Here is a 65,094-nt window from a genome sequence, read left to right on the forward strand (position 1 = left end):
AACTTTAAACTTTCAAAGTCAACTAAAACAAAATATGTAACAAATATACCTCGACAGAATATGGACAATCGTTCAACTCAAAACTCTTGTTCTCACATCATTCGCCACATACAGTACATCTCTTTCACTCGCTTCCAAATACTTTATTTCGGAAGGCTTAACTCTACAAACATTAAATCTGATTGATAAGCTGGCAAATTGTTTGAACTTACAAAGTAATGGCACAGTTATCGAAATTTACATGTAATTTGTTAAAAGCGTATGAACCACAAAATTATACACATACGTCAGCGGCAAAATTTTGGAAGGTTTTACAATATACTGAAGTGATTTTTTCAATAAAATAAATGTTAAACAAGGGGAATCGTCTTTCGCTTTTTAGAACTTTCCACGTATTATGCACTTTGCAGAACTGAACACCGCTCGAAGAAAAATCCACACGCTTACTGCAGCCTGTTTATTGCACATGGTTATGCACAGATAAGGGCATGAGGTTAGACAGCGAATATGTTTATTAGCAACCTCAGGTAACAGCAAATAAAAGCTACACGACGCTTCAATTGCCCAACTTGCACATTGTACATATAAATACATGCTTAAACAACCTCGACCAATATTCCAGGGAAGATGTAACAAGACGAAGACAAGAACAACGTATATATCGCTCTGCAGTTTGTTTGAAGTCTCCTATTTAAGTTATCTTCCGTACTTTAAGTGATAAAGGCATGTTTGGGTTATAGGTCTGTACTAGGCTCAAATAAAGATTCATTTGCATATATTTATGATATGCAAGATAATGTTTGTAATTATCATACAACCTACACGGGTAGATTATGTTCACAGACTGTGTTTCCACGCAGGGTACATCACTTTGCTTTTATTGTTACTTAAAAAAACTCTCTTTGGCTTATTTAGTACTTTAATTACATAAACTGTTTAATTAGGTGCGACTAATGCATTAATAATGCAGTGCAGTTTTGGAATATTTATTTCATCTTTTTTTTTTTCGTTTACTTTCTGTTTACGAAGAATATTCGTATCATAAATATTGGCGAAATTGCACATTACTGCAAAATAATGCAAAACTACCATTAATATAAGTATTTCGGAAAAAACGAATTTAGCCAGGAAGACACGTAACTGCCCGTTTTTATTCATATGCTGGAAACGATTTGTTTCTCAGCAAATCAGCCAACTCATGTCTTAAAATATAAATACTGCAGCTATAATTTATATTCTATGTGTACGAATGGTTTCACTCGTCTTTCTTACTCTGTTATGTTTTGATGTATGTACAAGCAAAATAAGTGTTTTGTACAAATTTATTTTTTGCTGCAAGGATTCAGTTAATATGAATTTTCGATTCAAGTTTGGTAACTTTCAACACGTCGCATGACGATTTTGGAATCGAGTGTACAAAGATTTCAGAAACATTTAAATATTTACAAATTACCGAAGCAGAAAATGTCTTTCAATATAGATTCAAACTAATTCAATCAGGCATGATGCTCATCATCCAGCATATGTACAACGTCGCAGGTGTTAAGTTTTCAATCTCCGTTTTTGTACATGCGGCGCTTTAAAATCCACCCGATCACTCCAACAACGACCCCAATTATAATGGCGGTAGCTCCAACAGCAATATAAACAACATTGGAGTTGTTCACTTCTGCAAACGAATTAACATTAAAGTTAGCTAATCTTTGATTTGCTGCCAAATGCGCCTCATAGGGTATATATGTACATCGACGAGCCAAGCTGGAATTAATATATAGTACGCGTCCACGTGGTGGCAGTAACGAGACAAAATGTGTCAATCTGTCCGCGGTCAGGCGTTCCGTATACTAAGGAGAAAAACTTATTTGGCGTATTGTCATGTACCCATATATCTGATGAAGTTTCCTTTTCGTGTCATTTAACACAAATTTTTTGTCCAATTTAGAAGACTAGATTTCAGTTCACCGATATCCAACGCAGTGTTTCATCACACCGTTTTCCAAATTGTATAAAACCAAATTATTACCGAGACATGTTTTCTTGTCATCAGCAAGATATCTCCCTTCAAAGCAAAAGCATTGTTGGATGTGGTCTCCTGTACTGCAGTGATCAGAACATCCCCCGTTATTCTAAATTAATAATAAAGCTAATAGGTAACGCAGAACGGAAATGAAATTAAATATGAGTTAATTGTTTATATCATACGTATACTAATATGCTATTGATCATTTTTAAGTACGTTAGTAAATGTTTAAAACAATAATTGTGCTTATCATCAGTACTAGAATGAACCGCATGCAGCAAAGCGTCAAGTAAAAAAGGGACCAGAGTCCTTCAGACTCATTAACTCCAAATATTTTGCACCCAATTATACTTATACCTCTTCACAAAAGCCGATCTTTGTAAAACTAAAAGGTCCAACCGATACTTTCTCTCCGTGATCGTCGGTTGCAAAACGTCGCTTGCGTTTTTGTTCACAGTTCTGTAAAACGAAACCAAGCGTGTTATTTTTCATGATAAAGCAGACGATATCATGCAAGTTGTAATTCCAATACATCCTTAAGTAATGCATTGACTTTCTTCCATTTACCGGTGTAGCACAGGTCCCTGTTGAATTTCTGCACACAGCCACATAGCAGTGAGCGTAAAGTAACTGGTCCGAGTATGAAATGTTTTTCCACACGAAGGAACGAAATTTAAATACTGCGTATGCAGGCTGATAATTTCGAATCACAACTACTGCATCTTCTTCGTCAAAATCGTTTTGGAATTTGCAACTGAAGAAAAGAAAGTAATTAATGTTTTTAATGTAGTCATGTGAGAAGCAAATCATACTTAAAAATAATAGGAATCTATATCTATTAGCCGGTCAGTTTACCATGTGTTTTAAACACAGTTGCAAGCACTGCTAGAGTGTTTAATATCTATGATTTGAGACCAAATAGTCTCATAGTAATCTTGTGACACAAACTTAAATCATTGTTAGACCATGTTATGGGGGTGGTGTTGATACAGCTCAAAAAGGACTACAAAAGTCTAGATGGCAAACATAGGTTTTGCGACTGTGTTGTTTAGGTCGTGAGGATTTCGTATACACTACGGTTGTGGCGTTGTTATTACGCCGGACAAAGATGGTTTACATTGCAGTTTGCGATATGCCTTTTTGTCGTAATCGTATTCGTTCCTTTGTTGGCACTGGATTAATGTGAGGGGATTTTTTATTTGGATTTTACGGTGATAGAGCGTTACGTTATGTTTTTAAAGTGCATATATACAGTTTAAAATTTGAAACCTTTCTGCGATGAGATTGTATCTTTTGCTGTTTTCTCCATTGTTATTGTTGGTGATCCAGCAACTCTTCAACTAAAAACACAAATATGAGCACTACAACATCTACTTTAACAAGAGTTTACCAGTAAACTGTGGTCACCTGCAAACTGTATGCGGTCTGCAGGTTTCTGTGGTCAAACATAAAAACTTTTGCAAACACATAATTTGGCACGGTTACAGCGGATTGCTGAGTCATCGGGTTTTGCATGTTTTCGTCTTTGAATAAATTAAAACTAATTGTGAAGATTCCTAATCTTCTTTGTGCCTTCAACGGTCTTTCCCTGATGCGTAAAACATTGTAAACAATAAAAGTTACCAGAAATATCAGCAACTTACTCAAATCTTGTGGAAATACTTCCAGTTCCAACTTTGATGTTTTTGTTAAGAATTTGGGATTCTGGGTAAACACAAGTTATTTCCCGGTACGTAGTATAGGACGTTCTTTCAATTGGTTTGGAGTTGTATGCAAAATTCCTCAATTTGAAAACGTATCTCAACGAATTGTTAAATCTCTAAAGATATTTGATTATAACCTTTTTCGGGTACTTTTACCTCTACACAGGTTGCGCAATATTAATAACCCTATGGCAAAAAAGGACAAAAATACGGCAGTCACAGATGTCAACAAAAGAACAATTTTCGCATGTCCCAAATAGGAACAAATTACAGAAATGCCGCCGGCATGACCGCCACCTCGATGATAGTCAAGGTTATTTGGATACAAAATATCACAAAAAAAGTTGATAAATTTTTTAATTTTGATGTTTTTTTTTTTACGCGGCCACCTTCAAATGCAAAATTAAAAACTTAATAAAAAATTTACCAACCTCGACAGAATATGGACACTCGTTTAACTCAAAGTGGAAATAAGGACTTTCGACGCTCGCTTTGCATTGTTGCGGCAGAGATTCAAGTCTTGTTCTCACATCATTCGCCACATACAATACATCTCTTTCACTCGCTTTTAAGTACTTTATATCAATGGGTTTGACTCTGTAAACAATTTAAAAGATTGAAAAAAACGTCTGTATTTTAAACTTACAATAAAGCACTGTTATTCTGACACTGTGTATGAAATCAAAATAATGTTGATTATGTTTATTTTTGTTGAAGCAACAAACTAACCTGATGGTAACGAAGTTTGTGCAATTCAGATCGTCGAAAACACAATCTGTAGAAAAAACACGACAGTCTGCTCATAAGTAATGTATTTGAAGTGGGTTGTAAAACACAAACCAGATTGTATGGTAAATGTTGGTGCACTTTGCGGAACGTTATGGCCGTAAGTGAACATTTGAATTGAAACGTATGTAGATTGAAACGTAGTGGTTACGGAAGTTGTTGGTTTTATGCCGGGATTCGATGGATCGTCCGACAATATCTTTAAAAAACAATTCATTTAATAAAAAACTATACAACAAGTGATAATTGACGTACGTAGAGTCCATGTCTGTTCCTTCCGACAATGGTGCTGGGAATTGATGCTGTGATAGTGATATTGCATTTTACAGGACTTGAAATTGTATAATTACAAGCCAGATTGTTGAGCCAATATCCGTTACTTGAAGATGGAATAGCAAAAGTTGTTGGTAGATCGAATATCTTCACAACATCTTCACAGGATTCTTCTGAATTAACTTAAATAAAACAAGGTAGTTTTCAGTTTTTTTTTTTATTTTAGCTTTGGGTTGTAATTCGATACCTACCAACACCAAACGCTATATTGGGACCACTTATACTTCCTGATGTTAAGTCACAACTTAAAAACAAAGAGCTGTTATTGGATTTCACAATTCCATTTGTTCTTCCATCGCCAGTAAGTGTTCCAAGTATGGGACCAGTTTTATTCACACCCTCGTAAATCTAAAAGAACAATAGTAAACAAATATTTCCAAAATAACACATGCGTTTTTTTACAGAGCATATATTGTTGCCCAATGACCCACGGTAAATATGCATTGCCGTGGTTACACCGTTGTTCGCACTAAATGCTCTTTCGTATCTTGTGCACGACGAAGGAAGATAGAAAGAAGTTGTGCCTCCAGTGTGTGCTGATGGTTGGCATTGTGAACCTCCTCCTACAAGTAAATAATTGCTTGCTCTATAAAGTTGCAGAATTTGTTTATGTCGCAACCATTGCTCTGGACCCATCCCTTTCAAAACTCACGAGAGACAACAGTTTTGTATTTCAGTCTTGATAGCTAATAAAATTAATAATTTTTTTTTTTTTTTTTATTAATTTTAAAAGATGGACTTGCACGATTTGTATATTTTCATACTTTCCCAAATCAACAAATCCCCGCCTGGATATCTTGCTGTAAATTGCGATTATTCTTAGAATAATTTATTTAAATTTGGTTTTTATTGCCTCTGTGAGTTCTGACGAGATGGAAATTGAATCACATTTAGAATTAATCTTTACGTTTAACCAATTACGTTTATTTTGATGTTTTTTATTGAAAAAAAGTTATTTTCCTCGTACTACGCATACATTTATTACATATAAAATTCAAAATTATTTAAAAAAATCCATATGATCGTGGATATCACTTTTTGTATAATTTTGTACTGTTTTGCATTTCTTACCTGTGGCCCCCTTTATCGCCAGAATTACGAGAAGAAGAATTTTATGCATTTCTAAATTCATAACTTTGCAAGTGGCTTGTTTTCGCGCAAACCTGTCTTAAATGTTTTTGCTAAAAAAAACATTTTAATAGGCTTTGCAACAATGGAGTATTCATTGAAAATTAGAATATATATTTTACATATTAATCAGCAAAAATAGTTTTCGCTTGAGCGAAATGCCCAAGCACTGCGATGCTCTATTGCAACAGAAACCTCTCTGACAAATTTCAGATAAATCAAACTTTCAAGTCAAATCAGGAACAGGATTTTGAATCGGGCTTAACATCACATCATGCTTAACTGCATGCTTTGCAAACTTCGATCAATAACTGAAGTGGTTTAGTGCCCCAGGCAATTTTGTTTTGTTGCAACGCGTTCTCGTAGAAGAGGTTGTTCACTTTCAAACAAACATTCTTGCGTTTTTAACCAAAAATAACTCTAGTAAAAAACTACGTTGTAAGTTGTAAGATCATTAATTGGTGCCACAAGTATTTTTGCATATAGTCTAATAATAATTCACAGTATTTGAACCAGGTAAATATCGTTTATAACAGGGGGTTTTGTTTCCACGCATCAACAAACACCGATTTTCTACAATCTGGGCACAACATTGGCCCGATAGAAAATGTCAGCAATATGTCAACTAGTTCCAATATAAAGAATATAAACTATATCGAGTCCTTTATCGTCTTTGTTCAAACGACTGGTTGCCAATACATCCAAGCAGTCAAAAAGGATAAAATGCACTGTTGGAATTGCAGTTTTATTGCTCAGTGTTGCGTTGGTACGTGATTTGTTCCGTAGTCTTATGTATCATAGTTGGCTGGGTGACCTCTGTGTAGCAAAATATTTGGTAGTTTTTATAGAGCAGGGGACATTGTGATTGCGCAATTTTTAGTTTCTTCAGGAATTTTCTGTTATGGGCGTTGTTACTTACAGACTTCAAGCGAAATCCGAACCGGGATATTTTCGTGCACTTGTCTTCGCACTAAGCATGATTACGATCTTAAGATGGATTGCGGATGCGGTTAAGTGCCCAAGGCAATTTTTTTTCGTTGGAACCTTGGGTTGCAGAAAAGCTTTTTAACATTGCGATTTTCTCGTTTGCGATCATCCGATTGCAAACCAAGAAAGTCGTGCATTTCTTAATGTAATTTGGCGTTTGTAATACTTTCTGGGTGTGAAAAGAGTGAATGAATAAATAAATTTTTAGACGTTTTATATCCTTGGGACGATTAAAAACAACTAAACATACGTTTTGCAAAATGTGTTGAGTCATAAATTGTAAAGATATAGTAGTTTTGATTGTGTGACCAATGTTTCGAGGTTAATGTTGAAAGTCCTACCAGAAAATCAGAAATTGATTCATGTCCACCTTCACTAGTTTTGGTTTTTGGAAAAAAAAAGATCAAACACAGTGACAAGAAATCGGCACAAACAGTCAAGTTACATGGGTAGGCTACACGTCAAGCAAAGTACAACCTTAACTGATGCTGCGAAACCAATTACTTGAAACCTTTAGCTACGTCTTTGCGAAACATAAATATATTTTCTTTACCGCAAGTGGTCGCTAAAGTGTTTTCTTTTTGCGAGAGCGTTAACACATTCTTCTACAGCTTCCAAATACATGCAGATATAATACTTCTGGAAATTTAATTTCTGCAAAATGACTGACACCATATGCAAGTATTTCGGCAGGCAATTATGCGGGTGATTGACCAGCAGAATCGTCATTGCTATTTTCAAACAAGTAACGAGGGAAAACTAACCAGCTTTCTTCGTTTCTAATGAGGAAAACTAACAATGATTTCTCATAGAACCTGTTTAGTGGTTCATGTTCATTTTTATCTTCGCTGTGGGTTGCAGGGTCCTCTATTCTCTAACCACATTTGTAATATTTTGGAAATCTTTAACCGACACATTTTTTTACGTACTTATTTACCAGGGATGGGCTCATAACGTTATCAACGTGTTCTTCTTCGTGTGTCTTACACCGGTCGGGTAGCTTTGAGATAGCGCAAACGTATGGCAGCAGAAACCACAAGAAATGGAATAATGAGTGCCAGCCAACTTGGCCCACTTAAACTATGCATACAATTCAAAGGTGTCCGCCAGGCATGTTATGGCGGACCAACATGTTGTGCCATTTAAAGTCCTTCATTGTTGTGAAGCCAGGGCGGTAGTTGTCTAAAGGTTTATAATTATATCCTTTCGCACTTGGGAAACTAGTCAGGCATAAACCTTTACCAATATTACTGACACAGTTTCGTATTTCAAATTAATATTACACTGTGTTCGCTACAGACCTTCACTGACTGCGCCAATGTAAGAGAATTAAAGGAACAGGTCCACAAAATGCCGTACTTTGATATGAACTACGGAATATGTATTTTTCGGATGCAAAAATTTTTTGTCTTCATCTCTCATTCAAAATTAAAGCTTGGCAAAATAAGATCACAGTCTTTACAAAGCGGAATTAATTCACACAGTACGCACAAAACAGAATTATAAATTATAGGTACTTTTAGACAAAAATACAGATAAGAGCGACATATAAAATCCTATTTCTATGTTGTGTTGTTTGATTTCCACAGTCAGGTTATATTTTATTGCAAACTACTCTGCATTTTGTAGTTGAAATCGCAAGATATAATTTTAGTGCACAAAACACCACGCTCGTAAAGTATTGGAATGATGTTTCATGAACACAGAAAAACATGACAATATTTCAAATCAGTTTGGGGAAATCACCGAACATTTAGGTTTGTAGAAAAAGGATGAACTAGTTTAACATCACGGTTTCAACTTTCGTTATTTGGAGTTTGGTCAGTGCGCGCTACACGGTTGCCTTTTGAAATGGGTCAGTTTGTGTTGCAAGTGATTTTTCTTTTCTTCAGCATTGGCAACGTTTGCAACTGTGGTAAGTTGTCGTTTTATCTTTATTGTGAAACGTGAATTAAGACGTGGTTAGTTAAAGATCGGTTTTCCGTTATTTCGTTTCACGTAAAAATGGGTAGTTTTTGTTTACGTTAAAAATATTAAATTTTCTGTAGATTTCGTAATTTGTGTATTTTGTCGGTCGAATTTTGTTGGATATTTCAGTTGATAGTTACAAACATACCTTAAACAAATATAATTCTTTTCAATTTTGTCAAATAATTGGATCTGGATGCATCATGTTACATGTCAGAATGATTTTGTTTTCTTAATCTACAAAAAACGGCAAAGCTAGAAGCATCGCGCAATCCTTTTTTTGCTGCAGGAGAAACGTGGATAAGGAAATCCCAACGAGTCGGTCCAAACACATTGTCTCAGCCTAAAACAGTTACAGTAGTGTACAAACATTGCTACACCAAGACAGCAAAGAAGGTCGTGCTCAGAGTTGAAAGCGAACCAAGGTATCATGATACGTTTAATGCGACCGTTCTTGACATTTTCATTTGGGGTTTTCAAGCAAAAGTAGAAAGGACTGATCGACCAGGGAACGGTTGGGGACAACACGGAGTTTTTTTGAAATGGAAAGCGGAATTCGGTAATGCATGATGCAATTTACTTCGTTGCGTAAATTTTTGTTAATATAAAAATTTGTATATTATCAAAATAATAGGAATATTTTGTCATTTTGCGACATTACAAAGTTTTAGTTATGGCCCCAAAGCATAAAAAAGGAGCATGTGTAGAATTTTGATATTGTAGAATCGCCAAACTTCCGCGGAAATCCATGCAGGAATCGCGGTCGATGTAGAAACAATGCAGATGGACAAACCTGTGCATGTAAGCCACGATTCACTGGAGAGTTCTGTCAACAAAGTAAGGAAGTTTTGGTTTTTGGTTGACATTAGCTTTACGTTGTAAGTTAATCATGCATTACACCATCGAAAGTGTCTGCGTAGAACTATTTAAAAGCCTGGTGAACATGAATTTCCACATATTCTTCATTAGCAAAAGATGTAATGGACACAGTGCAACCATAAAGTCATATTGGGGCATTTCCTAGCACCTAGAGGAAGTAATTGTGACTTGACGTATGCAACCGTAATTTCCAATTTCCGATCACTGCATGCCAACCCGTTTGCAGGCTTTGTAATTAATTATGCAGTAAAGGGAAACACTGAAACGAACACGATCTTGATTGAGCGTATTTGCTTTCATCGCAACATAAATATTTGTGGTTTACAGGACTTACATATTGTGTAAGCAACCCGTGCCACACCGGAACATGTGTCGAGTTGCGAAAAGGTTATAAATGTATCTGCCAATATGGATTTGTGGGGGAACGCTGCAGTCTCCGTAAGTTGTTTTGTTGTGAAATATTTTTAAGCAGTACGTTTTCCTCACTTCTATTGCAAGATGAAATCGCCCATTCTTCAGTACGTTTCATGGTTTGCTCATCATACCCGTTTCAAAGCTATCAGCAGATACGTGTGCATAAACCAAAAGGGATTACTGAAAATGTTTATAAAAAACTCCTTTTGTTTTGCTTTCAACACAAAGAAAAAATTACTAAATGCAATTGGCCAATTAACTTTTCCACTTTTCACAGAGAGCCTCGAAGGTGATTACAACCTTGTTGTGACATCCAACACACAAAACCAGAACCTTACCATACTTTACCCGAGATGCATGAACGAAAAAGCAACAAAAGTTGATGTACATATGCTGGAGGAAGTCAACAACATTCTGCAAGTAAAAGTTGTGCAGAATCTTCAAATTGGATTGGTCGCCAGTGCCGAGCCATTAGTTGGCAGCAATCTCGTTGGTTTAAACTTCACTATCAAATGGGCGGCGTTCTTTGGTAAGAATATGATCTGACATCAATTGTTGCATTCTGTCAATTATGAATTCTTCCTGTATTTCGGTGATATATTGCTATATCGTACCACTGCTTTGTGGCGAACTGGCCGGCATTGCTTTTAGATAGTTAATTTTTTTGCGTTCCAAACACGTTACTGTTACATAATTTTCTCTTTCTAGTACATACTTGTGTACAGTTTGGTTGACGTATGAGATTAAGTAAATTTTTAAATACTTAAGCGGATACTCATTTATATCTTTTTACTCAAAACTTATTGTCTGTTGTTGCTATTCCTTTAAATAAGAATCAGAATCATTCAACGAAAATCCTTGTGCCAACGAAGCTGATTGCACGAACACTCTGGATGGAATTACTTGTCACTGCACTGCGAGATATACGGGAAACCGTTGTGAACAGCGTAAGCACTATCTGTTGTTTGTTTACAGAATTTATCCAAAAAAAACTTTTTTGAATCGACACCTGGTAATATATCACATACCGACAGCACAATAGCCCTGTTTACATGGACGTCTAAAGCGGGTTCGCGGCACGCTTCTTACCCGCTTCCCGCCATTATCAGAAAAAGCGCTACGCATCACAGCCCAAGCTAGTTCGGAAGCGGTTTCGGCGAACTAGCTTAATAGGGGTGGGTTCGGAAGCTAGTTCGCCCAACTAGCTTCTTTTCGCGAACCAGCTGTTCGAAAAAATTGGCGGCAAAATCAAGGTTAGGTTTGCTTGTCGATGTTTTTCGAAGATATTCTTTTTGAGGTTTTAATTTGTGTGCTTGGTATTAATATTTATTTCATCAAAAATGACAAAATATTGCGAAAAAGTCCAGTAATTTGGACCAACGAAGCAATACACCAGTTGTTAAAAAGTGTTGAAGAAAGAAAAGTCCTGACTCCCACACTTCTTCACACAAACACCCAAAGCATTCTTTACTCAATCTGAAATGGGTCAACCACTGGGAATCATTAAAACCGGGAACTATAACATTTTACCATTGTCCTGACCTAAAACAAACGAAAATAACATTTAACTTAACCAAGATACAAAACTATGAATGCAAAGCGAAGCACAGTATTCCAGTAAGCATAAAGCTTGGCCCATAAATACCACCAATATCTCACCTCTGTAATCGCCACGGCCGTTCAAGTCTTCGATTGTGAGAAAGCAACGCATTGACATGTAACAACAGCAAAGCCTTTCTTCGTTTGCACCGTTTTTGGTAATTATGAAGTAAAAGTAGAGCCCTAACTTCCAATAAACTATCTGTTGCCGCCATATCCATTTTGCGAGAACCGAATTTCGCGCTCATGTAAATTGAGCCCCGAAGCTCGCTCGTTATGGTATGTTAGTTCTTCACGGCTCGATGCCGCAAGCTCGTTCGCAAACCATTTCATGTAAACAGGGCTATTGTCTACGCCAACTGACTGTTATCGATATCTTTTAATTTTTAAAAATCATTTTGCATTTCATTGAAGTCTTAAAATGAAATTTTTAAGAAATTTCCTACTGCGCCTCTCAACCTTGCAACAACGGTGGTAGTTGTACAGAAACCAGTTCTTCATTTACTTGCCATTGCACGGATCATTATACCGGTACTTTTTGCACTGAAGGTAAAAAATACTATTGCATGCACTCTAGCCACTTTGTCCACCTATCATTATGTAAACAATTACCTAATTTCTTCAGAACCGTCTTTTAGAGGTCGTTTCGTGTTGCCTACTCATTACGTCTTCGAGCCTCCCTACTACTTGTTAACAAATATATCGTATGATCGATGTTATTCCGGGGTGGCAAGGCGAATCGACACGACGGTGAGTGGCGAGGAAAGATACCCTGACACGTTCAACTCGACCGTTCTTTCCATATACCCTTGGGGATTTCAAGTTAAAACCATTCGAACTGATCTACACGCTTCTGGCTGGGGGCAGTTTCGGGTCGAATTGCGATATTTAGTAGTATTTGGTAAGTCTGAAGTTGTTGTTATAACGGTAAAAGGTGGTGGTATATTGCATCATGCATTTATACATCATAAGTAAATGAAACAAAAAGACGATGAAGATGTTGGTTTGAATTTTATAATTACAAATTAAAAAAAAACCTTCAGATCGAGTAGACTTCAGGGACGATCCTTGTAGTAGCCACAGCACACATTGTTCAAACAGTGAAGAACGGGGACGTCTTTGCCACTGCCAGCCTGGATGGGTTGGAGAGTTGTGCGAAACAGGTAAAGTGATAAAAGTAAAATATGATAAAGCTATACAGTTGATAAACGTGTGTTTTTATATATAAGCATAGTGGAACCTATAATATGAATTTTTTGCCTGGCCGCATGGCCTTCAAGATTGTTCACAAGACTTACACCAAGCTGCACTAATTTGACCAAAGGTCGAAACAGTGGCCATCTTTTGAAACATGCAGCTCACAGAAGTGTGTTTTTTCATGTTTTTAATTAGTTTTTAGAACCTCGCGCGGTGTCTAAAATTATGACCATTTTTTTCTATTCCGTTTTATGGAGCGCATGTTTTCTCACAACAACCCAAAAATTGTGTTTGTACAGAGCTTGTGCACTGTTATCCCAATCCGTGCAAGCAAGGAGTTTGTTCAGAAAACGAGAATGGTTATAAATGTAAATGTCCAGATGGGGTAACTGGACAAAACTGCTCTGCAGGCAAGTCCCGCTGTAATAATAGCTGAAACAGTGCATTTTTAATCTTGTTGAAATAACTTTATTTCTAAACCCGGACAAGACCAGTTTTGAGGCGGGGGTTGGTTAAAATTGGAAAAGTCTATGTGAATTATATTAATTATACATTTCAGGATATATAACTGGAAGAAAAAGTCTCAGCAACAATGCATGGGTTTTACAAGCACAGAAAGTGGTAATTATTTACGATTCGTGCAAAAGTGAAACTGCCAGACAGGTTGATTTATCTACTACCCAACAACTGTCACCTTTCTTCAAATTTAAACTACTGGAAATTTACAATTGGGGTTTTACTGCTTCTGTGTCAAGAAACACCAGTTATGACTTGGATTGGGATCAGGTTCCAGTTGATCTCGAGTGGAAAGCGTATTTTGGTAAGCAATGCCGCAATTTTGCCATAGTTTTGTAGCCAACGGAAATCCTGCTTGGCTATTTTGATGGTAAGATCGCATCGGGTCACTAAAGCTGCACTGATAAGACTTATTAGGTCGAAAAAGTCGCCCCATTTGCAGCTCACCAAATAAATTAAACCATTACCATTTCTAAAATGCATTCGTTTGTGAATTGACTTTTTCATTAAAATGTCAATGGCATAAATAGTTTAGATTTAATGTGTTGGTTTTTGTAGAGTCCTTGGTTTACAGCAGCAACCCATGTTTTAACGGGGCAACGTGTTCTAACTCCATTAACGGTCCAATGTGTGCTTGCGGAGGTCGTTACTCGGGATCTCTCTGCAAAATAGGTTCGGTGTTACAACAATATACTCACATGTATTGCTTGCATGCGCGTTTTTTGTGTTTTCATAAATACTTCTTTCTTTAAACAGCTTTGCCATTTTGTGAGACCAAACCTTGTCTCAATAGCGGAACATGCATGGATGTAAACAACGGATACAGATGCTACTGCGAGGACGGTTTCGGGGGAACAAACTGTCAATACAGTAAGTGTTTACTTGGTAAAAGATTAGAGTGTATTAAAAAGTTTTAAAGCTGGGAATCTTGATGATAACCAAATTGTTTGTATCCGATTCGTCTCTTGCTTGTCGATGTACACTGCATGCAGGGCTGGTCTTGCAGTAAGTTAGTAACCGCACTGATAATGAACACAGTTTCGTGTTTAAAACGTTTGCATTAGTTATTAACACGTACCCAGCCTTGCCATACCTGTGTTAATGTATTGATCCATATAATATTTTCCTAATGATTAAAAATACAAACATTCAGTGACTTGACCACCAACGCCAACTGGAAAAATGATTATTTCAGGTCTTCGCACTTATGTTTACGAGTTCCAGCCAAGCTCACGCCTAACGTTCATGAGGAGAAGAGTATTATTTGAATCTTGCTACGGCCAAACCCCAGAGAAGGTGGAAGGAAAGTTTCTCAATTTAGGGAATTACCCGTCCAGTTTTTCCACGCGCGTGTATTCTATTCAACGAAACGGTTTCATTCTTCATGTTTACAAGTTAACTTCTGACACAACTCGCGGAAATTTGCAATTCCGATACACACTCTTCTTCAGTAAGTTCCGTAACATTGCTGAAAAACTGTAGAATTTCTTATTTTTATTTTTTTTGTAGAAATCTGTAGAAGTTTTTGTATTAATTAAAACAATTTATCTTTTTTGCCGACAAAAATATTTTATAAATTTTAGATTCGCCGAACTTCAGCCGCAATCCATGCAAAAATGATGCCCAATGCAATATTATGAGCTTGCAGAAATTTAACTGTAACTGCACACATAAATTCACAGGGTTATTGTGTGAAGAAGGTAACTTACACACCCTGGAAACAGATTTGTTGAAAACTATACGTTATTTCAACGTCAGCTGATATAAGAATCCTACTGTTTTGCAGAGATTGCAAAATGCTCGACAAATCCATGCAAAAATGGCGGTTTATGTTTGGACACTGCTCAAGGTTACAACTGCACATGTAGAGTAGGTTACGGAGGAAGAGATTGTTCACTAAGTATGTGAACAATTTATCTGGTTATTTTGGATTTAAACAAGCGATATACTATTCAATTTAAAATGTAGATTTTATGCCAGAAGAGCATTTTAAATTGCAATATGCCTGGCAGCAACAGGTGTTTCAGATACTATTCAAGTTATCTTTTTTTGTCTGTTTGGTTTCTGACTATAAAAATAGAATAGTGAAGTTTTGCAGAGCAATGTGCACTGATATAAAGGTATGTGCGCTAAAGTTCTACGACCGTTACGATTGGTTTATTATCTTCTGTGGCATCTTAATTACCAGCACTCACATATTTCACAGTTCTTGTTTCCGGACGTTTTCTCGTTGGTCGTCATTACGGTTACAGCAACAGCAAGGAGATTGACGTGGTTTATGAAAACTGTCATAACGGTTTGGCAACGACTGTTACTGCGGTTGCTACTGGAAACGAGACTTTGAACGATCGGTTTTCAGTCAAAGATATCCGTATTTCATCGTGGGGTTTTAGTGCCAATGTCCGGAGGGTAGATACGTGGTTTGGTTGGGGTCAACCTAACGTCTCCGTTCATTACGAAGCTTGGTTTGGTGAGTATTAGTTACATAAAATACCTTAAGCTGTGTTGGGCTAGTATGCTCCGTTGTCCATCAACACTATTATAATCGTTTCACTTAAGAATGCAAACTTTTCTAACAGCAATATTTTGCGCAAAAAAAAAATATTTTTTTCTCTACGTAACATTACCGCAAGAAACGGTATATTTTTTCTTGGATTCAAACTGGCCATCGTGTGTATGAAGATGCGTATGTATGAATATGCATGTACACTTTAGAGACAACCAACTTACAAAACGATGTATGTGCCAATGGTGGCTCTTGCCTGAATACCCTGGACGGTCCCGAATGCTCATGTCCTCCCGGTTTCGTAGGAAAACGCTGCGATCAAGGTAAGCTGCACATTTTGCAATTTTTGCAATTTAATAAGGATTTCTTTGTGTTGTAGTCGACCATTGCTTGCCAAATCCTTGTTACAACGGTGCTACTTGCCTAAATGAGAACACCCTTGGGGTTTTGTGTCAATGTTCAGCCGGATATATTGGGAGAAAGTGTACCATAGGTATGTGGTTTTGACGCAATATATGTGTGAGATAGATTTCTTTTTGAAATCGTTGAGTTATTGATTTTGTGTTTATGCTTACAGACGTTTCTCACATAGGTTTGTCGTCAGAACCTGAAGAACCCTCCAATGCGTCCGAATTGGGTCGCTAAATTTGTACTTTGCTTCGTACACTTTTTTATTGTCTAAAAATTGTCTTCCCAGAAGGTGTTTTTGGTTGAGGTTTCTGTCAAGTAACTAATTAAAAATAATGTTTAAGTGCTAAACCACGACGTGTAACTTGCTCTAACCAGTTGTATAAATCTGTATGTCATGCTTATTCCATGAAAATTATGTGTAAATAAATCCATATTATGAAGACAAAAACAACCCTCGATTTGAACTGACAAGACCCACTAAACAAACTACATCGCAGAGAAATTGTTTTTGCAGAAATTGCTTTTACTTGTTGGTCAAAGCCACAATAACGTGAACCCAGCAATTCCAAGGACGTCAGAGTCCTCGACTTTAGTGAACCTGTAGGTGTTGCATAATAGCTATAATTTATAAACCATCCTGGCCACGCTAACACGGGCTACTCTGCTTTTTAAGATGCGGAAACAACTATGCGAGAAGTATCATTCATCCAACTGTTGTGAGAAATTATTTAGCAATGGCAGCAATAATGACATATATTTCATATCGACACATTTATCCAGTTCCCAAATTATTTCCGTAGTTCATAGTGAACTCATGACGGTTTGATACATTTATTTGTCTTGGTTAGAATTGCCACGAATCGTCACAAAAGTACACAAACAAAACCAAACAATCTTCACTGTTTGACGAGCTTACAATATAAATACTGTACATGCTGTGAAGAGAAAAATGTACAAGACGCGGTCCCAGCCAATATTATCATAACGACATTTTAGTGCATTTCGACTCAAAGACGTCCCTCAAGCAGAGAAAGATCTGCAATTTTATTAAAAGTTTGCATTATTTTTTTGATATCCACGTCTAATATTCTTAAACGTGGTTGCAAAATATATGTTGGTTATGGACATAAGTTAACTGTTACTGCTGTGCACAATTACCAATAGCCCATACTACTGCGCAGAATACGATTTTGTTTGATTTTAAACATCAAAATGTATTACCATACGGTTGTAAATACAGTAATGCCATCACTAGTTCTTACCTATGGAGCAATTATTCCCGATATATCCCGTCGGGCATTGACAAAAAATCCCGCCTTTATCGTCGTTTAAACACATGCCGCCGTTATGGCAGAGGTCCGAACGACAATGATCGACTGTAAAGCATAATAATTTGCAAAACGCGTTTTCCAGGTCAGCTCCTTATATTGATGGAGCTCTACCAATCGCGTCAGTCAAACTGATGATGACAAAAGTTTTTGTCGAAACGTCTTTAACATGACAGTGTTAATAACAATATGGGCCAGTCTATTTATACTCAGTATTATGAGAAAACCCGTGAGTTGTGTTCCGGCATTTTCCTTTGTCATAGTATATCATTGCATATATTTCAGTTATTTGGTAAAAGTTCGTTTTATGTCACAGCTCAATGGCTAAAACAAACAAACGGACCTTTTTCGCAGCGTTTTCCGTAGTAGCCGTCATGACAAAGACAAACTGGGCCATCTATTGTGTTGTTACACCTTCCACCATTTTGACACACTCGACCTAGACTATCCTTCTCCTCTGTGAAACAGGTCAAGCTTTAAATTCGTGTTTGCGATCTGTGTTAGTGGATCATAGTGAAAATGTGATAATCGAATGTACTTTGGGCGGCTATGGTACAGCAATGCAGTAGGCAAGGAAACTTTTTTGATGTGTGAACCCGTTTTTGGCTTTTCGTAAATGAAGCACAAGGTTTATTAACCTACAGTTTCGGCTCCGATTTTGCCTCTAGTTTTAACGACTTAAATTCCTTAAGATCACTTTATTAGGTCTTCAAATTAATACGCAGGAAAACCTAGTTGGTTTAAGTTTATGGTCATCAAGTAAATTGGTTGCAATGGATGATAATAAAAATGCCCCGTACCCCGAATGAGTACAAAAAAACGCATACATGTCACGTAACGTATTTTGTCGACGTATTTTGTTGTATATCAATTGATTAAAATCCTTAATTCTTACAAAACACTTTACACTCACCAAACAAAGCTTCCCAAACTACGACTACAGCAGAATGATTGCGATCAAAATTTTCCCGTCTAAATTTTCCTGAAAATCCGCTTGGTCTAATTTCGACGTCTTCGATCTCCCGCTTTCCAGTGAGGTCGTGTTTGAGTTGCGATACTGCTTTTATAGCCTTAGCCAAACCAGCGAAACAGTTGCCGTATTTCACGGTGAATGGAATGTGGGTTGAAAGCTCATAGGGAAAGGGAACTTGGTATCTTCCTGACACCAATCCTAAAAAATAGTGATCATTTCAATTTATCTCCAAATTAAACAACTTCTGCAAATAATCGTTTATTTCTCCAACGAATTTAATTCCTTTTGAATAAGGTTTACAGGCTTCGCAGCCTAGGCATTGTAGCCTTTATGTCAACATTGAGCAGTATTTTCTTTATAGTAGGTGAGAAGACCTGAACCCGAATCACGAATGCAAAAATATAATATGCAAACAACACTGGATCGCCCACTGGCATTTTATGCGCTCGTATATAGCTTAGTTGGCATGGTTACCCAAGGGCAGTGGGTGGGGAAAATGACTAATGCAGTTTGGCTGCGATGCCAAGACAAAACTTTATTTTACTCTGATGCTGCAAACTTTTATCAATGTATGTTGATCACCCCAAGTCTGGTGGCTGCTTATAAAAATGCTGAAAATTCAAAATATCTGGACATTTGAACAATGTCAAGTTTGTGCACTTACGTAATGAACAATCCTTGTCCCCGAATCCCGACCGACAAGAACATTTAAATCCCCTTGGTGTGTCTTGACATTTTCCACCATTGAAACATGGCAACGTTGAACAGTTACGAATTTCTGTGAGAAAAGTTTGTGAGCAGATTGTGTCTCCTCCAATAAAGGACGTTTTCAAACCTTGTTCGCAAAATTCTCCTTTGTAGTTGCTCGTGCAAAGGCACCTCGATTCAGTGACGTTAAGGTTCAAGCATGTTCCTCCGTTTTGACAAATGACGCTTTCATTGTGCAGGTCTACATTATATAAGCAAAAGAACTTTCTTTAAAGATAAATTGATTTGGGTCTTGCTCATTTGGCCTTAATACTTGCAGGAATTTTTATAGACATATACTCACGCCATTTAGAAATACGGCCACATATTAACAAGTGATGTGCAAAGTTTGCCTGCAAAATTCAACATTTTCTACCAAACACAGATGCATACCAAAGAAGGCGTTCCATTCAATGGTGATTTTAGTGCCGTTTGTGACAAGGTATGGATACATGCGGGATATCCTAAGCTCAAAACCGTTTCTGTGTTGACCAACAAACAAAAGAAACTCGCGACCCGGCAGTGTTTGGTTGATGACAAATCCCTCCAAGCTTGTCGGTTTTACGTTGTGACAAAAGTCGAACAACGCTGTGTGAATTAACTCAACAAGAAATTCCGGCGTTTGAATTTTCAGGACGCCACTTTCCATCCCTGTTCGTTTAAAACAGAAAATCAAAAACATTCGTTTGAATATAAAACACAAACGGCGTCTGCTATAAATCTTTACCGGATTCGCAGTTTCTTCCCCCGTATCCAAAAGGACAAAGGCATTCGTAGCCGTAATCTGTTATCACGCAAGTACCTCCGTTGGTGCAGGAGTTCAAAATACAGGTGATCATTTCTTTACAAGAAATATGAAAGTTAGGATTTTGCTAGTTAAGACGTTACAATGCTTAAATATATTATTATGCTAAAACATTTTACTATACTCTGATGAAAACACAAAGGATTTTTTTCACAACTTTAAAATAAAGCGAAAAAAACACCTTTACATTTTCCCCACTTTGAACACATATCAAATAACAGTTTACCTGTTTCACAAAACTTCCCAGTAAATCCTCTTTTGCAGGCACACACAGGTCCTTCTAAACCGTTGGAACATTCGCCTCCATTTTCGCATGGGTTCAAAGTGGAATCCAATGGATCTGATAGCACAAAGCTTAATAAACCTCTAAAGCACCTTAAAGTTATGTTATGATTATACCGAAGTAGGCAGTCCAGTTGACTGTGATTTTTATGAGTTCCCACTGTATGAGGTCACTGGTATGACGAGACGCAAGGGCAGTGAAGCCCCAAACATAACTTTGTGTTGCTTTGACACGAACTAAAGAAGAAATTTGCCCGAGAATCGACAATTCAACACTTTTAGCTTTTTTCCGTTTACAAGAGCTGTAGACCACAGTTATGTTTTGGGTGTGTTTGTTCCAAGTTCTCGAATTAATTTTCACCAAACCGGAAAGAATCTCTAGAAAAAACATAACATTTTGTGAAAACAGGGCACATTTTGGGTTCGTTGTAACACAATATATCCTCCAAGCGTTTTAGTTATCGCTAAAATGCTGCTTCCTATGGATTTCACGTACATTGGGTTTAGTAAAATATTTCTTTAAATCCGTGTTTTGTTTTAAGTAATTAGGAAATAACCTGATTAAAACTGAGCGGTTTTGTTTTAAAAAAATATGCTAAACTATGCAAGTGTTTGTTGGTCAAACATTTATAGGTTTGCTTGATACTTTTGATAAGAAACAGACTTTCAAAAAAAGATTCACATACAAACTTTTAAATTTATTTTTCCGTTTTTTTTTATTGTCCCCGCCTGTCAACAAACAAAACAGAATTTTTTCCAACTTTTAGTGGTTTTAAGTTATGTTCTTACTGATAGAACAGTTGCTTCCCGTTGTGCCCACTGGACACGAGCATCGGTAACTAGTTTCATCTTCAGAACATTTTCCAGAATTGCAAGGATTAGGAAGGCAGTGGCGAAGTCCTTAATAGCAATAATTATTGTTAAGACAAGCAATATAGCCCATGCAAATGCTACGAAATTCATTTTACAGACAATTGAGAATGATTGTAGTTACAATGGAAACGTCTGTGAAATGAATTTTGAATTTGTTACACGAGCTATTTTGTTTGTGTTGAAGATTTATAAAACCGTTGGTTATGTTCCTAAATTTTGTTTGTTATTTTTTCATTTACTACCACCATAACCATGTTTGTCACTACACATAAAAAATGCCTCATTTCAAAATTTAAGCAACCTATGATTGAGCATTTGACGATTTTTAGTGGCGCACTATGTCCCAAAGAGGATAAAAGAAAATACATTATAAATTAAGATCAAGAAATACATTGTAATATTTACGTACTATAATGTTGTGGCGCATCTGAGTTAAAATTGACGCATGGGAGAAATACCATGGTCATCCCCGCCTTAGGTGATTGTATTAGATAAAATATGTGTTTGTGATAGCAATGCGTACAATAATACCCGATTGACGAACTTTAATTTGTCACATATTTTGTATTCTAACTGTCTGCATGGAGTGTATATAATACAATGTTATTCTTACGTTTCTCACAATATTTTCCGCCGTATTTTTTGCGACATATGCAACGACTTCCGAAGACACTGTTTTCACACCTCGCTTTATTCCGACACGGTTTCTTTTTAAACCCACTGGTTTCTTCATAAAACAGAGTTAAATGAAACGTCTTTCAAATAAATAAATGAAACATGTCAATGTTTTTCGCAGTGTGGGCCAGTCTCTTCATTCGTAAAGTTAACATGCCCTTGCATGAAATATTACTGCGTTATCTGATGCAGTGGTAGAGATCCCATACGTATATGTGAAGGTTGCCTGGCAAGTTGGCCACAATATACCTTGGCCACAATATACCCCGTGAAACCACTGAGCTCCTGTAGCTCAGTTGGTAGAGCGTTGGGCCTGGTTAGGGTCGTGAGTTCAAACCTCACCGGGAGCTTGATTTTTCAAGTCTTGCTCCGACTTGTCAGGAAAAAGTGGCTGATCCAGCTAGACTGCAATGCCTGGGCTGCCAAGCCTGCAAACCTAATGTTCGTAGAGTTAAAGTTAAATTACAAACACTTAAACAAGGGGTTTCCATTGTAAATTGAAAAAAATGAAAATAAAAGAACATTGCTGAGTCTGTCTTATTTATCCCTTTTGTCTACAAATTTTACTTTTTTCTAAAGTTTTATGAGATGCATTGCATGAAACAAATGTAATAATGTACGAAGGCAGGTACAAATATATAGATCATAAATTTTTACTGGAAATTTTTGTTTTTCAAAACAATAATTTCAAACTATTGTCACAACCTTACCGAATGTAGCCGTGTAATGCAATATTGCCCATTTATTCCATCCCAAGCTGGAGCTTCCAACTCTTGTTACCAATACCTTAAATCCCCAAGAGAAAATGCCGAGTACAGTTGAAAAAAGTTTTACTATTTTCCCACTTCTTGTGCTCGTTTCGATCCTCAATGCAACTTCACTAAAACATCTTCGGTAAGGAACATCAAACACTACTCCGTACGGCGATTCCGTCACTGGCGGGATTCCAGTTATTCCTCGAAAGGAAGGCTCTGGAAAAGAAATGGATTTTTGCAAACATACCACACAATAAGTAGCCCCTAATGCATCATTATCCACTTGCAACATACCGATAGATATTAACGATAACATCAGTATAATATCGCTATGTCAGATTCAGGTTCCAAAACAGAAAAAAACCACAGGCTGGAAAATTCGGTTTTTGCACACCACAGCTGGTCCAGCGCTATAGTCACTATAGCTGCACTGATGAGTCCTTATAGCTCGAAACAATGTTCACTACTGTCTGTCTGCAGCCTAATGACTATATTATGGCTCCTTTGCTTCTTTAAAAGCTTTTGTCACTTTTATTATATTCTAGTACAGTGCTTCCCAACCAGTGGGTCGCGACCCATTGATTGGTCGCGAAGCTATTTCAGTTGGGTCGCAAAGCATTTCTAAATGCTACAGTTGTCTAATAAATCACGAAAAATTTTGCATTATCATAACGTTACATCGTTTGGTCGTATCTCATTGTGGGTCGCACAATAAAACTTGCATCAAAAGTGGGTCGGGAACTAAAAAAGCACTGTTCTAAAGCTTTTGTCACTTTTATTATATTCTAGTACCTTTGGGATAAAAATTCTTATTCAAAAAAATTTGTTCTAATGCAGTTAAATGCACACATTTCTGAAACGTAAAGATGGAAAATAAAAAGATATATTTACTTTCTTGACATTGTAGACCAACGTAGTACGGCGTGCAAGCGCAGTAAAACCAATACTGCATTTCTATACACGTAGCACCATTACGGCAAGGATTTGACGCACAGTGAGGGACAACTGCAATTTGAAATAAGTAACGTGTTTAAAAAATAGTATTTAAAACGTTTCACAAGACAAATGTAGTATTACGTATTTCGCATCTCCCTCCGGTGAACCGTTCAGAACATTTGCAAGCGATTCCATTCTTCGTGTTGGTGCATTTTCCACCGTTCTGACAGGGGTTGGCATCAAAATATTCTCGTTCTTAAATCACGATAAAACTACAATTTTTTAACAATAAAAAAATTCCAAAATTGTATTATAATTGTACGAAATAAAATGCTTTGGATCAATGTGTTTATTACTAGTTTATAATTTTTTTTAAAATTATATTTCGCCCACAAAAGCATTATCAGTTGAAAGATACATATACCATAATGAGTCTATAACTAAAAAGGTAACTATATCTACAAAAAGGAGCAAGTCTCAGAGGGAAAGTAAAAAACCGCTCTACTTTCACAAACATATACGTAACGGCCAATTTAACATTTTACGGACAAATTTAACCTACCAAAGAATGCTTTCCACCTGACAACCACAACAGAACCGTTCCGTATAGTTCGGTGATTATGCTGCAAACTAGCCGCGAACCCCCAATCGTATATCTGCATCAACTTCGTGGTGTGGACTAAATTAGGTTTTGATTTCGTTGACAGGTCCACGTTCACGGCTCGCTTCGCCTTGCAGGAGGTGTAAACAACCGTCATATTTTCTTCAAGTGTGGATGAGTCACCAACAACAACTCTGGACGTACCTTTCAAAAATCCTGTTCGAAAAACATAATTGTGTAAGCTGCAGACAGATGGCCACTGTTTCGACCTATAAGGTCTCGTCAGTGCAGCTGGTGTGACTATCAGAAGACTTTGTTGACCAAACGGCCATCTGCCTGCAGCTTACACAATTCATATTATTGACTCCACTTTGCTTATCACATAATAAACATAATGTTCAAGAGCTTCTGCTAAAAGCTAGTTTCACTTACTAAGGTGGCAGTTTTTGCCAACCACGTTTTTTTGGCATGAGCAGTTGTATCCGTTCGGCAATTCCGAGCACCGACCATCATTGCATGGATTACTGAGACAGTGGATGAGCGCTAAGAACAACAACAGGAAAATGAATATCAGGTTTCCTGAATCGGTTTCAAGGAGCACAAAATTTAATTATTGACGATAAAACGAGGAAACTCACGAATTTCGCAGAACTTTCCTCCGTACTCTGGAGTGCAGGTGCAAACATGTCCTCCCGGGGAACTGGCACACTGTCCACGATTTAAACATGGGTTGAAAAGAGATGGTCCTTCTGTTGACAAAAAATAAAGCAGAAAATTTATTATTTGAATCTAAAAAATATATAGAATAAAAAGACCAAAAACCTTTTTGGTAATAATAATAATATTAAACTTATTCAGCAACAAATTTTCTATTAAACTTATTCTGGGTGCAGCAGAACAAGTCAATTTAACAACCTGACATGGCATCAATTTGTGCTTGAATCAATAGAGATGTTGCTCTTTTAATATAGGTATTTACAGGAAAACCGTACATCTACCCTTTGTAAGCTTTTTTATAAAGTGCGCCAATGTTATTGTGGAATATGTACCAAAAAATGCAGTCCATCGCAATTGTGCTTTTCTCTGTAGCCATCCAAAATTAGGCTGATCAGTTCGAAGTATTGAAACACGAAATCCCCATCGAAATATATTATCTATGGTTACGTTGAAGGTGTCGTCCCAAAATCTCTCGTTTATGACATTTGCAGTCACACGTGCTGCAGCTCTGCTCCGACATTCGGTGTAAACAACAGTTAAGACCTTGGGAACGTCCATTCTATGTTGTCCCACTCCTTTCTCTCCACTGGCTGTCGCCGCTACAAAAAATATTTTTGTTTCTTAGCTTGGTTTCGTATATACTCGACTGCGCGGGCATGTGACCACTATAGACCAATAAAGGTAAACGCTTGCCTGCCCTACATGTTATGGGAACTAGTATTTAAACCATGATTGTGTTTTTTCGCATGAGAATATTATAGAGCATAGGGTAAAGTAGTGTTATACGATTGCACATTGAATGCATGTTAAAATAAAGCAAATTGTTAAAGTTAATTACATGAGAATATATGCAGATATTTTTGGGCTGTATGTATTGGAAATACTTGCAATGCGTGTGTTTACCCTCAGCGTTTAACTATTTTTTCGTTATTTTCTATTATATTATGTATTATTTGAGGAGCATCTTGAGTTAAATCACCTTCTTCGCACAGATTTCCTGTAAAACGTTCCTCGCAAATGCATTTTCTTCCAACGTGAACGACGTTGACGCAACTTCGTGAATTAACGCATGGATACGGTGCAAAACCATTAGAATCTGATAAAGGCGTAAACAATTTTTTCTTTTGCATAAAAAAATGACCTCGAAGAACATTGCTAATACAAAAAAAGTTCCTAGTTCTTATATCAATATCAAAAGCTAATTAAAACTTAACACGGGTAACAGCACCATTAATTATTGGAACTTACTATTGTCACAAAGCGTGTTTCTTAATGAACTTCATTGCCCAACACCCACGACTTACCAAACACAGCTGTGTACTGAAGACGAGCAGATCTTTGTCGCCAACCAGTTTTGGATCGATCCGTTCTTTGGACTAAAGCTTGAAATCCCCACGGAAAAATCGTCAATATCGTTTGGTTAAAAGTGTCCGAATAACGGGACGAACCAACAACTGAAGCGTCAATTGCCTGGGCGATACCGGCAAAACAGCGTTTATATGTTACGTTCAGAATTAATCCATACGGTGCTTCGGTCCTTGGATTGGGTGGAATTCGGACGCTGGTAGTAAGTGCCGGACCTGCGATTGTAAAACTAAGATCAATGGTTAAACTGGAAAAAATTATCTATTGAAGAAACGTAAACAACAGATGTTTGACAAAGTAAATGTGTTGACATTTCATTGTACACAAAATAATATTTTACAAGAACAAACTGAGCTTTACTTTATGAAATGAACATTACAATAACGATTCCATTCTCCAAGCTTTTTGCTTACAGGTGGAAGAACACAGTTAAGTCTATTTATCTCACCACCATTGACGTATTGGATGAAGTTTACTATTCCAATTCCAAGTAGAATGCCTTTGACGTGCAGTAATTTTACCATGATTCTGTTTCCCAATCAACCAGTTGTTTGTAGACTACTTCGCATCAAAATGAAGGAGTTTTGCTTTCAGGAAGTAATCGAGGCCAAAGACGGGAACAGGATGTAATTAGAAAATCAATTAAGGTTGGACCCTGGGGACTTTTTAGAGTGTCGGCACCACAGTTTACACCTCCCAACGATGTTTGTGTTCGTTTGTAGTTGATGCGAATCATGCTCGTTGCATTGGTCTGCATCCCTTTTTCGTTTACTGTATACGTACGAAGCTTAAACCACTTGATGTATTAAAACATGCTTAAACATTACAATAAAAATTGGTCAGAAGAGCAGAATCAGCAATAAAACATGCCTGACAGCGTCCGTAACAATTTATTTAAAACATGCCTGTTGATTTGTCACAACGTTCGAGCAAGGGTCAACAATTCTGACTTTGAGTTGCTTCGTATCAACGTCACATGCGGTTTAATACGCGTTCAATGTGTCCTGACAACGACCGCCTACATAAGTTGACGAGATTTCAAGATTCAAGAAGTTTAAGCTCAAAGGAATATTCGGGTTCCTACAGTCTCTACTGGTACGGATCGAACTCTGAAGACGATATTCCAATGGGCGAAATGGAAACCGGTAAAGATTTTTAAACACAGGCGGCGTCGAACAAAAATGTAGGATAATGCGTGAAATATATTGCAAACTTGCAGTCATAGCTGCAGAAAGACAGGTGTTCACACACTGTTTTAACGTACAAGTCATAACATTTAATTTATTTTTACCGCTCTGGGAGCGTTTTGCGTGTACAGGTGTTTTTTGGCCTATAAGCACATATGTTTGTGCAATCAACCTAATTCCAAATTTACCATCAATTTAAAACTTTTTCGTGTGAAGCAACGAAGAGCAAATCACTTAAAACTCTTATTCTGTGTTTGTAGTGTAAAGTGCTTGTTCGTAATTTACACACTTTCAAATATTTTGCGGCTGTGCTGACACTTCCAGTTTTAGTATGTTTGTGCCTTGAACGACTCATTTAGCATCGTAGATATCTTCACGGAAAAACTAGGAGTGAGACTATTCTTATTTTGTTTGGATTTCATCCAAAAATGAAACGAACAGCCGCTTGCATTGCTTTCTTATCATTTTTTGCAAAAAGTATTGAATTATCCAAGGCACAGGTTGCCAACTAAAATTGCCGTCGTTGCTTACATTGGACAGAAATATGAACAATATAATGCAAGTGTACTGAAAAAAAAAGGTACAGGGCAGTAGCTACTAAAGATATAATTTTTGCAGTGCCGTTGGTGCGGAAAACCCAATCTATTTCAATTTGTAGGTGATCGTTTTCATAACGTGAGAATCCCGCAGCGCCAAACACGCAACGGTTTGAACGTGACTTTGATCAGCTGCATCCCAAGAACCAGTCGTCGTATCAAGCTACTTTTTTCGCCAAAAATGTTTTAAAGTTATGAACATCTCTTAGTTTAGTTATTAAAATGTTTTATTTTTCCGTGTCACGTGCACTTTAAGTTCCATCTTTTTCCCAATATTTGCAGTTGACTTTAATGGCAAGTGTACTAAGTTAAATGCTAGGCAAATCCCTTGCTAAAGCGAACGTGGGAAATGACAAGGCCATCAGACAGGCGTAAGTTCAGATTTCAATGAAATGCGAGAACACTATTGTTTCGGCCAACGATATTAGAAATCAAATTACTGAAAATTGTGAATAACATAGCGTTCGCGACGGCGCCATTGCCTTAGAAATATGACATTTTGCACGAATTTATTTTGGTGGTTATGAACTTGTTCTGAGGAGTGTTCGGTGATGATGGATATAATTAGAGAAGTTGTTGGAAACAGCAGAAAGTCGTGCTTGTTGGTACCATCTTCTTTATCATTCCCAGTCGAACGTTGAGATAGGTTGTCAAAAGAAAATGCGTATATAGGACGAAATTCTACATCGCCTAAGAAAGAAATAAATGAAGAAAAACTGTTAAATAAAATCTAACTGAAACGAACAAGGAAATTAAATGATTGAAACGTAATTTGGAAAACACATTCTATCGTCCAGAGATACTCTAAAACACAGTGGCATTGAAATTAGTTTGTATTACGCAACGTGGAATTTCTAACCATACGTCTCACTTAAACTACATAAGCAGTTACAGGCAGACTAAATGCAATAAAGCACTTTTTTCTACGCACAATGTTCTGGCCACTTCCACAATATCCGTTTGGTCATTTTAAGACCAGAATATAATCTGAAAATATGTCAAACATTTAAAATATTTCAGAAACAACGAAACAACCTACATGCCTATAGTCTAATTCTGTGGGAACTTAGCCCTATGACTTACGAGCATAGAAATTTACGACACAGAACTATATGGAGTCAGTACATCCGCGTTAACCAAACAAATGTACTTCTCACAGCACGAAATGAACTCGGAAGGATCAGTACCAGAAAGTGTAAAGACTAAACTTATTAACCAGCATGTGAGCAGAAATATTGTAATGTATAGGTGAAGATGGGCATTGCTGGCTGTACAGACATTTATGTTATTTATCAGACATTTTTATGTACAGACATTTATGTTATTTATGCCTGCGCTTTCGAGTATTGACTACGTGTTCGAGTATATATACAGGCAAACTGATTGGTTGACGCTTGCACATTATGCGTCACCATTAGTTACAACCCTGCCTTTAGCAGCTCTGGCTTACAGCAGACATATAAAACTTCGTTTCCTCACGAATTTGACGGCCTGTTGTTTAACATTTGGCTTTGGTAGCTTCGCAGTGTCTCAACTTATCATAAACTGTTTCCTGTCATGGTGTTGGGACAAGATGTGATTGGAATTGCGGCACAACTTCTACAAGCCACGCCATCCATATTCGCTGTGCTTTGGTTTCCAGAAAACGAAATAGGCACTTCGTTGGGCGTTCAACTTGCTGGAAAATATATTGGCGTTACACTTGGATGTGCGTTACCAGTAACAATTACTAAACCCGGGGAACGAAACAATGCTAGCTTCCATCAGGAAATTTGGACAACAAGCGAGAAAAATTTAATGATCATGTATAGTTTCTTATTTGCTATAAATTTGTTAGTTACTGTGTTTTTATTTGTATTCATGGCGGATCACCCACCAAGTCCGCCGACTGCGGCTCAATCTTTAAAAATCAATTATCAGCAGTCCACTGGATTCGATTCAAAAGAATTTCTCCACTCAACAAAGATTCTTCTTACAAAATAGGTCGTTCGTGCTTGCCACTGCTGCGTATAGCATTCTGGAACTGCCAAGTGTTCAGTTCACTGAGATATCGCAACTGCTCCAGCCTACGTTTAAAGCATTACAACTTTCACTGTCAGTTGACCAGGCAGGAGGGTACTTGCTTGTGGCATTCTCTGCTGGAGGAATTGCGTCAAGTTTTCTGCTTGTCAAAGTTTTTGACAAATACAAACACTACAAAATGGCAACAGTGACATTTTCCTTTGTGTCGTTTATTCTTTCGTGTTCCTTAACACTGTCCTGGTTAAATTCCAATTACGCTGGCATGCTTATTGTTGATTTCCTACTTGGGTTTAGTACAAGAGCTTTGCTTATTCCAGTGATGGAAATAGCCACCCAGGAAACTTACCCGATCGACGAAACCCAGGTTGGAATTTGGATGGCTTCCATAGAAACTCCACTTGGTATCGTGTTTGGAGAAATAGGCAGAGAATTTTTTTAATTATTTGGTGGCTTGGCGGTGTTTATATATTTGCCTTGTGGCTATGGCATTTTAATTATTCTGAGCTTGTTTATTAAAAGAAGTAACAAGAGACTTCGTGCAGCGGAGTGTATTGACGAGTCAGTTGATTAACCTGGTGGACTGTGTTTTGTTGCTATGTTCTGTCATGTTCGTGAACGTTGTTCAATAAGATCAAAATGCATAAATGAAATAACAGTTATCTGAGATTCAACATCAATAATGTTTTTGTGTGTTTCTTCGGGTGCGCACACATTGCGATGTTCTGTCTGAAAATAGACAAAGCAGATAACAGTACAGGTCCCATAGACTAAAACATAATTATACTGAAGGTAACGAACAGGTCGTATAGAACGGAAGATGTGTTTAGTAGGAAATAGACGGTTATTTAGAATACAATACCTGCACCAAAAGTGCATTTTGACGTTAGTCTTGTCGAAATTGCAAATTATCAGTCTGTAATGGATGGTGGTATCGCCGGATCTATATTCACTGGTCAGATAACTAAACTTAATATGAATCACAAAAAAGTTCTTCATTTCATATTTATTAAACATAGCAAATGAAATGGATTGAAGTGAGGAAATAACATTTGAATTGAGGTCATGACAACACATATATACAAGACGCAGTACACCAGATTAATCAAGCGACTCGTCAATACGTTCCCCTGCACGAAGTCTCCTATTAGTGCTTTTAATAAACAAGCTCAGAAAGAGTAAAATGGCATAGACACAAGGCAAATATATAAACACAGCCAAACCACCAAATGATTGAAACAAGGCTCTGCCTATTTCGCCAAACACGATACCAAGTGGAGTTTGCAAAGAAGCCATCCAGATTGCAACCAAAGTTTCGTCGATCGGGTAAGTTTCCTGTGTGGCGATTTCCATCACTGGAATAAGCAAAGCTCTTGTGCTAAACCCAAGCAGCAAATCAACAATAAGCATGGCAGCGTAATTTGAATTTAACCAGGACAGTGTTAAAGAACACGAAAGAAGAAGGGACAAAAGGGAAGATGTCACTGTTGCCAATTTGTAGTTTTTGTATTTGTCGAAAATCTTGCTAAGTAGCAAACCAGATGCGATTCCGCCAGCTGAGTTTGCCACAAGCAAGTACCCACCTGCCTGGTCAACTGATAGTGAAAGTTGCATTGCTTTAAACACGGGTCGTAGTAATTGGGATATCTCAATGAACTGAACACTTGACAACTCAACCACGCTATACACGGCAGTGGCAAGCACGAACGACTTATTTGTAAGAATAATCTTTGTTGAGTGGAGAAATTCTTTTAAATTGAATCCAGTGAACTGCTGATGATTGATTTTTAAAGATTGAGCCACAGTCGGTGGACTTGGTGGCTGATCCGCCATGAATACAAATAAAAACACAGTAACTGACAAATTTATAGCAAATAAGAAACTATACATGATCATTAAATTTTTCTCGCTTGTTGTCCAAATTTCCTGATGAAAGCTAGCATTGTTTCGTTCCCCGGGTTTAGTAATTGTTACTGGTAACGCACATCCAAGTGTAACGCCAAGATATTGTCCTACAAGTTGAACGCCCAACGAAGTTCCAATTTCGTTTTCTGGAAACCAAAGCACAGCGAATATGGATGGCGTGGCTTGTAGGATGTGTGAGGCTATTCCATTCACAGCTTGTCCCAACACCATGACAGGAAACAGTTTCCAGTAAATAAGCGAAACTGCGAAGCTACCAAAGCCAAATGTTAAACAGCAGGCAGTTACATTCGTAAGGAAACGAAGTTTTATATGTCTGCTGTAAGCCAGAGCTGCTAAAGGAAGGGTTGTAACTAATGGCGACGCATAATGAGCAAGCGTCAACCAATCAATTTGCCAGTAGGTGACTTGAAAATACTGGACGTAGATGTCACTGATTTCGCCCAAACTTGCGTAAGCGTAGCCATTGATAAATAACAGATATGTCTGTGCAGCCAACAATACCCATCTTCGCTTATAAAGCACAATATTTCTGTTGACTGGGTGTTCAATAAGCCTTGTTGTTAAACTGTCAGATACTGATCCGTCCGAATCCGGTTTGTTTTGCTGCATAATTCTCTAGCCAGCGTCTGTTTATCCTTCAGCAGCTTTTAGCTTTCACCAGACAAAAAAACTTCTTTTCCTTGCGAATTTGTCAACAAGCTGTTTAACCTTTTTTGGTTTAGTAGCCTTGCGTTGTCTCTGACTTATCATAAACTGTTTCCTGTCATAGATTTACATTCTTAAACAATTTGTTGTTAGACTGACTACCACTGAGTCTCTGTAGGCGAAAAATGAGGGTTTGATGCAGTGCTTCTTTGACATGTGCACACATAAAAGTTCTTTTCTTTCTGTTTGTTTTTGCAACTTCTTATCGTATAATATCGTGCCATATATCATCCATTATCATACGTCACTTATGTCTTTGAAAAACATAAACAGCATGTCTTAAAAAATAAAAAGTTTACCAAACAAATTTCGACACGTTTTTGCTCAAAAATAAAGAAATGTTGGATGTACTTTTGTTTGGTTGGAAGGATTGTTCAACCTCACTCTCACGTCACGTAAAGATATTTTTTGAAGAATGGGGAAATAAATGCCACAAAAAGAAAAGAATAACGGTGAAAAGAGTTGAGAATAAGTTTAGAGTTTAGATGGGGGGAATTTAACACGAGGGCCGCGGGCCGCATGCTGCTCTCGGAGGCTTTTCGTGCAGCTCGTTAAGAATTTAAAAATTATAAATTACAGTTTAGTTATTCGTTTTATTCGGAACCGAAGAGCTTTGCTTATTCCAGTGATGGAAATAGCCACACAGGAAACTTACTCGATCGACGAAACTCTGATTGGAATCTGGATGGCTTCTATAGAAACTCCACTTGGTATCGTGTTTGGAGAAATAGGCAGAGCCTTGTTTCAATCATTTGGTGGCTTGGCTGTGTTTATATATTTGCCTTGTGTCTACACCATTTTAATCCTGCTAAGTTTGTTTATTAAAAGCAGCAATAAGAGACTTCGTGCATCGGATCGTATTAACGAGTCGGTTGATTAACCTGATGGACAGTGTTTTGTTGCTATGTTCTGTCATGTTCGTGAACTTTGTTCAATATACCAATGCTATAGATAAAAAAGCATGAATAAAATAACAGTTTAAGATTCAACATCAACTATGTTTTTTTGTGTGTTTCATCAGGGGCGCGCAGATTGCAATGTTCTGTCTGCGAAAAGGACAGAGGAGTCTTGGTTGACGTGGTCGACTTTTAAAGATAGTTATAGGCAGATAACGGTACATGCCCCAGATACAAAACTGTAGTTATACTAAGGGATGAAGTTAGGGCCCTAAAAGACGGAAAATGTGTTTAGTAGGAAACAGTTCGTAATTGAACATACAACACTTCCACCAAAATTTTGAAGTTCCACAATGCAGTAAATTGCGACGTTATATTTGTCAAAATGCAATTTGCTGCATTTCGAAAATTACTTTTGTTTGTATTTTGACATCAATTTAATTGATACTGGCTTATATTATTACGATCTTTTTTTAAATTTGTAAATCATCATTTCATCTTTAAATTATGAATCTAACGTTCTGCTGGTGATTTTAACCAGAAAAACGTCAGATTCATCATTCATTGTGATACCTGGTGGTCATTACCGCCTTTTATATTTGTTAGCTTAGTTGAAATTATGCACACTAGGCCAACTGATGTTCGGGATGTTTTTTATCAACCCCTATAGCGTTTTTCTCGCCATGCTAGTTGTTGGTTTTATTTGAAAAAGAGGTACCCCACCAAATCCGGGTTTATAAACATAGATATGCTACATGCACTCGTTTTATACCCTGCTGTGTTACTGATCCGTTTAAAAATCGAAGCAGAGCTAATATAACGGGGTGCTTATTTAGCTTCGTTTCTCATTTTGTTGTAATTCTATAGTTTCGACTAAAATATTGACGAAATGCAAATGGCAGCATTGTTGTAATGTCCAAATTTAGTGCCAAAGGTTTAAAATAGATATAGCAAGTAATGTGTACAAATTCATACCTACTCTACTTTCATCATTCTCCAATGATTTAATTTTCTTATTCTATTGGTGGTACCGACGGATCTATCTTCACCTGTCAGATAACCAGACTTACCTACAAAGAGTGCGATCGTTTATAACAAATTACACAGAAACATTATTTTGGCGTGAGCAGAAGAACGTTCAGATTCTGTACTTTTCAAATAAAATCACAAAAACATTCTCAATTTATATATTTATTGAACATAGCAAATGAAAACCGGGCAATGGATTGAATTGAGGTAATAAAATTTGAGATTACGGCATGACAGTACATATTTACTAAACGCAGTCTAGCATGTCAATCAACCGACTGGTTAATACTTTCCGCTGCACGAAGCCTCTTATTGGTGATTTTTATCAACAAGCTCAGCAAGATTAAAATGGCATACGTGCAAGGCAAAAATATAAACACCGCCAAGCCACCAAATGATTGAAACAAGGCTCTGCCTATTTCTCCAAACACGATACCAAATGGAGTTTGCAAAGAAGCCATCCAGATTCCAACCAGAGTTTCGTCGATCGGGTAAGTTTCCTGTGTGGCTATTTCCATCACTGGAATAAGCAAAGCTCTTGTACTAAACCCAAGTAGGAAATCAACCGTAAGCATGGCAGCGTAATTGGAATTTAGCCAAGACAGTGTTAAGGAACACGAAAGAATAAGCGACAATAGGGAAGACGCCACTGTTGCCACTTTATAGTTTTTGTATTTGTCGAAAACCTTGGCAAGCAACAAACATGATGCAATTCCTCCGGCTGAGAATGCCACAAGCAAGTACCCACCTGCCTGGTCAACTGATAGTGAAAGCTGCATTGCTTTAAACACAGGCTGGAGCAGTTGGGATATCTCAGTGAACTGAACACTAGACAGTTCTACCACGCTATACACAGCAGTGGCAAGCACGAACGACCTATTTGTAAGAATAATCTTTGTTGAGTGGAGAAATTCTTTCAAATTGAATCCAGTGGACTGCTGATGATTGATTTTTAAAGATTGAGCCGCAGTCGGTGGACTTGGTGGCTGATCTGACATATACATAAATAGAAACACAGTGACTGACAATGTTATAACAAATAAGAAACTATACATGATCATTAAATTTTTCTCGCTTGTTGTCCAAACTCCTTGATGGAAGCTGGAATTGTTTCGTTCTCCGGGTTTAGTAATTGTTACTGGTAACGCACATCCAAGTGTAACGCCAAGATATTGTCCAACAAGTTGAATGCCCAACGAACTTCCAATTTCGTTTTCTGGAAACCAAAGCACAGCGAATATGGATGGCGTGGCTTGTAGGATATGTGAGGCTATTCCATTCACAGCTTGTCCCAACACCATGACAGGAAACAATTTCCAGTAAATCAGCGAAAGTGCGAAGCTACCAAAGCCAAATGTTAAACTGCAGGCAGTTACATTCGTAAGGAAACGAAGTTTTATATGTCTGCTGTAAGCCAGAGCTGCTAAAGGAAGGGTTGTAACTAATGGCGACGCATAATGAGCAAGCGTCAACCAATCAATTTGCCAGTATGTGACTTGAAAATACTGGACGTAGATGTCACTGATTTCGCCGAAACTCGCGAACGCGTAGCCATTGAGAAATAACAAAAATGTCTGTGCAGCCAACAATACCCATCTTCTCTTATAAAGCACAATATTTCTGTTGACTGGGTGTTCAATAAGCCTTGTTGTTAAACTGTCAGATACTGATCCGGCCAAATCCGGTTTGTTTTGCTGCATAATTCTCTAGCCTGGATATGCGTATGTGTGTTATTGCACAATTTGTTGTTGGACTGACTACAGTTCCGTACCGGAAATTGATGTCGTCGTAAATCATTGAACTAAGATCAGCTGACCACTGAGTCTCTGTGCACGAAATAATAAGGGTTTGTTGCAGTGCTCCTTTAACACGTGTAGTTTATACATGCCGTTTTTTTCTTTCTGTTTTTCTTTGCAAATTAGCATCGTATTATCGTGTCATACCATCCATTATCATACATCACTTACATCTTTCCAGAATATAAACAGCTTGGTTTAAAAGGTTTTCAACAATTTTTTGCTCAAAAAGAAAGAATTATCGGATGTATTTTCGCTTGTTTGCCAGGATTGTTCAACTCCACTCACACGTCACACGTCGATAGTTAATGTTGTACTTATTTGCTATATCCATTTGACAGGTTTATCACCGCTGGCATGCTTGTAAGTGGAAAGTAATGCCTTTATTCAATTGGTATCACTCAAGTGGTAAGGCTTTTAAATATATTTATCAAGATTGTTTTTGGGCACATGAAACTGAGACATAATACCTTTCTTCGTGTTATTGATCAGCACGAGGTGAGAATCCGCATTGTTAAATTGTTCAGAGCTGTTTGAACCAGTAAATATTGCGCCATATACGTGTAACACAACACGTTCTCTTAGCGTTTACCAAAAAGATTTTGAAAATCCGCTAAAAGCTATATAATAATGTTATTCAACTCAGCCTATATAAGACAGCAGGTTGCGCAAATCTTTGCATCTAACAAGATAATTAAAATAATATTTATTTTTCCGAATACACATATATACCTACAGTATTTAAATTGCAAGGTATTTTGTGACTTATACGTGATCATTTGCAGAGTAGCACCAGTTGGCATATAAAGAAACTTGCTGAGGTCTTCGTAAATTCAACATGCAGCAACTTTCAGTTATCTACGTTTTTGTAAAACCCTAGGTCTACTAGCAAGGTCCTCCCTATTATAAAATTTTGTTTCGCCAGCATTGCTTATCAAACTGTTAGTTGCGTTACATGTTAAAAAAAGTTACACGTTACATTCTCAGTTTTGCTATATCACTCGCATGTTAGCTAGCATATAACGAGTCTCATTTACGTGCAAAGAATACCGCGGTTTATTCAAGTGTAACCGGTCCAACCTTGTAGAAAAGGCTTGCTCAAGACTGTAACCTGTTTTTTGTCACATTTATGTGATTTATAAAAGTATTCTGTGTCAACTTATTCTATAATATCACATTTATTTGCTTGAGATGAGTTTATTTCGCTGAACACACATTAGAGCGTCCAAACTTTAACTAAATCAGTGGCAATGTATTTACAAATTCTCTAATCACCTAATTAAACTCAAGTTTATACATGTGATACTGTGGTCAAAACTCAAAGCATTGCTATTTTCGCGCCCTAATGAGTTTGCCATCAAATCGTAGTAATTGCCATAAAATGACTGTCATAGCGTTCCCCCCTATTTTTGTTTTTATTTCCGGCACTGTTTTGTATTCTGTGTGTGTTATCGCCTAATCCTGGGTCTACGTCACTGCCCTTGCTACCCCCACCTTCGTTGCATTTGGCTACCAACACCTTGAGTGTAGTCTCTCGGCGTTTATTTGCGTAGGTGTTACCATAACAGCTTGTCGAAGGAAAGTTTTTAATCGCTTCGGTTTTTGTCCCGGCAGTCCCGAAAATCGACTTACTGTTGAGTTTTTTTGTTGTGGTTTTAAATTTCCTATTTTTTGGCTATTCTTTTTGGACAGAAACTCAGGATGCCAATAGGCGAAATTAAATATCATTAAAAACACAGTAACTGACAAATTTATAGCAAATAAGAAACTATACATGATCATCAAATTTTTCTCGCTTGTTGTCCAAATTCCCTGAAAAATTTCTCCGTGTGACTTCAGTTGAAAAATGTCGGCGAATAAAAGTTACGTTATAATGTCGGAAGGAGAGATTATTAAAATAAAAAACTGGTTTATCGTTTGGGAGGTGTAATGTATACGTAGGTTGCTTAATGTAAAAACAAAAATGCAAAAGATAATCGCCAATTAATCTATTATGGTTGATTGGGATTCACACGCTCAACACAAAAAATTAATTTCCAGAAGAAGTAAATTCCGTATATAGTACAAACGAATGATAAACAGGAAGTGCATATCATTGACGTTGCAATTGACATCATGGCTTCAGCAATGGTTGGTACAAAAGTCGTACTGCATGGCATAGCTGCAATAAAAGACTGATTTTCTTCGTTGTTGCACATATCTACAGGGCCCAAGTACGTGAACTCAACGTAATTGTTGTTTTTCTCCATCACGGGGCCTGTCAGCGCCCAACACGATCCGTTAGTTGGCGCTAAAAGGCAAGACAAAGGCAGAACTACTCGCAACTACTCCAGCCTGTGTTTAAAGCAATGCAACTTTCACTGTCAGTTGACCAGGCAGGAGGGTACTTGCTTGTTGCATTCTCTGCTGGAGGAATTGCGTCAAGTTTTCTGCTAGCCAAAGTTTTTGACAAATACAAACACTACAAAATGTCAACAGTGACATTTTCCTTTATGTCGTTTGTTTTTGCGTGTTCCTTAACACTATCCTGGTTAAATTCCAATTACGCCGCGATGCTTATTATCGATTTCCTACTTGGGTTTAGCACAAGAGCTTTGCTTATTCCAGTAATGGAAATAGCCACACAGGAAACTTACCCGATCGACGAAACTCTGGTTGGAATCTGGATGGCTTCTTTGCAAATTCCACTTGGTATCGTGTTTGGCGAAATAGGCAGAGCCTTGTTTCAATCATTTGGTGGCTTGGCGGTGTTTATATATTTGCCTTGTGGCTATGGCATTTTAATTATTCTGAGCTTGTTTATTAAAAGAAGTAATAAGAGACTTCGTGCAGCGGAAGGTATTGACGAGTCAGTTGATTAACTTGGTGGACTGTGTTTTGTTGCTATGTTCTGTCATGTTCGTGAACGTTGTTCAATAAGATCAAAATGCATAAATGAAATAACAGTTGTCTGAGATTCAACATCAATAATGTTTTTGTGTGTTTCTTCGGGTGCGCACACATTGCGATGTTCTATGTCTGAAAATAGAATAAGGCAGATAACAGTACAGGTCCCATAGACTAAAACATAGTTATACTGAAGGGTAAAGATGAGGTCGTATAGAACGGAAGATGTGTTTAGTAGGAAATAGTCGGTTATTTAGAATACAATACCTGCACCAAAAGTGCATTTTGACGTTAATCTCGTCGAAATTGCAAATTGCCAGTCTGTAATTGATGGTGGTATCGCCGGATCTATATTCACTGTTCAGATACATAAAACACAAAAAAATTCTTAATTTCAATATTTATTAAACATAGCAAGTGAAATGGATTAAGGTGAGGAAATAAAATTTGAATTGAGGTCATGACAACAGATATAAACAAGATGCAGTACACCAGATTAATCAAGCGACTCGTCAATACGTTCCACTGCACGAAGTCTCCTATTGGTGCTTTTAATAAACAAGCTTAGAAAGAGTAAAACGGCATAGACACAAGACAAATATATAAACACAGCCAAGCCACCATACGATTGAAACAAGGCTCTGCCTATTTCGCCAAACACGATACCAAGTGGAATTTGCAAAGAAGCCATCCAGATTCCAACCAGAGTTTCGTCGATCGGATAAGTTTCCTGGGTGGCTATTTCCATTACTGGAATAAGCAAAGCTCTTGTGCTAAACCCAAGCAGCAAATCAACAATAATCATGGCAGCGTAGTTTGAATTTAACCAGGACAGTGTTAAGGAACACGAAAGAATAAGCGACAATAGGGAAGATGCCACTGTTGCCAATTTGTAGTTTTTGTATTGGTCGAAAATCTTGCTAAGTAGCAAACCAGATGCGATTCCGCCAGCTGAGTTTGCCACAAGCAAGTACCCACCTGCCTGGTCAACTGATAGTGAAAGTTGCATTGTTTTAAACACGGGTCGAAGAAGTTGGGATATCTCAGTGAACTGAACACTTGACAACTCAACCACGCTATACGCAGCAGTTGCAAGCACGAACGACTTATTTGTAAGAAGAATCTTTGTTGAGTGGAGAAATTCTTTCAAATTGAATCCAGTGGACTGCTGATGATTGATTTTTAAAGATTGAGCCACAGTCGCGGTGGACTTGGTGGCTGATCCGCCATAAATATCATTAAAAACACAGTAACTGACAAATTTATAGCAAATAAGAAACTATACATGATCATTAAATTTTTCTCACTTCTTGTCCAAATTCCCTGATGAAAGCTAGCATTGTTTCGTTCCCCGGGTTTAGTAATTGTTACTGGTAACGCACATCCAAGTGTAAGGCCAAGGTATTGTCCAACAAGTTGAATGCCCAACGATGTTCCAATTTCGTTTTCTGGAAACCAAAGCACAGCGAATATGGATGGCGTGGCTTGTAGGATATGTGAGGCTATTCCATTCACAGCTTGTCCCAACACCATGACAGGAAACAGTTTCCAGTAAATAAGCGAAACTGCGAAGCTACCAAAGCCAAATGTTAAACAGCAGGCAGTTACATTCGTAAGGAAACGAAGTTTTATATGTCTGCTGTAAGCCAGAGCTGCTAAAGGGAGTGTTGTAACTAATGGCGACGCATAATGAGCAAGCGTCAACCAATCAATTTGCCAGTATGTGACTCGAAAATACTGGACGTAGATGTCACTGATTTCGCCCAAACTTGCGTACGCGTAGCCATTGATAAATAACAAATATGTCTGTGCGGCCAACAATACCCATCTTCGCTTATAAAGCACAATATTTCTGTTGACTGGATATTCAATAAGCCTTGTTGTTAAACTGTCAGATACTGATCCGTCCGAATCCGGTTTGTTTTGCTGCATAATTCTCTAGCCAGCGTCTGTTTATCCTTCAGCAGCTTTTAGCTTTCACCAGACAAAAAAAATTCTTTTCCTTGCGAATTTGTCAACAAGATGTTTAACCTTTTTTGGTTTAGTAGCCTTGCGTTGTCTCTGACTTATCATAAACTGTTTCCTGTCATAGATTTCCATTCTTAAACAATTTTTTGTTAGACTGACTACCACTGAGTCTCTGTAGGCGAAAAATGAGGGTTTGATGCAGTGCTTCTTTGACATGTGCACACATAAAAGTTATTTTCTTTCTGTTTGTGTTTACAACTTCTTATCGTATAATATTGTGCCATATATCATCCATTATCATACGTCACTTATGTCTTTGAAAAACATAAACAGCATGTCTTAAAAAATAAAAAGTTTACCAAACAAATTTCGACACGTTTTTGCTCAAAAATAAAGAAATGTTGGATGTACTTTCATTTGGTTGGAAGGATTGTTCAACCTTACTCTCACGTCACGTAAAGATATTTATTGAAGAATGGGGAAATAAATGCCTAAAAGGTAAAAGACTAACGGTGAAAAGAGTTCAGAGTAAGTTTATAGAGTTTGGATCGGGGGAATTTAACACGAGGGCCGCGGGCCGCATGCTGCTCTCGGAGGCTTTTCGTGCAGCTCGTTAAGAATTTAAAAATTCTAAATTACATTTTAGTTATTCGTTTCATTAGAACCCGTTCAAAATGATAGTGGTGCATTTATTGTCAAGTTTAAAGAGAGAAAGCTGCTGTGCTCATTTGTGATTTCCTACTTGGGTTTAGCACAAGAGTTTTGCTTATTCCAGTGATGGAAATATCTACCCAGGAAACTTACTCGATCGACGAAACTCAGGTTGGAATCTGAATGGCTGCTATAGAAACTCCACTTGGTATCGAGTTTGGAGAAATAGGCAGAGCCTTGTTTCAATCATTTGGTGGCTTGGCGGTGTTTATATATTTGCCTTGTGGCTACACCATTTTAATCCTGCTAAGCTTGTTTATTAAAAGCAGCAATAAGAGACTCCGTGCAGCGGAACGTATTGGCGAGTCAGTTGATTAACCTGATGGACTGTGTTTTGTTCCTATGTTCTGTCATGTTCGTGAACGTTGTTCAATATACCAATGCTATAGATAAAAAGGCATGAATAAAATAGCAGTTTAAGATTCAACATCGACTATGTTTTTTTTTATGTGTTTCATCGGGTGCGCGCGGATTGCAATGTTCTGTCTGCAAAAAGGACAAAAAAAACTTGGTTTGACGTGGTCGATGTACGTAGTTATATTAAGGGATGAAGTTAAGGCCGTAAAAGACGGAAAATGTGTTTGGTAGGAAACAGTTCGTAATTGAACATACAACACTTCCACCAAAATTTTGAAGTTCAACAATGCAGTAAATTGCGACGTTATATTTGTCAAAATGCAATTTTCTGCATTTCGAAAAATACTTTTGTTTGTATTTTGACATCAATTTAATTGATACTGGTTTATATTATTACGATGTATTTTTAAATTTGTAAATCATCATTTCATCTTTAAATTATGAATCTGACGTTAAAACGTCATTCATTGTGATACCTGGTGGTCATTACCGCCTTTCATATTTGTTAGCTTAGTTGAAATTATGCACATTAGGCCTATTGATATTCGGGATGTTTTTTTATCAACCCCTGTAGCGTTTTTCTCGCCATGCTAGTTGTTGGTTTTATTTGAAAAAGAGGTACCCCACCAAAACCGGGTTTATAAACATAGATATGCTACATGCACTCGTTTTAAACCCTGCTGTGTTACTGATCCGTTTAAAAATCGAAGCAGAGCTAATCTAACGGGGTGCTTATTTAGCTTCGTTTCTCATTTTGTTGTAATTCTATAGTTTCGACTAAAATATTGACGAAATGCAAATGGCAGCATTGTTGTAATGTCCAAATTTAGTGCCAAAGGTTTAAAATAGATATGGCAAGTAATGTGTACAAATTCATACCTGCTCTACTTCCATCATTCTCCAATGATTTAATTTTCTTATTCTATTGGTGGTACCGACGGATCTATCTTCACCTGTCAGATAACCAAACTTACCTACAAAGAGTGCGATCGTTTATAACAAATTACACAGAAACATTATTTTCGCGTGAGCAGCAGAATGTTCAGATTCTGTACTTTTTAAATATAATCACAAAAACATTCTCAATTTTCATATTTATTGAACATAGCAAGTGAAAACCGGGCAATGGATTGAATTGAGGTAATAAAATTTGAGATTACGGCATGACAGTACATATTTACTGAACGCAGTCTAGCATGTCAGTCAACCGACTGGTTAATACTTTCCGCTGCACGAAGCCTCTTATTGGTGATTTTTATCAACAAGCTCAGCAAGATTAAAATGGCATACGTGCAAGGCAAAAATATAAACACAGCCAAGCCACCAAATGATTGAAACAAGGCTCTGCCTATTTCTCCAAACACGATACCAAATGGAGTTTGCAAAGAAGCCATCCAGATTCCAACCTGGGTTTCGTCGATCGGGTAAGTTTCCTGTGTGGCTATTTCCATCACTGGAATAAGCAAAGCTCTTGTACTAAACCCAAGTAGGAAATCAACAGTAAGCATGGCAGCGTAATTGGAATTTAGCCAGGACAGTGTTAAGGAACACGAAAGAATAAGCGACAAAAGGGAAGATGCCACTGTTGCCACTTTATAGTTTTTGTATTTGTCGAAAACCTTGGCAAGCAACAAACATGACGCAACTCCTCCGGCTGAGAATGCCACAAGCAAGTACCCACCTGCCTGGTCAACTGATAGTGAAAGTTGCATTGCTTTAAACACCGGCTGGAGCAGTTGGGATATCTCTGTGAACTGAACACTAGACAGTTCTACCACGCTATACACAGCAGTAGCAAGCACGAACGACCTATTTGTAAGAATAATCTTTGTTGAGTGGAGAAATTCTTTTAAATCGAATCCAGTGGACTGCTGATGATTTATTTTTAAAGATTGAGCCACAGTCGATGGACTTGGTGGCTGATCTGACATATACATAAATAGAAACACAGTGACTGACAATGTTGTAGCAAACAAGAAACTATACATGATCATTAAATTTTTCTCGCTTGTTGTCCAAACTCCTTGATGGAAGCTGGAATTGTTTCGTTCTCCGGGTTTAGTAATTGTTACTGGTAACGCACATCCAAGTGTAACGCCAAGATATTGTCCTACAAGTTGAACGCCCAACGAAGTTCCAATTTCGCTTTCTGGAAACCAAAGCACAGCGAATATGGATGGCGTGGCTTGTAGGATATGTGAGGCTATTCCATTCACAGCTTGTCCCAACACCATGACTGGAAACAGTTTCCAGTAAATAAGCGAAAGTGCGAAGCTACCAAAGCCAAATGTTAAACTGCAGGCAGTTACATTCGTAAGGAAACGAAGTTTTATATGTCTGCTGTAAGCCAGAGCTGCTAAAGGAAGGGTTGTAACTAATGGCGACGCATAATGAGCAAGCGTCAACCAATCAATTTGCCAGTAGGTGACTTGAAAATACTGGACGTAGATGTCACTGATTTCGCCGAAACTCGCGAACGCGTAGCCATTGAGAAATAACAAAAATGTCTGTGCAGCCAACAATACCCATCTTCTCTTATAAAGCACAATATTTCTGTTGACTGGGTGTTCAATAAGCCTTGTTGTTAAACTGTCAGATACTGATCCGTCCGAATTCGGTTTCTTTTGCTGCATAATTCTCTAGCCTGGGTATGCGTATGTGTGTTATTGCACAATTTGTTGTTGGACTGACTACAGTTCCGTGCCGGAAATTGATGTCGTCGTAAATCATTGAACTAAGATCAGCTGACCACTGAGTCTCCGCCCACGAAACAAAAAGGGTTTGTTGCAGTGCTCCTTTAACACGTGTAGTTTATACATGCCGTTTTTTTCTTTCTGTTTTTCTTTGCAACTTATCGTCGTAATATCGTGTCATACCATCCATTATTATACATCACTTACATCTTTCCAGAATATAAACAGCATGTTTTAAAAAGCTTTCAACAATTTTTTGCCCAAAAATAAAGAATTATTGGATGTATTTTCGCTTGGTTGGCAGGATTGTTCAACCCCACTCACACGTCACTCAATGTTATTGAACAATAAATGTGGAATTAAAAAGCACAAAAATAAAAAAAAACTGTGGAAAGTTTTGAGATTAAGTTTAGAGTTTAGATAGTTAATGTTGTACTTATTTGCTATATCCATTTGACAGGTTTATCACCGCTGGCATGTCTGTAAGTGGAAAGTAATGCGTTTATTCAATTGGTATCACCGTAGTGGTAAGGCTTTTAAATATATTTATCAATATTGTTTTTGGGCACATGAAACTGAGACATAATACCTTTCTTCGTTTTATTGATCAGCACGAGGTGAGAATGCGCATTGTTAAATATTTCAGAGCAGTTTGTACCAGTAAATATTGCGCCACATACGTGTAACACAACACGTTCTCTTCGCGTTTACCAAAAAGATGTTGAAACTCCGCTAAAAGCTATATAATAATGTTATTCAACTCAGCCTATAGAAGACAGCAGGTTTCGCAAATCTTTGCATCTAACAAGATAATTAAAATAATATTTATTTTTCCGAATACACATATATACCTACAGTATTTAAATTGTAAGGTATTTTGTTACTAATACGTGATCATTTGCAAAGTAGCAAAAGTTGACATATAAAAAAAACTTGCTGACTCGTCGAGTTTATTTCGCTTAACACACATCAGAGCGTTCAAACTTTAACTATATCAGTCGCAATGTATTTACAAATTCTCTAATCACTTAATTAAACTCAAGTTTATACATGTGATACTGTGGTCAAAACTCAATGCATTGCTAATTTCGCGCCCTTATGAGTTTGCCATCAAATCGTAGTAATTGCCATAAAATGACTGTCTTTGCGTTCCCCCCTATTTTTGTTTTTATTTCCGTCACTGTTTTGTATTCTGTGTGTGTTATCGCCTAATGCTGGGTCTACGTCACTGCCCTTGCTACCCCCACCTTTATTGCTTGGTTGAAGCATTTTTTTCTCATACATGATTATTTTATTGTTTCCTTGGCAACCTAGTCCCAACCAGCCTTTGTTGTGTTGGCACTTTTTTCTCTTTTGATTTGTTTTTAGGATAATGTTTTTTCGGTTGGTGGAATATGTCACCGCACCGAAAGCCCAACAATCCAAATATGTTTTACTGGGACAAGAGTCATCGTTTAAGTTTCACTTTTTATCTCATAAATTTATAATTATTTATATCTTCAAAACGTTGATGGTGCTGGTGAAGGTAAAAGCATAAAAAACACCTAAAACAATTCACTTAGAAAAGATGGATTTGTCCTAGCTAACCTTAGATAAACGAAAAGGATTTCTTTTTCAATTGTAAATGGATAAATCTATGCCATATGAAGACACTAGCTCCACGCTCAACACTACATAGGGACTGGAGGGCCACACCATGTGTCAACAAATGTAATATATTATAATAGTGCACAGTATTTTTCGCAACAATTTGTATTCAGTCACAATTGTTATTCCATACTTACTGGTCTCAATGGATTAAAACGATTGTTCACATACATATGTACTTCAGCAACTCATTAGCTGTGCCGCCATCTTCAAAAACCTAGTTGAAGATACCGTATTTACTTAATTGTAAGCCACGGTTTATAAAGTTTGTTAAGCACCCGTTTGTGCGGCTTGCAATCAATGGCGGCTTTTATTGGAGGGCGGCTTATATTTTTTAATGTCAAGCCGATATTTTGTTGGCAGCATTGAGTTTTAATGACATTCACGTTTAACTTGCCCTGCTTTAACACTAAAAGGACTGATTGTTGACAATTATTATTGTAGGGCACCTAAGATTGCCTTAAACTACATAAGCAGTTACTGGCATATTAAATGCAATAAAGCACTCTTTTCCAAATTAACGACTAAAATCCTGAAAAATGCTGACTTTTTGTAACTCACAAACAACTAGACTATCTTGACATTTAACTGAATTTCGGAGCACGTCATTACTGACTCAATGTTTAGGCCACTTTCATGTCTACAATATCCGTTTGGTCATTTCAAGACCAGAATATATCATGAAATTATTTTAAACATAATGAAATTACGCTAAACTAAAGAAAAAACCCTACATACGTCCATTTTCTAATTCTGTGAAAACTTCGCCCTATGACTTACGATCATTGAAATGTACGACACAGAAATATATGGGGTCAGTACATCCGCGTTAACCAAACAAATGTACTTCTCACAGCACGAAATGAACTCGGAAGAATCAGTACCAGAAAGTGTAAAGACTAAACTTATTAACCGGCAAGTAAGCGGAAATATTGTAATGTATTGAGATGGGCATTGTTGGCTGTACAGACATTTTTGTTATTCATCAATGGCTCGCGTTTGAGTTTTTTAAGTCACATACTGGCAAACTGATTGGTTGACGCTTGCTCAGTATGTGTCGCCATTAGTTACAACCCTGTCTTTAGCTAGCTTTCAGCAGACATATTAAACTTCGTTTCCTCACGAATTCAACGGCCTGCTGTTTACATATGGCTTTGGTAGCCTCGCAAATTTTCATAAACTGTTTCCTGTCATGGTGGTGGGACAAGCTGTGATTGGAATTGCGTCACATATCCTACAAGCCACACCATCCATATTCGCTGTGCTTTGGTTTCCAGAAAACGAAATTGGAACTTCGTTCGGCATTTTACGTTGTTGGACGATATGTTGGCGTTACACTTGGAATTGAACAACAAGCGACAAAAATGTGTTTTTATTCATTTATGGCGGATAAGCCACCAAGTCCGCCGCCTGTGGCTCAACACATAAATCATGGCTGAAGAAAACTATGAATGCGTGAGTGTAAAAGTTTCTCAATGCGTTGGTGAATATTTTTTTGTACTTAAAAGCTACTTATCCGCACCAAATTGGAGTGTGACTGATTCCACTGGCAATCCGAAAACTTCTGTCGTCGTTAATCATTGGGCTAGCATCGATGCGGATTCACTTTGGTCATTAAGTTTCAAAACACGGGTGCAAAGTTTTTTCGTTGCTGTTTCCACGTTGATGCACATCAAATGTTCCTCGTTCTGGTTACTTACAACTATTATCGTGGAGAGTACATTATCCACTTTTACACATAAATCTCAGTTTTTAAAAGAAGAAGCTGTATGTGTTGAAATATACATCTTCTGTCGGTTTATATTGTCTTTCCTTGTTTACGCTGGCCTTTTTCTTTTCACCAAATTGCTTGCAATAACACCCCATTTTGGAAGATGAATTGTGACAATGTTCATGAAACAAAGTTGTAGTATCCGCGCTGGATCAAGCCACATGCCACGGAAAAGCTTACATCAGCCATCATGACACGGCCGTTAGTTGCATTCGTTGTCACGTTTTACAACTTTCTCTTCTGTCGCAATACGTTTTTGTAACACATTCCCAATCATATCTATTTTTACTTTTTTTCGCGCGGAAATAAATATTGCTTAACCTCGAAATTTGATGAGGCTCTGAACTGTCATGGCAACCAACAAAAATGAGGTTGGAGTTTTCTAAAGGTCTTGGAAATCAACGGAGTAACACACTTATCTTCAGCTACTAATGACTCTCCAGGCACGCGTTGTACCACCAACATTTGCAACAATCACGTCTGTGCTGACAACTACGCACAATTGTTCCCTATGCACACAGGATAACTTCAAGGACGGTTCATGGACGTGGACACCGGTAAGCACAACGATATTTTCGTTGTATGGAATCGCTTTCCGGACTTAATTTCCTCACAGACACAGAAGGGAAAGTCATAATTTGTACAAATAACATTTTTGCTTGCCTTGGTGCAAAAAACACGATGCGATTCCTCAAATAAAAATGATCACCATTACACATATTGCAACAACAATAAAATATATTATATTTTTAAAACAACTTTACTTGAGTGAAGAATTTGAGTCAAAACTGAAAGGTGAAAGTAACTCATTGGATTGTATGGAGTTTACGAACATGGCTGAACATAGTATCATGACACAGTCCACCAGGTTAATCAACCGACTCGCTATTACGTTCCTCTGCACGAAGTCTATTATTACTTCTTTAAATAAACAGACTTAATTAACACAATTAAAATGCAAAAATATAAACACCGCCAAAGCCAAGTCACCATACGATTGAAACAAGGCTCTGCCTATACCGCCAAACACCATACCAAGTGAAGTTTGTACACAATTAATTCAGATTCCAACTAAAGGGTTTCGTTGACCGGATAAGTGTCGTGTGTGGTTATTTCCATTTCTGGAATAGGAATACCAATGAAATGTGAGCAGATATATTGTGCTTTATAAGCAAAGATGGGCATTGCTGGCTGCACAGACAATATAGATATTCCTCAATGCCCACGCGTTAGCGGATTTCAGCTCTTGCTTTCTTCGTTTTATTTACGAATTGGACAGCAGAATGTTTAACATATGGCTTTGGTTGCTTCGGTTGCTGTGTTTACATTTATATTTATGGCGGATCACCCACCGGGTCCATCACTGTCTGTCGGCCAAACTACAAACAACAATCTTAAGCATCCCACTGGATTCGATTTAAAATTTCTCCACTCAACAAAGATTCTTCTTACAAATAAGTCGTTCGTACTTGCCACTGCTTTGTATAGCGTGGTTGAGTTGTCAAGTGTTCGTTTCACTGATATATCGCAACTGCTTCGGCATGCGTTTAAACCAATGGAACGTTCACTTTTTAGCGAAAAATATTTGCTTTGAGTCTGACAGATTTTAGCCTGCTGAAATAAACATTCCATGCTGCTTGTGATATACAATACAAGAGGTGGAAGTCGTCAAATTGATTTCACCAGAATAAATGATTTCCAGAAACAAGAATGCATACTTCAAGTAAAATGTAGAGGGTACGGACGAAACTAAAAATGTTACAGGGTCTGCATCCCATGTAGATGTCATTTTGCACTTTGGTCGGAAAAACCCAATCTAAATTCGTTTTTTTTCTGCTGTTAAATTATTGCAATGAACGCTTTATTCTTACCAACTACCGTTTTACTGGAAACAAGGCGGGAAACGCTAAAGTATAATCTCTTCCTGTTGATAGTAAGCTTGCCAACGAGTAAAAAAATACAGAATGTCAGCCACAGTGCTTGCGAAAGCAAACGATGATTGGAAATGGCAGCCAGGACAGCCAAGTGCGAGATCAAACTTTAGAACATAAATTGAAGACAGAAAACACTACTGTTTTCAAAGAAAATTTTGCAGAGAGAAATAATCAAACAAAGTTGTTCATTTTTGTCGAATAAAATCCAGGAGTAACGAATGGATGAATTACATAATGATAACGTGTAATTTGCAGCTTTGTTCCACAACATGTGTACGGCGACCCAAAAGGGGTCGTGTGATATGTTTTGGATTCGCAGCGAATACTTGATTTAGCGAACACATATTTTATTTTACATGACCGGTACATAACATTAATATATGTGAACGGTTGGTAACAAGGCAACCTCAAAATACGTTTAAAAAAACAATATTATCGTTGCAGCATTTTGTCTGTAATAACTTATCCCAATAATTGACAATAACAAAAAATTCCGGCACTAAACTATACTCAGTCTTAATAAAAAACATTAGTGCTAAATTATATATACAACGGAGGTAACCAACGAAATATACTTTGCTCAAAGCACAATGGACTTAGATGGATCAGAACCTGAAAATTTAACAACAAAGCTTATTAACCAGCAAGTGAGCAGAAATATTGTGCTGTATAAGCGAAGATGGGCATTGCTGGCTGCACAGACCATTTTGATATTTCTCAGTGGCTACGTATTATCGAGTTTTGGAGAAATCAGTGACATCTACGTCCAATATTTTCAAGTCACACACTGGCAAATTGATTGGTTGACGCTTGCTATGTATGTGTCGCCATTTGTAACAACACTACCTTTAGCAGCTCTGGCTTTCAGCAGACATATAAAACTTCGTTTCCTTACGAATTTGACGGCCAGCGCGTTAACTTTTGGATATGGCAGCATCGCAGTGTCTCTAACTTATCATAAACTGTTTCCTGTCATGGTGTTAGGACAAGCTGTGAATGGAATCGCGTCACAACTTCTGCAAGCCACGCCATTCATATTCGCTGTGCTTTGGTTTCCCGAAAACGAAATTGGAACTTCGTTGGGCATTCAACTTGCAGGAAAGTACGCTGGCATTACACTGGGATGTGCGTTACCAGTAACAATTACTAAACCCGCAGCAGGAAACAATTCCAGCTTCCATCAAGGAATTTGGACAACTAGCGAGAAAAATCTAATGATCATGTATATTTTATTACTTGCCTTGTCAGTGTCGGTAACAGTGTTTTTATTTGTATTTATGGCGGATCACCCACCAAGTCCACCGACTGTGGCACAATCTTTAAAAATCAATCATCAGCAGTCCACTGGATTCGATTTGAAGGAATTTCTCAACACAACAAAGATTATTCTTACAAATAGGTCGTTCGTACTTGCTACTGCTGTGTATAGCATGGTAGAACTGTCAAGTGTTCAGTTCACAGAGATATCGCAACTGCTCCAGCCTGCGTTCAAAGCAATGCAACTTTCACTGTCTGTTGACCAGGCAGGTGGGTACTTGCTTGTGGCATTCTCTTCTGGAGGAATTGCGTCAAGTTTTCTGCTTGCCAAAGTTTTCGACAAATACAAACACTACAAAATGGCAACAGTGACATTCTCTTTTATGTCGTTTATTTTTGCGTGTTCCTTAACACTGTCCTGGTTAAATTCCAATTACGCCGCGATGCTTATTATCGATTTCCTACTTGGGTTTAGCACAAGAGCTTTGCTTATTCCAGTAATGGAAATCGCCACGCAGGAAACTTACCCGATCGACGAAACTCTGGTTGGAATCTGGATGGCTTCCATAGAAACTCCAATTGGTATCGTTTTTGGAGAAATAGGCAGAGCCTTGTTTCAATCATTTGGTGGCTTGGCTGTGTTTATATATTTGCCTTGTGGCTATGGCATTTTAATTATTCTGAGCTTGTTTATTAAAAGAAGTAACAAGAGACTTCGTGCAGCGGAACGTATTGACGAGTCAGTTGATTAACTTGGTGGACTGTGTTTTGTTGCTATGTTCTGTCATGTTCGTGAACGTTGTTCAATAAGATGAAAATGCATAAATGAAATAACAGTTCTCTGAGATTCAACATCAACAATGTTTTTGTGTGTTTCTTCGGGTGCGCACACATTGCTATGTTCTGTCTGAAAATAGACAAAGGCAGATAACAGTACAGGTCCCATATAATTATACTGAAGGTAAAGATCAGGTCGTAAGGAACGGAAGATGTGTTTAATAGGAAATAGACGGTTATTTAGTTTACAATACCTGCACCACTAGTGCATTTTGACTTTAGTCTTGTCGAAATTGCAAATTATCAGTCTGTAATTGATGGTGGTATCGCCGGATCTATATTCACTGGTCAGATAACTAAACTTAATATAAATCACAAAAAAGTTCTTCATTTCATATTTATTAAACATAGCAAATGAAATGGATTGAAGGAAATAACATTTGAATTGAGGTCATGACAACACATATATACAAGACGCAGTACACCAGATTAATCAAGCGACTCGTCAATACGTTCCCCTGCACGAAGTCTCCTATTAGTGCTTTTAATAAACAAGCTCAGAAAGAGTAAAACGGCATAGACACAAGGCAAATATATAAACACAGCCAAGCCACCAAATGATTGAAACAAGGCTCTGCCTATTTCGCCAAACACGATACCAAGTGGAGTTTGCAGAGAAGCCATCCAGATTCCAATCAGAGTTTCGTCGATCGGGTAAGTTTCCTGGGTGGCGATTTCCATCACTGGAATAAGCAAAGCTCTTGTGCTAAACCCAAGTAGGAAATCAACAGTAAGCATGGCAGCGTAATTGGAATTTAACCAGGACAGTGTTAAGGAACACGAAATAATAAGCGACAGAAGGGAAGATGCCACTGTTGCCAATTTGTAGTTTTTGTATTTGTCGAAAATCTTGCTAAGTAGCAAACCAGATGCGATTCCGCCAGCTGAGTTTGCCACAAGCAAGTACCCACCTGCCTGGTCAACTGATAGTGAAAGTTGCATTGCTTTAAACACGGGTCGAAGAAGTTGGGATATCTCAGTGAACTGAACACTTGACAACTCAACCACGCTATACGCAGCAGTTGCAAGCACGAACGACTTATTTGTAAGAATAATCTTTGTTGAGTGGAGAAATTCTTTTAAATTGAATCCAGTGGACTGCTGATGATTGATTTTTAAAGATTGAGCCACAGTCGGTGGACTTGGTGGCTGATCCGCCATAAATATCATTAAAAACACAGTGACTGACAATGTTATAGCAAATAAGAAACTATACATGATCATTAAATTTTTCTCGCTTGTTGTCCAAATTTCCTGATGAAAGCTAGCATTGTTTCGTTCCCCGGGTTTAGTAATTGTTACTGGTAACGCACATCCAAGTGTAACGCCAAGATATTGTCCAACAAGTTGAACGCCCAACGAAGTTCCAATTTCGTTTTCTGGAAACCAAAGCACAGCGAATATGGATGGCGTGGCTTGCAGGATATGTGAGGCTATTCCATTCACAGCTTGTCCCAACACCATGACAGGAAACAGTTTCCAGTAAATCAGCGAAACTGCGAAGCTACCAAAGCCAAATGTTAAACTGCAAGCTGTTACATTCGTAAGGAAACGAAGTTTTATATGTCTGCTGTAAGCCAGAGCTGCTAAAGGGAGTGTTGTAACTAATGGTGACGCATAATGAGCAAGCGTCAACCAATCAATTTGCCAGTATGTGACTTGAAAATACTGGACGTAGATGTCACTGATTTCGCCGAAACTCGCGAATGCGTAGCCATTGATAAATAACAAATATGTCTGTGCAGCCAACAATACCCATCTTCGCTTATAAAGCACAATATTTCTGTTGACTGGGTGTTCAATAAGCCTTGATGTTAAACTGTCAGATACTGATCCATCCGAATCCGGTTTGTTTTGCTGCATAATTCTCTAGCCTGGGTCTCTGTATGTGCAGTATTGCACAATTTGTTGTTCCGTGCCGGAAATTGATGTCGTCGTAAATCATTGAACTAAGATCAGCTGACCACTGAGTCTCTGTGCACGAAAAAATAAGGGATTGTTGCAGTGCTCCTTTGACGGCGACATAAATTTCCGGCACGTTTCCGCCGTATACATACAATTTCTTTTCTCTCTGTTCGTGTTTACAACTTCGTATCGTATATCGTGTCATATATCATTCATTATCATACGTCACTTGCATTTTTCCACAATATAAACAGCATGTCTTAAAAACTAGAAAGTTTACCAAACAAATCTCGACAATTTTGCACAAAAAAAATAAATGTTGAAAATACAAACAGTGGAAAGTGTTGAGAGTTTAGAATTTAGATCAGGGGTCTCAAATACGCGGGTCGCATTCGGCCCCCGAAGACTTTTTTTGCGGACCGTTAAGCATTTTTTAATTCCAAATTAAATTTAAGTTATTCGTTTTATTAGGAACCGATTAAAATGATAGTAATACATTTATTGTCAAGTTTGAAGAGAGAAAGCTTCTGTGCTCATTTGTGATTTCCTGCAGCAAATCAACAATAATCATGGCAGCGTAGTTTGAATTTAACCAGGACAGTGTTAAGGAACACGAAAGAATAAGCGATAGAAGGGAAGATGCCACTGTTGCCAATTTATAGTTTTTGTATTTGTCAAAAATCTTGCTAAGTAGCAAACCAGATGCGATTCCGCCAGCTGAGTTTGCCACAAGCAAGTAACCACCCGCCTGGTCAACTGATAGTGAAAGTTGCATTGCTTTAAACACAGGTCGAAGAAGTTGCGATATCTCAGTGAACTGAACACTTGACAACTCAACCACGCTATACGCAGCAGTTGCAAGCACGAACGACTTATTCGTAAGAATAATCTTTGTTGAGTGGAGAAATTCTTTCAAATTGAATCCAGTGGACTGCTGATGATTGATTTTTAAAGATTGAGCCACAGTCGGCGGACTTGGTGGCTGATCCGCCATAAATATCATTAAAAACACTGTAACTGATAAATTTATTGCAAATAAGAAACTATACATGATCATTAAATTTTTCTCGCTTGTTGTCCAAATTCCCTGATGAAAGCTAGCATTGTTTCGTTCTCCGGGTTTAGTAATTGTTACTGGTAACGCACATCCAAGTATAACGCCAAGATATTGTCCAACAAGTTGAACGCCCAACGAAGTTCCAATTTCGTTTTCTGGAAACCAAAGCACAGTGAATATGGATGGCGTGGCTTGTAGGATGTGTGAGGCTATTCCATTCACAGCTTGTCCTAACACCATGACAGGAAACAGTTTCCAGTAAATCAGCGAAACTGCGAAGCTACCAAAGCCAAATGTTAAACAGCAGGCAGTTACATTCGTAAGGAAACGAAGTTTTATATGTCTGCTGTAAGCCAGAGCTGCTAAAGGGAGTGTTGTAACTAATGGCGACGCATAATGAGCAAGCGTCAACCAATCAATTTGCCAGTAGGTGACTTGAAAATACTGGACGTAGATGTCACTGATTTCGCCGAAACTCGCGAATGCGTAGCCATTGATAAATAACAAATATGTCTGTGCAGCCAACAATACCCATCTTCGCTTATAAAACACAATATTTCTGTTGACTGGGTGTTCAATAAGCCTTGATGTTAAACTGTCAGATACTGATCCGTCCGAATCCGGTTTGTTTTGCTGCATAATTCTCTAGCCTGTGTCTCTGTATGTGCAGTATTGCACAATTTGTTGTTCCGTGCCGGAAATTGATGTCGTCGTAAATCATTGAACTAAGATTAGCTGACCAATGAGTCTCTGTGCACGAAAAAATAAGGTTTTGTTGCAGTGCTCCTTTAACACGTACGCATACAAGTTCTTTTCTCTCTGTTCGTGTTTACAACTTCGTATCGTATATCGTGTCATATATCATTCATTATCATACGTCGCTTGCATTTTTCCAAAATATAAACAGCATGTCTTAAAAACTACAAAGTTTACCAAACAAATCTCGACAGATTTTGCACAAAAAAAATAAATGTTGAATATACTTTCGCTTGTTTGGCTGGATTGTCCCGCCTCACTCTGAAGTCAAGCTACGGTTAAATGAAGAACTGGGGGAATTAAATGCCTTAACAATAAAGGACAAACAGTGGAACATGTTGAGAGTTTGGAATTTACATCCGGGGTCTTAAATACGCGGGTCGCATTCGGCCCTCGAAGACTTTTTTTGCGGCCCGTTACGCAATTTTTAATTCCAAATTAGATTTTAGTTATTCGTTTCATTAGGAACTGTTCAGAATGATAGTGGTGCATTTATTGTCAAGTTTGAAGAGAGAAAGCTGCCGTGCTCCTGTGTGATTTCCTACTTGGGTTTAGTACAAGAGCTTTGCTTATTCCAGTGATGGAAATATCTACACAGGAAACTTACCCGATCGACGAAACCCAGGTTGGAATCTGGATGGCTTCTTTGCAAACTCCATTTGGTATCGTGTTTGGAGAAATAGGCAGAGCCTTGTTTCAATCATTTGGTGGCTTGGCGGTGTTTGTATTTTTGCCTTTCACGTATGCCATTTTAATCTTGCTGAGCTTGTTGATAAAAATCACCAATAAGAGGCTTCGTGCAGCGGAAAGTATTAACCAGTCGGTTGATTGACATGCTAGACTGCGTTCAGTAAATATGTACTGTCATGCCGTAATCTCAAATTTTATTACCTCAATTCAATCCATTGCCCGGTTTTCACTTGTTATGTTCAATAAATATGAAAATTGAGAATGTTTTTGTGATTTTATTTGAAAAGTACAGAATCTGAACATTCTGCTGCTCACGCGAAATTAATGTTTCTGTGTAATTTGTTGTAAACGATCGCACTCTTTGTAGGTAAGTTTGGTTATCTGACAGGTGAAGATAGATTCGTCGGTACCACCAATAGAATAAGAAAATTAAATCATTGGAGAATGATGAAAGTACTGTAGGTATGAATTTGTGCACATTAGGCCTACTTGCTATGTCTATTTTAAACCTTTGGCACTAAATTTAACACACGAAACTTACCTGATCGACAAACTCTGATTGCAATCTGGATGGCTTCTTTACATGTTTCAGGTCCGTCATCGAAGTTTTTTACCAACAGTGTCTGGATATGTCGAAGCGACTCGTACATGCTGTGGGTGATACTACGCTGACACGCGCCACAGCTCTTTTGGAGCACCTTGTAAAACCTGTTGGTGTGCTTTTGTGGAGGAACAGTGCAAAAACAGCAAACACTGTGGTGTTTGTAAGTATGCTTACTAGCATTCGAAAAGTGGAAACCAAAGTACACTTTACGAGGCCTCATTCAAAAATCTAGTAGTCGAGACCGCAGATGCACAGGCTCTTTTCCCGAGTCTAGACCGAGATTTAATAAACAAACCGCTGGAACATGCATTGCAAGCCCATACCAGGTACAGTGCCGCAGGCCGGGATCTACTTGTCCAGCTTGCAATCTACTGTCTGGAAAATGTTGTTACTCAGTTCGAGAACTGCTTGTGTGCCCAAACATCAGGTATAATTACCGGTGATCACTCGGTATCTGTGGCAAACATTGCTTTGCAATATATTGTTACATTTGCGCTACTGCCATTCACAAACACGCAATGCTGCTTAATCTGGGTCTATGCAACATAATCTGGGTCTATGCAAGTCCGGGTGATGCCAAAGTAGTACAGGAGATACTTAAAAAGACTCTTGTCAGATTTAACTGTCGCTCACGTTTCGACTGGCTTGTACAGTCCAATCTGGAGGAGTCCTGGAATTCCTAGTCGTTCTCCGTGTAACTTCAGTTGACAAACGACGGCGAATAAAAGTTACGTTATAATGTACCGGAAGGAGAGATTATTAAAATAAAAAAACTGGTTTATCGTTTGGCAGGTGTAATGTATACGTAGGTTGCTTAATATAAAAACATAAATGCAAAAGATAATCGCCAATTAATCTATTATGGTTGATTGGGATTCACACGCTCAACACGAAAAATTAATTTCCAGAGGAAGTAAATTCCGTATATAGTACAAACCAATGATAAACAGGAAGTGCATATCATTGTCGTTGCAATTGACATCATGGCTTCAGCAATGGTTGGTACAAAAGTCGTACTGCATGGCATAGCTGCAATAAAAGACTGATTTTCTTCGTTGTTGCACATATCTGCAGGCCTCAAGTACGTGAACTCAACGTAATTGTGGTTTTTCCCCATGACGGGGCCTGTCAGCGCCCCACACGATCCGTTAGTTGGCGCTATGAGGCAAGACAAAGGCAGAACTACTCCTTCTGTGATGAAAGACGAATGCCAGGAGCTATTAAACCAGTCGGTATAGTTGTTGGCTCCGCAACACCCCACAGTTACTTGTAGATGATCCCAAGCTGCTGACACATTTGTGACTGATCCGTATCTATCGCTCAGTGACGTCACCATGCCTGAACGCAACTTTGATTGGAAATTGAACTCGAACGATGGCGATGCGATAAATATCATGCAAAGATCCAACATGAAAAGTAAGGCCATTCTGCAAAATAATTTGCATGAAACAAATGCAGAGAAGAGTATTTGATACATAAATTTCAGTCCTTACGCTCACAGTGCCCCGCAAACTTTTTTCAGTGTTTTTAACACCTCAGCCGAATTTGTAGGAGATATTACGTCACAAACGTAAATGGTCATACAAATGTAGCCCAGCTGTAAATCTTTGATTAGCTTTGGCGAATATTCAACGGTTGTAACGTCAACCCTCTGTCAAAACAAGTTTTAAAAAATGTAACAAAATTGTCTGCTTGTAGTTACACCGCGGCATACGTGGTTTTGATGTACGCAGACAGGTTGCGGAGCACTGCTAAGTTGCAATTACAACAAATGGTTTACAAATAAATGAGGGCCACTGCAATGGATCTTGCTGAACCAAAACAAAACACAAAGTTTATAGCAAGACTTAAGATACTTCAAGTGTGTCATTGAGTGTTTTTATCTTGACCACAAAACAAACTTACAGTAGGGAGAACATAAATTTAACTTCCTGGGGTGGCGCCACAAAATGCATCCAAATAAGAAAAGGTGTCACCAGTATGTGCATTACTCCTGTTAGCAGCTAGAAAGTACTGGTAGTTAGTGGTAAAAATTAATATATATATACGCATACAAAACACACCAACCTTTCAAAAACAATTGTAATTTTTTAAATAAAAGTGCTGTGGCTAAAAAAATAACACTTACAGGTAAAATCAGCACTTCACAGGGACCCTGACGATTCAACAACAAGCTTACTGTGTTGTATCTTGAACAAGACAATACTTCCATGGCCAGCGTGAACAATACACATACATGTAGAAGTATTTGGCACATGAACATGCCTAAATACGTGCAGTTTTCTTGTGTTTTCCAATTTAATTTAGATAGCATAACTGGAAAACCACTCGTCAAGTTTGCTCTTGTTGGCGTGTTACTCTGTGAGTTTGAATTCAGGCCATCGCCTTCAACATTGCCTTGTTGTTGACCAATACTTGTACTCATGATTGTGGGTTTAACATTGAAATCACACCATTCTTCGACTCTATCATCACAAAATAAACACGGATATTACCAAAACACATTTTACCCCAAAGTTTCACTCTCATTCTATGAAATATGCAGGTTTAAAGTGACAAACTATGAAAACCCATTTTCATAAATATAATGTGTATTGTGATTAGCCTATAGTCATTAATTTCCTTTGCATTCTAATATAGCCTACACAAATTGATTCTTATTAACATTATTTTCGCACATTAACATGATAATAAACCGACCTACTTATAATTTGATTTTGTAGTTATTTTAAACTGTATTTCTGCAAAAAACAACTGTTTACAAATCAAAACGCCGTTACGTCAATTTCAAGTTGCTTTGTTCTTATCAATCACTGATAAGCCGTTAGACTTAAGTTTCAGGTTATAACTGCAACTGAAACATGTCCTCTACCTTGACTGGCGACCAATGTTTTATAACAAACTTTATTGCTTGGTTTGGGCATTTTTTTCTCATACATGGTTATTTTACTGTTTCCTTGGCAACCTAGTCCCAACCAGCCTTTATTGTGTTGGCCCTTTTTTTTAGGTTAATGTTTTTTCGGTTGGTGGAATATGTCACCGCACCGAAAGCCAAACAGTCCAAATATATGTTTTACTGGGACAAGAGTCATAGTTTAAGTCTCACTTTTCCGCTCATAAATTTGAAACTACTTATATTTTCAAAACGTTGATTGTGCTGGTGAAGGTAAAAGCATAAAAACACCTAAAACAATTCATCTAGAAAATATGGATTTGTGCTAGCTAACCTTAGATAAACGAAAAGGATTTTTTTTTAAATTGTTAATGGATAAATCTATGCCATATGAAGACACTAGCTCAACGCTCAACAAAACAAGCACTGGAAAGCCACACTATGTGTCAACAAATGTAATAGATAATAATAATACACAGTATTGTTCGTAACAATTCTTATTCAGTCACAATTTTTATTCCATACTTACTGGTCTTAATAGATTAAAACGATTGTTCACATACATATATACTTCAGCTGTGCTGCCGCCAATCTAGCAGAGCATCAGCTGTGCCGCAATCTTCGAAATCCAAGTAGAACATACTGTATTTACTCGATTGTAAGCCGCGGTTTATAAACTCTTTTAACCTACCGTTTGTGCAACAAGTGTGTGTTTCTTTATCAACAACTTCATTGGAAAAAGCTCCCCAATAAAGACTAGCGCAGTTGTTCCTGTCAATCATGCGATTGCAAAAACAACATCGCTGCGTTGTCTGATTATGTAGTGGCAGAGACCCCCGACGTATATATGTAAAGGTTGCCTGACAAAGCGCTTGTGCACCAGTGTATCTTGGCACAATATACCCCTTGCAACTGCTATGTTCCCGCAGTCCGCAGAGCGTTAGGCCTGGTTAGACCAGGGGCATGAATACAAACCTCACCGGGAACTTGATTATTAAGATCGCGCTCCGACTTTGTTTCGGATAAAGTGTCTAAACCAGCTAGACTACAAAGCCTGTAAACCTTGTGATCTTGATACAATAGTGGTAATCGCCAAGTATAAGGACCCAAGCAATGGGGTGATCCTATCATTCATGCTTGCATGAAACGTTGCTGCAGTCCTTCCTTGTTGGAAGTTTTGGCGTCATCAAGCTCTACCCACATACACCTGTTTCTCAGATGAACAAAAGTTGAAAAAATTGTTAAACAAACAAACAAAGGCAAAAAAAAAATTTTATTAATTTTTTTGGGGGGATGTTCAAGCAATACCGTGCAAACGATTTGTGGACTGTGACCATTGGCAACTCTCATTAAAATTACGGTGGTGCAAAACGTGATTTCCTCAGGAAGTGACGTGTAGCCACCTAAACATTCCTCTTCGTCGTGGAAAACAATCGCCTGTAAACAATACGTGACTATAGAAAAGAAGTAGAGTATTTGCTTTGTTCAGTCTAGTAACTAATGTAAGTTGAACTCGATGAAACTAAATATGACAAGGAAACCTTTTCTCGTTTTACAATCACCGTGGTTCTTCGCAGTAGATTGTCTGGTTTTTCTGATTGGATTTTACTTGCTGACATCAGTTGTGACGTGGTTTTACAAGAAGTAAGAATGTGCATGCACTTCCTTAAATTTTCTTTTGTTTCGTAAATTGTTGTTCATTTAAATACATCGACGCATTTACCATGCTACCCAATAACCGTAAATACGGAAAAGCAGAGTCTTGACTCCTATAAGTGTTGAAAATTTAAGGAAAATAGTTTGTATGAGACTTATAAGACATAAATAACGACCTTTTGAGGTATGTTTATGCTTGCTATTTACCCTCAAGCACTTTTCTATGAGTGTTAGAATGCCAGCAACATACATTAAAGAACATGTAGTGCTTTGCATGTAACGCTTTTGGTGGCGCTTCACCATGAGTAGGCTGATATATGCCGGAACAATGACCTTTTGTGTCTGTAGAACTACAGGAATCCACAATAGTGAAAGTAAGTCGAAAACATTCCGGTTACTCTACGCATTTTTCATCATGTCGATCGTTTTGGGAATTGCGAAATCGACTCTTAATGTCGTTTATTTCTTTCTTCCGCCACCCGAAAGTGTACGCGCTTGTTCTGCGCTGGGCCGGGGGTTTCAGTTTCTTCATGCGCTTGGTAAGTAATGGCCTAACCGACCGTATGTGTGTAGTGCGCGTTACGACGTGAGTCTATAGGTACTTGCCTTCTGTTTTTTTTTGTGCTGCCTTTCAGTTTGTACATTAACTTATCGTGTGATTCCAATTTATGTAATGTTCAAAGGTTCTTCTTTTCTGTTTCTTTTCTTGTGGCTTCGTCAAAATAGTTTATACCGGTTGAAAGTACTCTCCACCTTGGCTACAAAGGAACTTATCAGGTGAAAACCGACTACTTTTTAAAGATCCAAAAAATGAGTTCATTGTCTTTTCTAACTATAGATATCAACTGCCATTCAAAATCCACCAGTACGAAAAACTTAGTACTTTAAAGCAGCCTGCAATTGAACGCACGTAAAATACCATGCAGAATTGTTGCTTGCAGATTTAGTTGGGCGTTACTTGGAGTTATCATTGTCGTTGGAATAGTTGGAATAACAACACTTTTGATCACATCTGACGAGACAAACTACTTACTCACAAACAAGACCTGCCACCGTAAGGTGACAAGTGGTGTCAACATAGCGATTGTGTACGCTAGTTATGCTGTAATTTTGTTCATGCAAGGTAAAGTATACTATAGTGTAGACATGCTCTGAAGCTTCCGTTTACCGATTTTGCAATTTATGTAATAAATGCTTACAACTGTTTAAGTGAATGAAAATGCAGTAAATATTTTATTTTTGCAGTAAATTTTTTACACAACTAAATAAGACCTAACAGGCAAAAACGGTGACCATATATGACTGCATCTCAAATGGACAATCACAATTCCTTTGTTGCACTTGTTGTGCTTCAGTTGAATGCAAAACTACTATAGCAGGTTCACATTGCTTTCAATCCTCACGCATAAGGCTCGCTGTCAGTTCCTTTGTGGCTTTGGTGCCTTCTGTGACGTAATACTGATTGTAATCATGTAAACATCAACTTACAATTATTTCACAATCTGTATACTCAGACTGAAAGAATTGCGTTATAATGTAGGAATAACTTAACAATGTAACTAATGCACAAAAATTGAGACAAGGTGAAGTAAGCACAGCGGCACACATGCTGTTTAATGGTATAACAATAACAGTAAAGTCGAAAAATATAGAATTTTCCTCCATTCTAATTAGGGTCTTTGCTGTTTCTCTTCTGCAACATTCTGCACCGACACCACACCAACATGGAAAGCGTGCGAACATCTTGTCATTCCCGAGGGTGCGGCATCAAAGTTTTGATCAAACATTGCTGCTATGCGGCAGCTATTTCATCCACCACTAGTTTGATACTCATCATACTGGATGCTGCCTTTCTTCGAACGCGTCTGACACTACAGGTCAAAAAAATGAATGTTTGACTCTTTTCATTTGTATATACTATAGCGCTTTAAACACATGTCAAGTCTCGACAACGGAAATAGATGCTGCTACAAACTTAAAAGAAAATCCGGAAGTCTTTGCCTAGCCATACAGTATGCAACATCGTCACAAGTCACCGAGTTGTTCCGATAGGATAGTGTATAAATCAAAGCATGCATGGCTCTGCTAATTTTAAGTTGCTGTTTTCTGCATTACTTTCATACATTGCCACTGACATTTAATATTATAGACAAGTTACCAGTAGTTCTAATTATACCAGACATCTTTTTCCTAATGCAGCTATTTAAGGATATTTTTGTGACGTCAATTACAGGAGCTTTACGTCATATGGGATGTGGAATACACAACAAATGTTCTGTGCATTCTAATGTGTTTCAAAGAATGGAGAAAAATTCTCTGGCCATGGAAAAACATTACAACGACAACTGCTAATGTTTTGTAGACATTATAGATTTTTAAGTGGTTTTAGGCTCGTTACATGGCTTGCGATTTTTGTTTTCGAAGTTTATTTGAATTCCTTGTAATTTTTTTAACTTTATTTAGTGTTTTATTTTACTTTAATGTTCAAATAATGCAGCGTTAAAATGTTTTCTTATGAACCTATATGTTGTCGTTTATGTAAACCTTATGTTAAATAAAATCCATGTGAAATATAGCCACTGCTGTATCGCCATAGCCTTGCACCAAAATAAACTTTCTTCAAACTACAATATGATCGGAAACGTATCGATCTTACAAAAAGTGATAACTAGGACTGGCCTAGATTGCTACTTAATCATCCAACCAAGATGTTTATCAACATTTTCATATCGATCTTATTTATGTACACCGAAACAATAAAGTCGACGAATTCCGAAGGTGCAATAAATCTGGGTTCAATGGGCAGTTGCAGAA

General features: G+C 37.8%; 7 protein-coding genes across 8 annotated transcripts; 2 read left to right on the forward strand and 5 right to left on the reverse strand.

Moving 5' to 3' along the window:
• Positions 1 to 1,376: 1,376 nt before the first annotated feature.
• LOC145901362 (uncharacterized) lies at positions 1,377 to 6,023 on the reverse strand. The gene is made up of 14 exons (XM_082989013.1): positions 5,914 to 6,023; positions 5,245 to 5,405; positions 5,034 to 5,190; positions 4,765 to 4,964; positions 4,564 to 4,708; positions 4,453 to 4,498; positions 4,155 to 4,320; positions 3,664 to 3,839; positions 3,428 to 3,608; positions 3,290 to 3,360; positions 2,588 to 2,774; positions 2,378 to 2,479; positions 2,024 to 2,126; positions 1,377 to 1,669 (listed from the first exon to the last, which is right to left on the reverse strand). Exons 1-14 carry the CDS (start codon positions 5,972 to 5,974, stop codon positions 1,551 to 1,553), a joined length of 1,875 nt encoding a protein of 624 aa, XP_082845139.1. The 5' UTR covers positions 5,975 to 6,023; the 3' UTR covers positions 1,377 to 1,550.
• A 2,716-nt stretch (positions 6,024 to 8,739) lies between these two features.
• Positions 8,740 to 16,882, forward strand: LOC145901355 (uncharacterized). Of its 2 annotated transcripts, XM_082989004.1 has the most exons (20): positions 8,740 to 8,872; positions 9,215 to 9,484; positions 9,649 to 9,762; positions 10,132 to 10,242; positions 10,496 to 10,747; positions 11,052 to 11,165; positions 12,253 to 12,366; positions 12,443 to 12,718; positions 12,861 to 12,980; positions 13,314 to 13,424; positions 13,574 to 13,834; positions 14,089 to 14,202; positions 14,287 to 14,400; positions 14,726 to 14,980; positions 15,114 to 15,230; positions 15,317 to 15,430; positions 15,737 to 16,000; positions 16,246 to 16,359; positions 16,416 to 16,529; positions 16,614 to 16,882. In XM_082989004.1, the coding sequence occupies exons 1-20, from the start codon at positions 8,809 to 8,811 to the stop codon at positions 16,679 to 16,681; spliced, it is 3,081 nt and encodes a 1,026-aa protein (XP_082845130.1). In that variant the 5' UTR covers positions 8,740 to 8,808; the 3' UTR covers positions 16,682 to 16,882. The 2 variants fall into 2 exon arrangements, with proteins under 2 accessions (XP_082845130.1, XP_082845131.1); XM_082989005.1 differs by lacking the exon at positions 10,132 to 10,242.
• A 451-nt stretch (positions 16,883 to 17,333) lies between these two features.
• On the reverse strand, positions 17,334 to 27,053 carry LOC145901354 (uncharacterized). The gene is made up of 22 exons (XM_082989003.1): positions 26,953 to 27,053; positions 26,444 to 26,719; positions 26,119 to 26,235; positions 25,472 to 25,738; positions 25,061 to 25,171; positions 24,855 to 24,965; positions 24,384 to 24,638; positions 23,963 to 24,076; positions 23,777 to 23,890; positions 22,841 to 23,101; positions 22,069 to 22,182; positions 21,372 to 21,482; positions 20,700 to 20,960; positions 20,527 to 20,640; positions 20,223 to 20,336; positions 19,889 to 20,146; positions 19,584 to 19,697; positions 19,413 to 19,526; positions 18,689 to 18,946; positions 18,119 to 18,232; positions 17,710 to 17,823; positions 17,334 to 17,483 (listed from the first exon to the last, which is right to left on the reverse strand). The coding sequence occupies exons 1-22, from the start codon at positions 27,026 to 27,028 to the stop codon at positions 17,455 to 17,457; spliced, it is 3,417 nt and encodes a 1,138-aa protein (XP_082845129.1). The 5' UTR covers positions 27,029 to 27,053; the 3' UTR covers positions 17,334 to 17,454.
• Positions 27,054 to 35,128: 8,075 nt separating this feature from the next.
• LOC145902999 (choline/ethanolamine transporter flvcr2a-like) lies at positions 35,129 to 36,562 on the reverse strand. The gene has a single exon (XM_082991091.1). It carries the CDS (start codon positions 36,560 to 36,562, stop codon positions 35,129 to 35,131), a length of 1,434 nt encoding a protein of 477 aa, XP_082847217.1.
• Positions 36,563 to 43,779: 7,217 nt separating this feature from the next.
• Positions 43,780 to 45,213, reverse strand: LOC145903000 (choline/ethanolamine transporter flvcr2a-like). Its single transcript, XM_082991092.1, has one exon. It carries the CDS (start codon positions 45,211 to 45,213, stop codon positions 43,780 to 43,782), a length of 1,434 nt encoding a protein of 477 aa, XP_082847218.1.
• Positions 45,214 to 51,215: 6,002 nt separating this feature from the next.
• On the forward strand, positions 51,216 to 52,634 carry LOC145903001 (putative MFS-type transporter C09D4.1). Its single transcript, XM_082991093.1, has one exon. It carries the CDS (start codon positions 51,216 to 51,218, stop codon positions 52,632 to 52,634), a length of 1,419 nt encoding a protein of 472 aa, XP_082847219.1.
• A 514-nt stretch (positions 52,635 to 53,148) lies between these two features.
• On the reverse strand, positions 53,149 to 53,880 carry LOC145903002 (choline/ethanolamine transporter flvcr2a-like). Its single transcript, XM_082991095.1, has one exon. The coding sequence runs from the start codon at positions 53,878 to 53,880 to the stop codon at positions 53,149 to 53,151; it is 732 nt and encodes a 243-aa protein (XP_082847221.1).
• Positions 53,881 to 65,094: the final 11,214 nt, after the last annotated feature.

Source organism: Ascidia mentula, chromosome 5 (genome assembly GCF_947561715.1).
Source record: "Ascidia mentula chromosome 5, kaAscMent1.1, whole genome shotgun sequence".
NCBI classification, from domain to species: domain Eukaryota; kingdom Metazoa; phylum Chordata; class Ascidiacea; order Phlebobranchia; family Ascidiidae; genus Ascidia; species Ascidia mentula.

Bases quoted from the DNA above. Each gene is read 5' to 3' on its own strand.
- LOC145901362 (XM_082989013.1), bottom strand. From the start codon at position 5,974: ATGAATTTAGAAATGCATAAAATTCTTCTTCTCGTAATTCTGGCGATA. The intron at 4,499-4,563 runs GTTTGTGTTTTA...TTTTTTCTACAG, and splicing joins AACATTTACCATACAATCTG to ATTGTGTTTTCGACGATCTG. The intron at 3,609-3,663 runs GTAAGTTGCTGA...TTTACGCATCAG, and splicing joins AGTATTTCCACAAGATTTGA to GGAAAGACCGTTGAAGGCAC.
- LOC145901355 (XM_082989004.1), top strand. From the start codon at position 8,809: ATGGGTCAGTTTGTGTTGCAAGTGATTTTTCTTTTCTTCAGCATTGGC. The intron at 10,748-11,051 runs GTAAGAATATGA...CCTTTAAATAAG, and splicing joins CAAATGGGCGGCGTTCTTTG to AATCAGAATCATTCAACGAA. The intron at 16,001-16,245 runs GTGAGTATTAGT...TGTACACTTTAG, and splicing joins TCATTACGAAGCTTGGTTTG to AGACAACCAACTTACAAAAC.
- LOC145901354 (XM_082989003.1), bottom strand. From the start codon at position 27,028: ATGGTAAAATTACTGCACGTCAAAGGCATTCTACTTGGAATTGGAATA. The intron at 18,233-18,688 runs GTGAGTGTAAAG...CCTGTTTCACAG, and splicing joins AGTTTGGGAAGCTTTGTTTG to AGGAGAAGGATAGTCTAGGT. The intron at 17,484-17,709 runs GTAAGAACTAGT...ATAAAATTGCAG, and splicing joins CGGGAATAATTGCTCCATAG to ATCTTTCTCTGCTTGAGGGA.
- LOC145902999 (XM_082991091.1), bottom strand. From the start codon at position 36,562: ATGCAGCAAAACAAACCGGATTTGGCCGGATCAGTATCTGACAGTTTA.
- LOC145903000 (XM_082991092.1), bottom strand. From the start codon at position 45,213: ATGCAGCAAAAGAAACCGAATTCGGACGGATCAGTATCTGACAGTTTA.
- LOC145903001 (XM_082991093.1), top strand. From the start codon at position 51,216: ATGGACTTAGATGGATCAGAACCTGAAAATTTAACAACAAAGCTTATT.
- LOC145903002 (XM_082991095.1), bottom strand. From the start codon at position 53,880: ATGGCGGATCAGCCACCAAGTCCACCGACTGTGGCTCAATCTTTAAAA.